The sequence below is a fragment of the Sphaerodactylus townsendi genome, linkage group LG17 (assembly GCF_021028975.2).
Source record: "Sphaerodactylus townsendi isolate TG3544 linkage group LG17, MPM_Stown_v2.3, whole genome shotgun sequence".
Classification (NCBI taxonomy): Eukaryota; Metazoa; Chordata; class Lepidosauria; order Squamata; family Sphaerodactylidae; genus Sphaerodactylus; species Sphaerodactylus townsendi.
Genome location: NC_059441.1, coordinates 18,051,666 through 18,122,792, shown reverse-complemented (window position 1 = coordinate 18,122,792; position 71,127 = coordinate 18,051,666). Strand labels below are relative to the sequence as shown.

Below are 71,127 nucleotides of genomic sequence, written 5' to 3'. Positions count from 1 at the left end.
ATCTATAATGTGATGGTGACTTTGAGATGACCTGGTTGTTTGGTTGTGGTGGGGGATGGTGGCCCCCCCATATGTGGGGGGGCGCTAAACTCAGATTTTGCCCCAGGTTCCATTTTCCCTAGCTATGCCTCTGTCCCCAGTGGCTGCTTTTCATATCAGGGGTGCCCTATACAATTTGGCTGTGTATCACTACATTATATTAGCTCCCACAAAGTACACACCCAGGGAAGGAGTAATTTCGAGACAGGTATTTCTTGTAATGCAGTGATTAAAAGTGGTGGATTCTAATCTGGACAACCAGGTTTGATTCCTCACTCCTCCACATGAATGGCGGACTCTAACCTGGAGAACTGGGTTTGATTCCCCACTCCTCCGTATGAAGCCCGCTGGGTGACCTTGGGCTTTTTGCAGTTCTCTCAGTCCCACCTACGTCACAAGGTGTCTGTTGTTGGGGGGGGGGGAGGAAAGGGAAGGCAATTGCAAACTCCTTTGGGACTCCTTAAAGGTAGAGCAAAGTGCGATATAAAGCCAACTCTTCTTATTCTTAAAAGGAACACTTAAGGGGAATGAATTCTGCCGTGTGCACTACACAGCGTGGCCTTCTGAATAGTAGGCTGTATCCGTACACTGGAAAGCATTAAGCAGGGCTGCAAGAAATGCAAGCACGCTTATCAGACTATTGTCTCGGGAGGCATATACTCTGTGGTTGTCCTCCACGTAATGTGCAAACCGGCCCATTGAGCCAACGGTCTGCAGGACCTCTATTGAGGCCGCCATTGTTCCAAGTTCTACAGCTCATGCATTCACGTTCTGTGCTTTAAAGCAAAAAAGATGAAACCGATCCCTTCGTCCCATGCCTGTTTCATGCAAGCTGAACCCCAGGAGGGCTTACTCAACCCGTGCCTAATCAAAATACGACTTCAGGGCGCCGCGGCGACGGACATCGCAGGTCCAGCAGTGGAAGCCGCCTCCCAGCGAATTGGCGTAGCGGATGTTGACCTTGACTGTCGAAATCCCTATAAAGTAAACGGGAGGCAAGACATTTGTGAGGAAGCCCAGCCCCTCTACTCCAAGGAGCTACGCAAAGGAGTCGGCTTCGCTGCCAGAGGTGATGAAGTGGCCAGAACACTGGACTGGAGAGATCTGGGCATAAGCCCTAACTCAGCTATGAAGCTGAGATCTGAACAGTGTGAATAAATAAATGTATATAAATAAGTAAACAAACCAGGCATATGGTTGAAGCAGCTACAGTTTCCATCATTCGCTGGTCTCTCTTTCCCTTCCCTTCCCCCTCCTCTGTTTTAAGTTTTGAACGTCTGTTTCCATGAGATCGTTTCAAGGGGGTTTTCCCCACTTACCTTCTGCTGCGCGCTACTCCGGGAAAGTAGCGCGGGGTCCAGCAGCGCTCCCCACTTGCAAGGGCGGCAACCACGCAGCCGCCCCGACGCTGCCGCTCTTGCACCACTTCAGCGCGCGTCATTCCTGGCGCTGAAGAAACAGCACCTTGTGATTGGGGAACCCCGAGAGCGCGCCAGGAATGACGTGCGCTGAGGGGGCGCAAGAGCGGCGCGCAGCAGAAGGTGAGTGGGGAAAGCCCAAAGGTTTAGCACTTTAATATATTTAAGGCAAATGGGCTGGCTGCCGTCTGAGATTTTAATTGTAACGTAATTATGTCTTTGTTGTCTGTGCTCCATAATACGTTGGAAGTCGACCTAAACCCATGAGCTTGAAGGATTACAATCCATTCTAACCTCTCAAACATTCGGCCTCCTTGGTTTTACCTCTTTCTGTGGCATAAACAGACTAGGCTCAAAAGCAGTTACTGGAAAAATGACCTCCAGTGATTTAGGTAGTTATACTCCAACCTTCCCAATGGGTTCCCAAAATGCTTACAACTCTCCCATTTTATCTTCAGAAGAGCCACAAGGGCCTTTTCCGCACATGCAGAATAATGCACTTTCAATCCACTTTCACAACTGTTTGCAAATGGATTTTGCTATTTTGCACAATAAAATCCAGCTTCAAAGTGGATTGAAAGTGGATTGAAAGTGCATTATTCTGCATGTGCGGAAGGGACCTTTGTGTGGTATGTTAGGCTGAAAAAGGAGGTCACGTCCAAGGTCACCCAGCAAGCATTCATGGCAGAGTGGAAAGAGCCAGTGTGGTTAAGTGGTAGTTAAGAGCAGGTGGACTGGTTTTGATTCCCCACTCCTCCACCTGAGTGGCAGACTCTTATCTGGTGAAACACATTTGTTTCCTCACTCCTACATTCCTGCTGGGTGACCTTGGGCTAGTCACAGAACTCTCTCAGCCCCACCTACCTGACAAGGTGTTTGTTGTGGGGAGAGGAAGGGAAAGGAGCCTGTAAGGCGGCTTGAGCCTCCTTACAGGAGAGAAAAGTAGGGTATAAATCCCAACTATTTCAAACCACGGTCTCCCAAACCCTAGTCTAAGGACCTTTCCGCACGGGGCCAAAAGCAGCGGCCCAGGGACGGAAAAACACCGGTCCCTGGGGTGCTGTTCGCACAGGCGCCGCTGCTGCAACACAGCAGTGCCATCCTGTGTGGCCCTGAGCAGCGCGAAGGCGCCGCTTTCCACCTCCCTTCCCAAGGGAGATTTTTGGAAAGCACCGCCACCCTGCCAAAGACGCCGCTTTCCCGTCCACACCTGGAGCCCCCTGGAGACCCCCTGGAGGTTGGAAGGCAGCATGGGCTGACACTGGAGGTGAGTGGGGGGGGGAACGAGGTGAGTGGGGGGGGGAAGGACACAGAAGAGGCAGCTCCGCTCTTCTGCGCCAGCCTCTGCGGGGGGCGCCCGCACGCTCCTGTGCGAACGGCCCCCTCCCCTCCACCGGTTAAATTTCTGCTGGTGGAGAGGTGCCCTTTCCGCCATGCAGAAAGAGCCTAATGCTCTCTTGCCCCTGAAAGCCACCATGGTGTACTGCAGTGGTTCTCAACCTGTGGGTCGCGACCCTTTGGGGGTCGAACGACCCTTTCACAGGGGTCGCCTAAGACTCTCTGCATCAGTGTTCTCCTTCTGTAAAATGGATAAATGTTAGGGTTGGGGGTCACCACAACACAAGGAACTGTATTAAAGGGTCAGGGCATTAGGAAGGTTGAGAACCACTGGTGTAGTGCTTAAGAGCTGTGAACTCTAATCTGGAGAACTGGGTTTGATTCCTTACTCTTCCACATGAAGTCTGCTGGGTGACTTCTCAGAACTCTCTCAAACCCACCTGTTGGGCCTGTTATGTTGTTTCCGGAGGGGGAGGGGGAGAGAAGGGAATGTGATCATAAGCTCTGAGATTCCCCAAGGTAGAGGAAAGTGGGCATAAAAACCAACTCCTTGGCTCATTCCGCACGTGCAGAATAATGCACTTTCAAACTGCTTTCAGTGCTCTTTGAAGCTGTGCAGAATGGCAAAATCCACTTGCAAACAGTTGGGAAAGTGGCTTGAAAACGCATTATTTTGCGTGTGCGGAAGGGGCCCTTGTCTTCTGCAGAGTTGCTAAGCAGTCCACAAAAAAATCATTTCCCATTTTCAGCATGGAGCTGAAGCCGATACACACAATTAATCCCCCCATACACGTTTTTTTAATGAAATAGGTCAGACTGAAGGAAAAGGAAAAGTCAGAATGAACCCCCAGTACGGCCAGGTATTTTTAAAACCTACGTATGCTGCCTTTCTGTCCAACTTAGGGGTTTCCAAATGCAGTAAACAATCCCAAATCAACCTTGTGTGGGGCAAAGGTCTGGAATGTTCCTAGGAAGGTCAACCTCTCCTCCCAATTCTCCAACCTTGGATTCCACCCCCTTCTTCATCCTACCTAGGCTTTCAAACATCTTCTGGATCGGGATCTCATTGGTGTCCACCATCACACGCTTTTCATCCAACATCAGGACGTTCATGGAGAGCCATTTGGAGGACATCCACAACGGGTGGTCTAGGTGCAACAACGCAAACCTCTGAACACACAGTGCGGGACGGCAAGCCAAGCTTTTTGGCCTTGTGTTACAAAACAAGACTGGTCTTTAAAAGGTAAACTAAAACATACCATCAGGAATGAGGGGCGATGGAGGGCGAACGACGGACCACCCCGCCTTCTTGAAGAGTTCGATCTAAAACCAGAGAAAATTTAAAACTTTACATTTTGAATTGTGCACGCATAGTTCCCTTAACTTGTGTCAGGCTCCGTTCTCTGGTCCTTTTTCCATGCACAAATCTTTTCCTCTTTAGTTTCATCAGTCGTGTTTTCCTTGTCTCACAACTCTTCACCCCCACTACACACCAGTGGTGGGATCCAAACATTTTAGTAACAGGTTCCCATGGTGGTGGGATTCAAACTGTGACGTAGAGCCGATGGGGCTGGGTGGGGCACAACGGGGGCGGGGCGGGGCATTCTGGGGGCGGGGCATTCCTGGGCGGGGCTGTGGCAAGGACGCAGCTGCTGCACCGGTCCTTGGGCGGGAAACAAATGCACGCAGACACAGGCTGCCACGCACGGCGGTGCACCTTCTGCTAGACTGCTTCAAGTTCTGCGCACTACTGCTGAGAGGAGGGGCGTCACTAAGGCAAAAATCACGTGGCAAAATCACCCATTAGTAACCCCCTCTCGGCACACACAAATAATTAGTAACCTACTCTCGGGAACCTGTGAGAACCTGCTGGATCCCACCTCTGCACAGATCACAGCTACCTTATCAATATTTTTATTCATTAGCCAGCAGATATTTTTAGCAGCCCATCTGTCCACAAAACGTTAGTCATAGGAAGCGAGAGGCTACCAGAAAAAGGACCTTTTCTGTATTGGCTCCTCATTTAGGAAACTCCAGGACCCCACCTTATTCAACTTCCTTCTGATACTAGTAGCTTGGTTTGGTTATTTGGCTTGATTTCTCCCCCACAACATCCTGCCACGTAAGGTGTTAAAAAGTAGACATTATTCATTATTAAGCTACTGCCATCAGTTCTTGACACCCCCCAACTGTTTTGCATTGGATGTTGTTTTATTGTTTTAACTGTATTGTTTTACTCATGGTATATTAGATTGAGGTTTTTATTGGAATGATTTTAATGAGAGTATCATTGCTTTTGTGCTGTGACCTGCCCTGAGCAGGTCTCAGCACGGGATATAAATCCAATTAAATAAATAAAATAAATAGATCTGTGCCAGTAAAATTTTGTCCAGTGGTGGGATCCAAAAATTTTAGTAACAGGTTCCCATGGTGGTGGGATTCAAACTGTGGCGTAGCGCCAATGGGGCTGGGCGGGGCATGACAGCGGCGTGGCCGGGCATTCCGGGGGCGGGGCATTCCTGGGCGGGGCTGGGGCAAGGATGCAGCCGCCGTGCCGGTCCTTGGGCGGGAAATGAATGCACGCAGGCGCACGCTGCCACGCACACTGGTGCACCTCCTGCTAGACTGCTTCAAGTTCTGTGTGCTACTGCTGAGAGGAGGGGCATAACTGAGGCAAAAATCATGTGGCAAAATCACCAATTAGTAACCCCCTCTCGGCACATACAAATAATTAGTAACCTACTCTCGGGAACATGTGAGAACCTGCTGGATCCCACCTCTGATTTTGTCCCAGTTTTAATTAAAGAAAAATTCAGAAACTGTTCGACAAGTGATTAAAATGTTCTGCAAGCCAGTCAGGGTATTCTTGAGCGTGTGCAAAGTGCTGTCAAGTCACACTCATATCTTTCAAGGCAAATGAGGAGCAAAGATGGTTTGCTACGGCCTCCCTCAATCCTGCTTAGCTTCCGAGTTCGGACGAGATTGGGCTATACCAGGGGTAGGGAACCTGCGGCTCTCCAGATGTTCAGTACCCCCCCCCCCCCCCACCCCCCCCCCCCCCCACCCCCCGCCCCCACCATCCCCCTCCCCCCCCACCCCCCCCACCCCCCACACCCCCCCCCCCCCACCAGGGGCTGGGGCAAGGATGCAGCCGCCGTGCCGGTCCTTGGGCGGGAAATGAATGCACGCAGGCGCACGCTGCCACGCACACTGGTGCACCTCCTGCTAGACTGCTTCAAGTTCTGTGTGCTACTGCTGAGAGGAGGGGCATAACTAAGGCAAAAATCATGTGGCAAAATCACCAATTAGTAACCCCCTCTCGGCACATACAAATAATTAGTAACCTACTCTCCCCCCCCCCCCACCACACCCACCCCCCCCCAACCCCCCCCCACCCCCCCCCCCCCCCCCCCCCCCCCCCCCCCCCCACCCCCGCCCCCCCCCCCCCCCCGCCCCCCCCCCCCCCCGCCCCCCCCCCCCCCCCCCCCCCGCCACCCCCCCCCCCCCCCCCCCCCCCCCCCCCCCCCCCCCCCCCCCGCCCACCCCCCCCCCCCCCCACCCCCCCCCCCCCCCAACCCCCCCCCCCCCAACACCCCCCCCCCCCCACCCCCCCCCCCCCCCCCCCCCCCCCCCCCCCACCCCCCCCCCCCCCCACCCCCCCCCCCCCCCACCCCCCCCCCCCCCCACCCCCCCCCCCCCCCACCCCCCCCCCCCCCCACCCCCCCCCCCCCCCACCCCCCCCCCCCCCCACCCCCCCCCCCCCCCACCCCCCCCCCCCCCCACCCCCCCCCCCCCCCACCCCCCCCCCCCCCCACCCCCCCCCCCCCCCACCCCCCCCCCCCCCCACCCCCCCCCCCCCCCACCCCCCCCCCCCCCCACCCCCCCCCCCCCCCACCCCCCCCCCCCCCCACCCCCCCCCCCCCCCACCCCCCCCCCCCCCCACCCCCCCCCCCCCCCACCCCCCCCCCCCCCCACCCCCCCCCCCCCCCACCCCCCCCCCCCCCCACCCCCCCCCCCCCCCACCCCCCCCCCCCCCCACCCCCCCCCCCCCCCACCCCCCCCCCCCCCCACCCCCCCCCCCCCCCACCCCCCCCCCCCCCCACCCCCCCCCCCCCCCACCCCCCCCCCCCCCCACCCCCCCCCCCCCCCACCCCCCCCCCCCCCCACCCCCCCCCCCCCCCACCCCCCCCCCCCCCCACCCCCCCCCCCCCCCACCCCCCCCCCCCCCCACCCCCCCCCCCCCCCACCCCCCCCCCCCCCCACCCCCCCCCCCCCCCACCCCCCCCCCCCCCCACCCCCCCCCCCCCCCACCCCCCCCCCCCCCCACCCCCCCCCCCCCCCACCCCCCCCCCCCCCCACCCCCCCCCCCCCCCACCCCCCCCCCCCCCCACCCCCCCCCCCCCCCACCCCCCCCCCCCCCCACCCCCCCCCCCCCCCACCCCCCCCCCCCCCCACCCCCCCCCCCCCCCACCCCCCCCCCCCCCCACCCCCCCCCCCCCCCACCCCCCCCCCCCCCCACCCCCCCCCCCCCCCACCCCCCCCCCCCCCCACCCCCCCCCCCCCCCACCCCCCCCCCCCCCCACCCCCCCCCCCCCCCACCCCCCCCCCCCCCCACCCCCCCCCCCCCCCACCCCCCCCCCCCCCCACCCCCCCCCCCCCCCACCCCCCCCCCCCCCCACCCCCCCCCCCCCCCACCCCCCCCCCCCCCCACCCCCCCCCCCCCCCACCCCCCCCCCCCCCCACCCCCCCCCCCCCCCACCCCCCCCCCCCCCCACCCCCCCCCCCCCCCACCCCCCCCCCCCCCCACCCCCCCCCCCCCCCACCCCCCCCCCCCCCCACCCCCCCCCCCCCCCACCCCCCCCCCCCCCCACCCCCCCCCCCCCCCACCCCCCCCCCCCCCCACCCCCCCCCCCCCCCACCCCCCCCCCCCCCCACCCCCCCCCCCCCCCACCCCCCCCCCCCCCCACCCCCCCCCCCCCCCACCCCCCCCCCCCCCCACCCCCCCCCCCCCCCACCCCCCCCCCCCCCCACCCCCCCCCCCCCCCACCCCCCCCCCCCCCCACCCCCCCCCCCCCCCACCCCCCCCCCCCCCCACCCCCCCCCCCCCCCACCCCCCCCCCCCCCCACCCCCCCCCCCCCCCACCCCCCCCCCCCCCCACCCCCCCCCCCCCCCACCCCCCCCCCCCCCCACCCCCCCCCCCCCCCACCCCCCCCCCCCCCCACCCCCCCCCCCCCCCACCCCCCCCCCCCCCCACCCCCCCCCCCCCCCACCCCCCCCCCCCCCCACCCCCCCCCCCCCCCACCCCCCCCCCCCCCCACCCCCCCCCCCCCCCACCCCCCCCCCCCCCCACCCCCCCCCCCCCCCACCCCCCCCCCCCCCCACCCCCCCCCCCCCCCACCCCCCCCCCCCCCCACCCCCCCCCCCCCCCACCCCCCCCCCCCCCCACCCCCCCCCCCCCCCACCCCCCCCCCCCCCCACCCCCCCCCCCCCCCACCCCCCCCCCCCCCCACCCCCCCCCCCCCCCACCCCCCCCCCCCCCCACCCCCCCCCCCCCCCACCCCCCCCCCCCCCCACCCCCCCCCCCCCCCACCCCCCCCCCCCCCCACCCCCCCCCCCCCCCACCCCCCCCCCCCCCCACCCCCCCCCCCCCCCACCCCCCCCCCCCCCCACCCCCCCCCCCCCCCACCCCCCCCCCCCCCCACCCCCCCCCCCCCCCACCCCCCCCCCCCCCCACCCCCCCCCCCCCCCACCCCCCCCCCCCCCCACCCCCCCCCCCCCCCACCCCCCCCCCCCCCCACCCCCCCCCCCCCCCACCCCCCCCCCCCCCCACCCCCCCCCCCCCCCACCCCCCCCCCCCCCCACCCCCCCCCCCCCCCACCCCCCCCCCCCCCCACCCCCCCCCCCCCCCACCCCCCCCCCCCCCCACCCCCCCCCCCCCCCACCCCCCCCCCCCCCCACCCCCCCCCCCCCCCACCCCCCCCCCCCCCCACCCCCCCCCCCCCCCACCCCCCCCCCCCCCCACCCCCCCCCCCCCCCACCCCCCCCCCCCCCCACCCCCCCCCCCCCCCACCCCCCCCCCCCCCCACCCCCCCCCCCCCCCACCCCCCCCCCCCCCCACCCCCCCCCCCCCCCACCCCCCCCCCCCCCCACCCCCCCCCCCCCCCACCCCCCCCCCCCCCCACCCCCCCCCCCCCCCACCCCCCCCCCCCCCCACCCCCCCCCCCCCCCACCCCCCCCCCCCCCCACCCCCCCCCCCCCCCACCCCCCCCCCCCCCCACCCCCCCCCCCCCCCACCCCCCCCCCCCCCCACCCCCCCCCCCCCCCACCCCCCCCCCCCCCCACCCCCCCCCCCCCCCACCCCCCCCCCCCCCCACCCCCCCCCCCCCCCACCCCCCCCCCCCCCCACCCCCCCCCCCCCCCACCCCCCCCCCCCCCCACCCCCCCCCCCCCCCACCCCCCCCCCCCCCCACCCCCCCCCCCCCCCACCCCCCCCCCCCCCCACCCCCCCCCCCCCCCACCCCCCCCCCCCCCCACCCCCCCCCCCCCCCACCCCCCCCCCCCCCCACCCCCCCCCCCCCCCACCCCCCCCCCCCCCCACCCCCCCCCCCCCCCACCCCCCCCCCCCCCCACCCCCCCCCCCCCCCACCCCCCCCCCCCCCCACCCCCCCCCCCCCCCACCCCCCCCCCCCCCCACCCCCCCCCCCCCCCACCCCCCCCCCCCCCCACCCCCCCCCCCCCCCACCCCCCCCCCCCCCCACCCCCCCCCCCCCCCACCCCCCCCCCCCCCCACCCCCCCCCCCCCCCACCCCCCCCCCCCCCCACCCCCCCCCCCCCCCACCCCCCCCCCCCCCCACCCCCCCCCCCCCCCACCCCCCCCCCCCCCCACCCCCCCCCCCCCCCACCCCCCCCCCCCCCCACCCCCCCCCCCCCCCACCCCCCCCCCCCCCCACCCCCCCCCCCCCCCACCCCCCCCCCCCCCCACCCCCCCCCCCCCCCACCCCCCCCCCCCCCCACCCCCCCCCCCCCCCACCCCCCCCCCCCCCCACCCCCCCCCCCCCCCACCCCCCCCCCCCCCCACCCCCCCCCCCCCCCACCCCCCCCCCCCCCCACCCCCCCCCCCCCCCACCCCCCCCCCCCCCCACCCCCCCCCCCCCCCACCCCCCCCCCCCCCCACCCCCCCCCCCCCCCACCCCCCCCCCCCCCCACCCCCCCCCCCCCCCACCCCCCCCCCCCCCCACCCCCCCCCCCCCCCACCCCCCCCCCCCCCCACCCCCCCCCCCCCCCACCCCCCCCCCCCCCCACCCCCCCCCCCCCCCACCCCCCCCCCCCCCCACCCCCCCCCCCCCCCACCCCCCCCCCCCCCCACCCCCCCCCCCCCCCACCCCCCCCCCCCCCCACCCCCCCCCCCCCCCACCCCCCCCCCCCCCCACCCCCCCCCCCCCCCACCCCCCCCCCCCCCCACCCCCCCCCCCCCCCACCCCCCCCCCCCCCCACCCCCCCCCCCCCCCACCCCCCCCCCCCCCCACCCCCCCCCCCCCCCACCCCCCCCCCCCCCCACCCCCCCCCCCCCCCACCCCCCCCCCCCCCCACCCCCCCCCCCCCCCACCCCCCCCCCCCCCCACCCCCCCCCCCCCCCACCCCCCCCCCCCCCCACCCCCCCCCCCCCCCACCCCCCCCCCCCCCCACCCCCCCCCCCCCCCACCCCCCCCCCCCCCCACCCCCCCCCCCCCCCACCCCCCCCCCCCCCCACCCCCCCCCCCCCCCACCCCCCCCCCCCCCCACCCCCCCCCCCCCCCACCCCCCCCCCCCCCCACCCCCCCCCCCCCCCACCCCCCCCCCCCCCCACCCCCCCCCCCCCCCACCCCCCCCCCCCCCCACCCCCCCCCCCCCCCACCCCCCCCCCCCCCCACCCCCCCCCCCCCCCACCCCCCCCCCCCCCCACCCCCCCCCCCCCCCACCCCCCCCCCCCCCCACCCCCCCCCCCCCCCACCCCCCCCCCCCCCCACCCCCCCCCCCCCCCACCCCCCCCCCCCCCCACCCCCCCCCCCCCCCACCCCCCCCCCCCCCCACCCCCCCCCCCCCCCACCCCCCCCCCCCCCCACCCCCCCCCCCCCCCACCCCCCCCCCCCCCCACCCCCCCCCCCCCCCACCCCCCCCCCCCCCCACCCCCCCCCCCCCCCACCCCCCCCCCCCCCCACCCCCCCCCCCCCCCACCCCCCCCCCCCCCCACCCCCCCCCCCCCCCACCCCCCCCCCCCCCCACCCCCCCCCCCCCCCACCCCCCCCCCCCCCCACCCCCCCCCCCCCCCACCAACCTCCCCCCCCACACCCCCAAACCCCCCCCCCACCCCCCCACAGGAACTACAATTCCCATCAGCCTCTGTCAGCATGGCCAATTGGCCATGCTGGTAGGGGCTGATGGGAATTGTAGTTCCTGAACATCTGGAGAGCCGCAGGTTCCCTACCCCTGGTCTAGCCTACCTCACAGGGCTGTTGTAAGGAAAAAATGGAGCAGAGGAGAATGATGTAAGCTGGTTTAGATTCCCACTAGGGAGAAAGGGAGTTCATAAATGAAATAAGTGGAAGATCTGTTTTGCCTTCCTTTCTCCTCAAGTTTCTTCTGTATTGTTGTACTTTATTTGTTTGTGTTATGAACTACTTTAAGTCCCCCGCTGGGGAGAAAAGGGGCATATGAATAAATAAATAAACGTCAGTTCAACTGAGCTTACTAAACAGTCTTCAAGGGCAGCCGGACGGACGCAAGTCATAGCAGTCTAACAGGGAGTTGATCAAAGTATGGATAACCCGGGAAAGCGGCCACCGACAGATCTTCCCACCTGGCTTCTTTGCACAAAGATGTCTCTTCCGGCTCTTATGAAGTCAGCGGCATCAAAGCACGGCTCAAACTCAGTCGTGACAAATTTGCCCTGGGCAGCCAGTCTGTGCCTGTCTTCCACAGTGCGAATGGGATAATCCTAGCAGGAGAGAGAAGGGATAAGAGGCCCATCTCAGATTCTGGGTGAAGAAAGGCCAGCTTCTGCAGAGGCCGACTCAACACTGATGTACAGGACAACAGCGAGAGGTTGGACCACAGAGCCGGTTGCAGTTATTGGTGGGTTCTGAGCAGAGAGTACCTTCCTACTCTGCCCACCATCCCTTCCAGAGTTAGCATGGTGTAGTGGTCAAGAGCAGGTGCATTCTAATCTGGAGAACCGGATTTGATTCCCCGCTCTGCCACTTGAGCTGTGGAGGTTTATCTGGGGAACCAGATTGGCTTGTGCACTCCAACGCACGCCAGCTGGGTGACCTTGGGCTGGTCACAGTTCTTCTGAGCTCTCTCAGCCCCACCCACCTCACGGGGTGTTTGTTGTGGAGGATGGGGAAGGGAAAGGAGATTGGTAAGCCCATTTGAGTCTCCTTACAGGAGAGAAGGAGGGATATAAACCCAATACTCTTCTTCTTCTCTTCTTCACTGCTTACCACCCCTTCCTTCTCTGCCCACCACCACGCCCCTTGATCATGCCTCCATTATGTGCCATCTCTGAAGCCTTAGACATACCGGGAGTTTTCCAGGATGCAGAAGCCATGAGTGAAAAGTGTCAGGACAGAGACGTTATGGAAGAGGGTTGGGTTTTGGTTTTTTTAAAGCCAGAATACCTGGTCGTAAAGCTCATCAGCCATTGTGGGCTTCGGTGCAGTTGTCCATTTTGCCCCACGGCGAAAGTAGTCTTTGATGATGGGCCGGTATGCTCTGTATTCGAAGAAACGGGCACGCCAAGCCATTGGAGCTTCAATGATTTCGTTTCCAATTACCAGTAAAATGTCCCTTGGCATAGCTGCATACATGCCTACCAAGGAAGAAAGAAAAAAGATCCACAACTATTATCGTTCCATTCACAGCAACTCCCGATAGCGAACTTAGAATCATAGAGTTGGAAGGGACCCCGAGGGCCATCAAAGTCCAACCCCCGGCAATGCAGGAACAGACAATCAAAGCACTCCTGACAGATGGCCACCCAGCCTCTCTTGAAAAACCTCCAAAGAAAGAGACTCCACCACACTCCGAGGCAGTGCATTCCACTGTTGAACAGCCCTGACTGTCAGGAAGTTTTTCCTGATGTTTAGGTGGAATCTCTTTTCCTTCACCTTGAACCTGTTACTCCTGGTCCCGGTCTCTGGAGCAGCAGAAAACAAGCTTGCTCCCTCACCAACAGGACATCCAAATATCTAAACATGGCTATCAATAGCAAATCAATCAGTGTTTATTAGCCTTGGGCCATACACACATAAAGAGGTACTTCAGCCCTACTCCCTACAGTTTACAAAAAGTATAAAACATGTTGTGAGAGTTTTTCAAGCATTAGAGTACAGAAGCAATGCAGTTATATAACGTTAAGCGGAATATCATAAATGTAGTTATAACAGGATTGTAATTTTAGGAATTTTTAACCACCTTTATTACAACTTAGCTTTTGTGGTTTGAACATCAGTTAAACTTTCTCTGATTTTTGCTGCTAGAAACATAAATATCGCTACTTTGGATGCAACCTCAGCATAGACATCAGCCATCAGAAAGCAAACTTTCTCCTTCTCGCTGCCTGTCAGGCCTGACAGGATATCATTGATATATTTGTTACGGATAGCAGAATAAAATGGGCAATGAAGTGTGTAGTGTATTACGTCCTCACTCTGATTTAAGCTACATCTGCATACTCGTAGCTCTCCTGGTATTTTAGCAAATCTCCCCAGTAAATGTTCTAATTTAAACGTCTGATATCTCAGGGAAGTGAATGATTTTCTTAGGTCTGCTTCCTTGAGATTTGTAAGATATTGTGCATAACATTTGTTCTTTTTAACACGAGAGAACCATGGGGAGTATTTCTGGATGGCAGCAAGTTGGTTGTCTTGTAGAGCATCTTTACATGGCTATCATGTCACCTCTTCGCCCTCTCTTCACCAAACTAAACATACCCAGCTCCCCTCGTAGGGCACGGACTCCAGACCTTTGACCGTCTTGGTTGCCCTCCTCTGGACCTGCTCCAGCTTGTCAATATCCTTCGTGAATTGCGGTGCCCAGGACTGGACACAATATTCTAGGTGAGGTCTCACCAATGCAGAAGAGAGGGGTCCAGTTACATCCCTCGATCTAGACACTACACTCCTATTGATACAGCCCAGAGGCTTGAGGGGCAAGTGCCTGTTAGTAAGACAACCACCAAATATAGACTGCTCAACATGGGAAATGGAAAGTAGCTTTGCAGATGGACCAGGGGACCAGTTAATCAGCGTAATGGGCAGCCCTGTCCCAAGAAGAAGTGGAGTGAGATAACTTTGCAACTGACATAAAGGCCAGCCAATCAGGGCTATGCAGCCTCACCTGAAAGACAGAAGAACAGATTTCCACTAAGACCCATCCAGAGACGAGGAAGATCCTGTAAGTGTCTCAAATTCTGTGAGTGTTCATTCACAGAAGGCTCCCTGCTCAGTGGTGGGATCCAAAAATTTTAGTAACAGGTTCCCATGGTGGTGGGATTCAAATAGTGGCGTAGCGCCAATGGGGCTGGGCGGAGCATTCCGGGGGCGTGGCCAGGCATTCCAGGGGCGGGGCATTAATAATTTCTCTGTTACTGTAAAAAACTCTTACTGTAAAAAAAAGTTCCTAATTTCCAGCTGGTATCTTTCTGTCCATAATTTAAACTCATTATAGCAAGTCCTATCGTCTACTGCCAACAGAACTACTTCTCCTCTAGCTGACTGCCTGTCAAATACTTAATACTTTCAAATACATAATTCTGTTTCTAGAAATCAAAAGAAGGATATTTTCCTTAAACAAGGAACTTTACCATATTTCTAAAACATGTTTTTAAAACAGCCCAACAGGGAGAATTATCCCATTTTCTACCTTCGCTAACCAGCCACATAGGAAACAACAGGACTTTATGATTTTTGGACCTAATGGAATTTGTAATGGAAAAGCAGACCCAATTAGTAACCCACTCTCGGGAACTGGTGAGAACCTGCTGGATCCCACCTCTGTCCCTGCTACCCTAGGACTGCCAACTCTTGGAAGCCCCAAAGCTGGGGTGGAGCCAGCCCAGGACTCACCCACCGAGGGGCAGGATGTGTGGAGTCAAGAGCTGGAGTTTAGAAGGGTTCAGGTTCAAAACCTATGTGGCCACGGACAGAGCGGTCAATCGTTGGGCAACGGAACAGAAAAATGCTCATTCATTTCCATCACACAGCTCTCTTTCTCTAACCGTGGGGATATCAGGAGGGAAAGGAAAACACAAAAGAGAACTAAGGAGGACTGCAGGTGTTGGAGAGTGTACTTTTGTACTTTTTGTACTTTTGTTGGAGATTGTACTTTTGAGGCAAAAATACAGCTGGTTGCAAGGATAATGCAGCGGAGATCTGAAAGGTGCAGCCTGTTCTCTGCTCTAAAAGGCACTAAACAGTTTAAAAAAAAACAGTTAATCTGCTATCCTGTCAATTATGCAAACATTTCTCATCTGTCTGTTGACCAAAAGGGAGAAAATCTAGTCATACTAGTGGAAAACCAGTCAATTGGCATGCCTATGTGTACCCTTCCAGGTTAAAATGGTAAGTTTGACCTTATGTCTAATTCATACGTTATGAGCCATTCCGCCCTAATCTATTAATTAATTTGTTCAATTAGTAAACTGATGTCCTCCGTTGAAACAGGCTCAGAGCTGTTCACATGCAAAAATATTTAACAGTAAACTAGAGGGCCCGGCCACGCGTTGCTGTGGCTGAGTCTGGTGAAGTGGAAAAGAAAGAAAAGGGGAAGCAAACGGTTGGAACATGTGTCATTGCACAATGATTGCAAGGGAGGGGAGAGGCAAGGGGCCCCTCGCTCCCCTCCCTCTCTCCCGTTCCCTTGTATGGCAACCCGGCCGGTCCCTCCCTAATGTTCCCCTTCCTCTGCTAGAGTGGGTGGGCCATGTGAGGGCTGGTCCTGTCCTTTTCACTCCCTTCCCTTGCAGGCGAATTATCTAGCGTAAAACACGCTGGGAGGCACGAGCTACGTTGTGTTCAAATTTCAGAGCGTTTGGTCCAGCAAACCCCTGGACCCTCCCTCACCTTCCCCTTCCTCCGCTAGAGTGGGTGGGCCATGTGCAGATGTCTGGCCCCATCTCTTTCACTCCACATGGCAGCGGTTTACAAGGAAGGTATGGCTGTTTCCCTTGTATCAGAGGGTGTTGCTTTGACAGCCAGCAGATGGCACTGTGGCGGAACAGAACTGTGGTTCCAACTGTCACAGGTGTGGCATGTACACAATAACTGGCACAGTTGTGACATGTACACAACAGGAGGTGTGGAAACAGTATGGAAACCTGGCTGCACGCGAATGCGACATTGTGTGAAAATTTTAAAGCAATCGGTCCAGTAGTTTGGGAGATTACCTGTCGGCAGAAAAACGAACTGATAGATTTTTATGTATATAGATAATAGAATACATACATTTATCCAATCAAACAATGGTCCCTTTCCCTTCAATTCAGCCACAACAATTACCGGTGGATTCAAAGTCGGGTGTTTTGTATTTGACCGACCAGTCAAGTGGTTCTGGCCTTTTCACGACCACTCCTTCCATCTTCAAAATATTGCACATCTCTTCTATTTCAGCAATTGCTTTTTGGACATGATCCTGCGGGAAGCTTTGGCCGCCATGCTTCTGATAAAATCCCCAGTACTTCTCATAGGTATTGGCCTATTCGTTGAAGAGTTTAAAAGAAGAAGGAGGAGGTCAACAGAATATCTTGTTAACATCGCATAGCATTTGCTGCCGCCCCGAAACAAATCCTCCCAGATTTCAATCATAACTAATTGCAGGCTGACTTAAAGAGTTTAAATTAACAATGCACCTATACCAGGCAACGGAATTCCTCCTGTTAGCCTCCCTCCCCTCTCCACACCCAATTGGCATCCTTCTTTTATTCAGATGTCCTCTCCACACTTGGCATACCTTACTGAATAGTACATTTTTATAGGGCACCAAGCAATAACGGAAGGATTACACAGGAACGGTCAGCAATTGCTCTTCCAGTCATAAGCAGTATAAGAAGACCAGAAGCATGCTGCTAATTATTCAGTCTGTACCTTCATTTCCTCCCGTAAGAACGTGTAGAGAGGATAGCACTGCTTACGATGACTCAAAGGACCAAAGATTAACCACAGTTAATGCCCTTAAAATATAATCCTTGTTTTGCAACTCAGTATTGAGTGTGACCCTTGTGCACTTCACAATCTACTACAGCCGCTCATCCTAAACTTGGCTAAAGTCTGAAATGGCACCTCTAGGAGAGCAATTTCCCGGAGATTTTTTTAAAAAATAGCTGGAGGGATCCCACAGAATCTTCCTGCTTTGGGTCAGGTTGGTATCAGGCTTGAGGTGTCCAGGCTATGATTTCACCTGCTGTGCCAATATACCTGTCTTTAATGGTGCCAATGGAGCACATACAAGCCCCTGTCTCTTTATCTACAATGTGGTGTAGTGGTTAAGAGCAGGTGCACTCTAATCTGGAGAACTGGGTTTCATTCCCCACTACACCATGCTTTGGAGCTCTCTCAGCCCCACCAACCTCACAGGGTGTTTGTTGTGGGGAGGGGGGAGGGAAAGGAGTTTGTGAGTCTCCTTGCGGGAGAGAAAGGAGGGATATAAATCCAACTCTTCTTCCTTCTAAATACATGCAGAAGAAAAGCATAAGCAAGTGAACCAATCGCTAGAGGTGCACAAAAAAGAAGAATGAGCAATTTTTGAACATATAGCCTCGTGTTAATATGTGCATGCCACGTATTAAGGCTTTAAAAGCATGCGTGAATTAGTGAAAAGCGCTTCTTTTTCTAAAACCTGGCTCTTAAAAAAAAAAAAATCAGCAGATGCCAGAGCCTTAGCCAAGAGTTCACATCTGTAAGTTTGCTCAAGTTTCAGTGGGGAAGTATTAAGGTCTGACAGTCAGAAGATTAATCGCTCCAGTAGTAGCAGCAGCGGCCAAATGTACAGTACGCAGCCCAAGTTGAGAGTCTTCTGCCAAGAGGCCAAAGTCGCGTACCCTGGAATAAGACTGAAACATAAAGCAAGATCCAAACTGCTCGCTAGAGCAGCAAATGTTTGCAGACTTCAATGAGAAAGGTGATTCAATTTAAAATAAAAGATAAATAAAAGCTCTAATTTTGTTACATGCTGGACCGCGTTGCTTCTTTCAGTATCATGGGCTGATTCCGCATGGGCCAAAAACAGCAGTGTGAAAACAGTGTGAAAATGGTGTAAAAGGGTTTAAAACGGTGTACAAGGGTTTGTACTGTTTTCACACCGCTGTTTTTGGCCCATGCGGAATCAGCCATGGTTTCTGCTCTGCAGAGCATACCAGCCAAATTTTTATGGGGAGAAACAGGTGCTGACCCAAAGGCTAACAGTCTGGGGAAGGGGAGGGAAGAGGAAAATCAGAAGGAGAAACATCATTGAGTGTTCTTTTAATGATGCACCTATTATTGGGTGACATGCTGAGAACAACTAGTTAAAGAGAATACTTTCCTAAATGCAAATCCCAACAGGACAACTTCTAGCCAATCTTCTCAATGAACTGCCGTCAGATGACAAATTGACTCCCCCAACTAAACACAGACGCACATTTACAGCTGGGACCCAATTCAAATGTTTTATAGCATCTGGTTTTATTTAATGCCAGAAGAAAAAGAATTCCATCAAAGCCATCCACGAAGTATCCATCTCTATTAAGTTTCGATTGCAAACAAATAAAACAGACGGGTTATTGAAGAGGACTGACGCTTTGTTTTTATTCACCTAGAAATGCCAAGTAAAGATCAGGAAAAAAAAACACCTAAAAGCTAAAGCTATCTGTATAAATGATAGACGATTCAAGAGACTGCATTAATTCAAGATGAAGATGAATTCCTTTGGGCCTGACCAATCCATCCAGGCATTATTCATTCAGTGTCTTAGCCTCTGCTGTTCTACACACAAGGTAAACAGCAAACATCCAAGTGAAATCAACAAAGGAAACAATAAAGCCTGCAAAAAATCACAAACAGAACCATTAAGGCAACAGCGTGGCAAACAGACATGGTAGAGGAAATTTCCAAATGGCTACTCTGCGCATGTGCAAAGCCTACCAGAAGCCGACATCTTTCACACTACAACAGAGATTCACGTTTGCACGCTCAACTTATGCATTTGAAAAAGAATGATGTCCTCGTTCCTTGCAAGGAAATAGACCCTGTAAAAACTCTTTCTTCTGTGAAGTGTTCTTTAACACTTAAGGAAGGAGGGAAGCTGTGAAATGCATTTCACAACACAACACAAGCCTTTATTGGCATATAAAACAGGACAAAAATTTAAAACAAAACAAGGTTAAGAAATACAGTTAAAATTACTAATTTCCAGTGTAAAAATTTGCAACAGTTTCACAAAAGAGCACATCAGAGCTTTTCAGGAGATTGGGTATCTTATAACACTAATGCCACTGAGAACATTGCAAGAAAATGGAATTCATGTATTTCATGCGTATCTTATTGTATTTAGGGCATAGAAACAGAGAATGGTCAAGTGTTTCAACCGTAGTCATATGTGAAATGCATTTAAAGCCTCTGACAAAGACAACAGGGGACGAACCTTGACCTCTACGGAAAAAGGAGGGACGCAGGCATTTTCGGCTCTCCCCACAATGACCTCCTCAAGCAGGTCCCATTCGTTGTGCGAGCAGACAGGGCAATCCTCAGGAACGGGGTCGGGGGCTTTGCTGTCCTCAGCAGCACCACAGGTGGTCTGGGAGGCTGCAGCTGCGTGGGTGCTCTGGAAAGTTCGCTGCACCCATCCTGTGACGGCTCTTCCAAGCTTGAAGGAAATTGAAAAGAAAATTACACTCAGCTGGATGAGGGCTTTGCCAAACCTTCAAAAACACCCCCCCCCACCCCCATCATTCTGCTAAGCGAGAAGCCAGTCTATCAGTTCTCGTGATCAGAGTTGCACACACACACTAAGGCCCCTTCCGCACATGCGGAATAATGCACTTTCAATCCATTTTCAATGCACTTTGAAGCTGTTTTTTACAGTGCAGAATAGCAAAATCCACTTTCAAACAGTTGTGAAAGAGGACTGAATGTGAATTATTCTGCCCGTGCGGAAGGGGCCTAGGTTTCACCCTGACTCCAGCAGGATAACCAACTGCTACTAAGTAGGAAGAGTTGTGCTTTCTCTCTTTCTCACAATACTAGAACCAGGGGGCATTCATTGAAAATGCTGGGGAGAAGAATTAGGACTAATAAAAGGAAACACTTCTTCACGCAACGTGTGATTGTGTTTGGAATATGCTGCCACAGGAGGTGGTGATGGCCACTAACCTGGATAGCTTTAAAAGGGGCTTGGACAGATTGATGGAGGAGAAGTCGATTTATGGCTACCAATCTTGATCCTCTTTGATCTGAGATTGCAAATGCCTTAGCAGCCCAGGTGCTCAGGAGCAGCAGCAGCAGCAGCAGAAGGCCATTGCTTTCGCATCCTGCATGTGAGCTCCCAATGGCACCTGGTGGGCCACTGTGAGTAGCAGAGTTGGACTAGATGGACTCTGGTCTGATCCAGCTGGCTTGTTCTTATGTTCTTATGTTCTTATGCTTTCTTTTTTTAGTCTGCCTTGCAGATCTCTACTTTTTTTAAATTAAATTTTAGGATCCAAGCTATCTATGATTTAGGCTTGGAAACAAAGCGGGGTCAGCCTTATTTATTCATTCAACTATTCCTGGAATGAGTGAGGATTCAGTATTTGGTATTTATTTATTTAGGGTCACAGACCAGTACCTCAAGTGGCAGAATAGTAAAATGGGGGCTATGCAAGGGAAACAATACAAACAATAAAATTACAAACTTGCTATAGAAATATTTAGAGAACTAAAAGGATGATACAGTTAATCAGTAAAACTATTTAAATCAAAACACTTGAAAGATAACACAATTAGTCTTAAAAAGCAATACAACCCAGGGGAAAAGTTTGTAAGCCATCTTGAGTCTCCTTACAGGAGAGAAAGGTGGCGTACAAATCCAAACTATTTGTCATCTTTACTGTTTACTGGGTTTACTGTGTTTATCCATGAGCCACCTCGAGCAGGTTTGGAGATTTTCCAAATTTTCTAAATAAACAATTGCCCAACTTGTTGGGGGTCACATTGAGAACCAGCATTGGGTAGTGGTTAAGACCAGGTGGATTCTAATCTGGAGAACCAGGTTTGATTCCTTACTCCTCCACCTGAGTGACAGAGATTTATCTGGTCAACCAGATGTGTGCCCGCACTCCTACATTTCTGCTGGGTGACCTTGGGCTAGTCACAGTTCTTTGGAACTCTCTCAGCCCCACCTATCTCACAAGGTGTCTGTTGTGGGGAGAGGAAGGGAAAGGAGCTTGTAGGCCACCTTGAGTCTCCATACAGGAGAGAAAGGTGGGGTATAAATCCAAACTCTTCTTCTTATATTTGGAAAGGCGAAAGGGGGAGGATTGCACAGGCCGGTCGCCAACGTTGTGGCCACAGATCCGGTCCTGCCGGAGAAGCTGCGCATGGATCTGCTACACTCCGCCGAGTTTTGCTCTGACTGTTGGCAACAGAAACTCGCTGAAGAGGAGAAAGAGTAACCCGAAGGCCAAACTTTGCCGCTTGCCAGAATTTTTCTCACCCACAGAATTTTTCTCACTCGCCTGCTACTGAATAGGAAGGGCTGTTCACAGTCGAAAAGAGGAGGGAATAAAAGCTCTGGAGTATGTGTATGCGCGTGAGGAGAGAGAAACTAGGCAGGCTGTCTTGAATCACCAGAAAGCGCTCTGTGGATTAGGGCCAAAAGCCGAACCAGATAGCATCCAAGAGAGTCAACAAAACGCTTCAACTGTAGCCATGCCAAATTCAAAATGCACACTGCGGCTTCAAGATCTATTCAGGCTGGCTTTTCCAGTCTCTCTTACATCCACAGGTGTCAAACTCGTGGCCCTCCAGATGTTATGGACTACAGTTCCCATCATCCCCTGCCAGAATCATGCTGGCAGGGGATGGTGGGAACTGTAGTCCATAACATCTGGAGGGCCACGAGTTTGACACCTATGCATTAAACGATGTTCTTAAAGAAGAAAAGTTTGCCTTTATACCCTGTTTTCTCAAAGCAGCTGACGAATTCCTTCCCTTCCTCTCCCCACACCTAGGTGGGGCTGAAAGAGTTCTGAGAGAACTGCAACTAGCCCAAACCCATTGAAATATGAGTAGGGAGAGGAAAAACTGATCGTCCCACCAGGGTCATCTGTCCAGTGGCCGATATGTGGTTCTTCAGGTATCTCCAAGTTGCTCCTTTTAAGAAAACTACTATTTGATTACTCTGGTTCTTCAGGTATCTCCAAGATGTGGTTCTTCAGGTAGCTCCAAGATGCTCCTTGTAAGAAAACTACTATTTGATTACTCTGGTTCTTCAGGTATCTCCAAGATGTGGTTCTTCAGGTATCTCCAAGATGCTCCTTTTAAGAAAACTACTATTTGATTACTCTGGTTCTTCAGGTATCTCCAAGATGTGGTTCTTCAGGTAGCTCCAAGATGCTCCTTGTAAGAAAACTACTATTTGATTACTCTGGTTCTTCAGGTATCTCCAAGATGTGGTTCTTCAGGTATCTCCAAGATGCTCCTTTTAAGAAAACTACTATTTGATTACTCTGATTCTTCAAGTATCTCCAAGATGTGGTTCTTCAGCTATCTCCAAGATGCTCCTTTTAAGAAAACTACTATTTGATTACTCTGGTTCTTCAAGAATCTCCAAGATGTGGTTCTTCAGGTATCTCCAAGATGTGGTTCTTCAGGTATCTCCAAGATGTGGTTCTTCAGGTATCTCCAAGATGCTCCTTTTAAGAAAACTACTATTTGATTACTCTGGAACCTTTCAAGATCCAGTTGTTATATTGTTCTTTATAGAAGTCAGACTAGTGCCCCTTCCGCACATGCAGAATAATGCCCTTTCAATCCACTTTCACAATTGGTTGAAAATGGATTTTGCTATTCTGCTATTCTCCGGGGAGGAGGCGGTCTATGAAATCTAATGAATAAATAAAAATAAGTAAACAAATACAATCCAGCTGCAAAGTGAATTGAAAGTGGATTGAAAATGCGTTACGCTGGATGTGCGGAAGGGGCCTTTCTGCCTTCCTCCGTCCAAGCCCCTGTCACGGGGAAGATAAAGTGGCAGAAAAATTCCCACAGTCCTCTCTTTCCTACTGACAAACAGCAAGGCACAACATTTCCCGGAGTGGCAAGAATCCCTGACTGTGAGATCCCCTAAGTTGCGTGGGAGAATGGGGTTGATTTAATGAGCCAGATCCACCCATCTGACACTCAAGAAGATCCTAATAGGAAAGAAATCCTTATGCTTGCTAGCAGAGGCTAGCCAGGGGGGGAAGCGCCCGGTGCACCCTCCGCCCCCGTTCCGCCCCTGACACACCCCCACAGGGGTGCGCACCCAGGGCACCGCGCACCCTCTTCCAGCCACCCCCTTGGAGCTACGCCTTTGCTTGCTAGTTGGTGCAAACTGGGGTGGGGGATGGAATATAGGGGTAGGAGGGACCCCAACAGGGTATAACGCCATTGAGTCTACCCCTACTAGGCAGCCATTTTGTCCAGGAGGAAGTGATCTTGGTCATTTGGAGATCAGTTGTAATTCTAAGACAGGGGTCTGCAACCTGCGGCTCTCCAGATGTTCAGGGACTACAAAACCATCAGGCCCTGCCAGCATGGTCATGCTGGCAGGGGCTCATGGGATTTGTAGTCCATGAACATCTGGAGAGCCGCAGGTTGCAGACCTGTGTTCTAACAGATCTCCCAGTCCCCCCTGGAGATTGGCAACCCTAGCTACGTAAATAAGGCACAGCTCCACCTTTACCCTAGGCAGCAGAAGGCCCCGTTTCTCTGTGTACAAACAGCACAGGAACCGTTGTTGGCTTAAACCCGAGGGATCTGATTTAACCGGGGCGGGAGCCTGAAGGCGCTCGTTTCCCCACTCTGCAAAAGCCACCGAGTGGAAGGAGTGTCAGCTGTTCTGCGCCAGTTGTTAGGAAAGGCCAGACGGCGTTCAAACAAGCGTGCCTCGTTCTGTTGCTGACGGTTAATGATCTAAATTCCCATCCCAATATGGGTGGGGTGTGCATGTCTGCTAGTTCAGCAAAAAATAAAAAAGATGTCTGCGGGTGGGGGGAGGGAGGGAGAAGAATCCACCAGGCGTACCGATGGCAAGAAATGGGACACTTGGCATAGCCTAGCGGGGTTCTCAGGGTTAAATCGAGCCAAGGCTGTGAACCGGGTGAGTGTATACAGTGTACGGGACCTTGGCTCAAGTGACAAGATGCGAAAAATTAACCCGTAGGCATTTCCCCAGTCTTCAGGGCTCTGAGGCAAAGGTCAAACGCATCCTAATAGGAAAGGAATCCATCTGCTTGCAGATAATAAATACTTGCAGAGTTCCTCTGTTTGCCTCGCTGGCCAGGGAGCAGCAAGCAAGAACAACACACGAATCAAGTGAATGTCAGGCTCATTCCACACATGCAGAATAATGCACTTTCAAACTGCTTCCGGTGCTCTTTGAAGCTGTGCGGAATAGCAAAACCCACTTGCAAACAGTTGTGAAAGTGGTTTGAAAACGCATTATTCTGTGTGTGCGGAAGGGGCTTCAGCCTCGGAGTCTGAAGTGAGTCCAGTGCACGTGGACAGCAATTTCCAGGAGAAGAGTTTGGATTTATACCCCACTTTTCTCAACTCTCTACAGGCTTACAAACTCCTTCCCTTCCTCTTTCCACAACAGACACCTTGTGAGGTAGGTGGGGCTGAGAGAGTTCTCAGAGAACTGTGATTAGCCCAGGGCCACCAAACAGGCTTCATGTGTGAGGCCCCTTCCGCACATGCAGAGTAATGCACTTCCAATCCACTTTCACAATGGTTTGCAAGTGGATTTTGCTCTTCCGCACAGTAAAATCCAGCTGCAAAGTGCATTGAAAGTGGATTGAAAGGGGATTATTCTGCATGCGCGGAAGGGGCCTAGGAGTGTGGAATCGAACCCGATTCTCCAGATTGAAAGCGGCCGCTCTAAACCAGCACCCCACACTTCTTGGAGAAGAACCATGTCAGCTCATGTCAGCTCAGTGATAGAACATCAGTTTGTACATAGACAGTCCCAGATTCCATCCCTGGTGTCAGGAGGCCTAAAAGAGGGGGGTTGCTTTTGCTGCATTTCATTGTTTCACTGTTGGGAGGGGTTTTAAAGGGTTACGGCTGTCTTAACTGTATTTTCTAGCTGCTCTGGGAAGTCTACACATTGCAGGTGTCTTCAAGGTCACTGCCTGCGCTCCCCCCCTTGCTATCTCCGTGTGTTCTCTGTGTGTTCCCAAGGATGGGGGTGGGGTGGCCGAAGTGTTATATGAGTTGTGTGTGTTGGAATTTGCCATTCTCAGCTTTGCTTCGCAGACTCATCTAAAATAAAGCTTCTGCTCTACAGCACGAGTTTGTTTATTATTGGGGGTTCTGACATTAAGCTTTACTTTTACTTTTAAAGGATCAGGTAGTAGCAGGTGAGCTGTATGTCTCTGCCTGAGACCAGAGAGCTGCTGCTAGTTAGCGCAAACTATACGAGACTGGCTTAGGCCCCTTCCGCACATGCAGAATAATGCACTTTCAATGCACTTTGCAGCTGGATTTTATGGTGCGGAATAGCAAAATCCACTTGCAAACAATTGTGAAAGTGGGTTGAAAGCAGAGGTGGGATCCAGCAGGTTCTCTCAGGTTCCAGAGAGTAGGTTACTAATTATTTGTGTGTGCCGAGAGGAGGTTACTAATTGGTGATTTTGCCCCGTGATTTTTGCCTTAGTTACGCCCCTCCTCTAAGCAGTAGCGAACAGAACTTGAAGCAGTCTAGCAGGAGGTGCACCGGCATGCGTGGCAACCTGCACCTGCATGCATTCATTTCCCGCCCAAGGACCGCCCAGGAATGCCCCACCCCCGGAATGCCCCATCACGCCCGTCATGCCCCGCCCAGACCCATTGGCACTACGCCACAGTTTGAACCCCACCACCATGGGAACCTGTTACTAAAATTTTTGGATCCCACCATTGATTGAAAGTGCATTATTCTGCATGTGCGGAAGGGGTCTATATGGACCAATGGTCCAATTTAGTGGAAGACAGTTCCCTGAATGTAATCGCAGAGGTCTGTCTCCCTTGCTGGCTTTGTAAACCAGTGAAGCAAGCCTTTCTCTGCCTACTTGGGTGTTCTTCATGTACATTCTAAAAGGTGCTGTCTCCTATTAAGCAGGGTATGGATCCAAACACTTCTCTTATTTTCTTATCACACCCATAACTGCATAATTGCAAACCAGAATTGCAAAACTCTGTAACAACAGGGTGGTAACAGTGTAAAAACTGGGGAAATGGAACCAGATTGAAGGAAAGGAGCATAATTCTTTATGATTTTGTGCCTCACAGCGCAAGAACCACGCCATTAAGCAATGTTTTTTCTATGTAGATCAAAACAGATTTTCTTTTATCGTCTGCCAATCTAATGTACATCCCATAAAGACTATAAAATTGAAAGATACAGAATCAAATCAGAGTGTAGCTAGTCTGGGCTTGAAACGTTAAGTATTTTACACTTTACAGAGATGAGTGAACTAAAGAGGGTTGGAAAGCGAATTTGGAGCGACTTGCAAAATCATTCAATTTACAGTAAGCTTCTTTTTTTCAACTACAGATGCCCCCGGGTTTGACAAAGGAGCATTTCCCTTAAAACCCAGCATTTTAAAAATAGCTCTCAAACGCCTCTTTCAGAATCAGAACTTGCCTCGTGTTTAAAATGCCAAATCCTGAAACGTTGCCTAATCCCCTTTTCCCTTCCAAAACTTCATTTCACCCCGGGGATGAATGAATGGAAGTGGTGAACTTTTACCATAAGTGAACTTCACTCTCAAGAATTCCTGGAACCGAGTCAATCCATCCAAATCCCTGCAATGGTTTTAAAAAATTCTCCAGGTGCCAAGTTTCTTTTTCTTTTTTGCAAACAGCAGAGTGCGTTTCTCTTTTCCACCTCACTCTGCATGTGCTCAGAAGCACTGTGATTTTTTTTTTAAAAAAAACCTGCACCCTAGTCAAATTTACACCTGGTACATATTCTACAACAGCAGAGGCTTTCTGTTCCAGAAGCCGGTCAAAACCAGCCCTTTTGCATTCCCAGTTTCCTTCTGTCATGAGATTCTTGTAGATATCTGTTTACAGATTCTTGTAGATATCTATTTACAGTTTTACTATTGTTTATCCTTCTAAGTGTGTCTTAGGCTCATTCCGCACATGCAGAATAATGCACTTTCAAACTGCTTTCAGTGCTCTTTGAAGCTGTGCGGAATGGCAAAATCCACTTGCAATCAGTTGTGAAAGATCCTAATAAAGACTGATGGGGTTGGCATCTTTCAGGGAAGGGAGAATTTCTGAACAAAACGCTGCGAGGGATTTCAGTGGCACAAAATGGGCTGAGTGCAGGAAAGGAAAGGGAATGTGTGTATTCCTGCAATGCTTTTCTCCCCTGACAACTCTTTGGACACAGCAATCGCTGCTGGGGCTGTGATCTAAAAGGGAAGACTGGATTTGGTACAGAAGGGAAGGGGAGGGACTCAGCTGCTAGAGGATTTTTTACAAACTGTTGCAGGGATTTCGACGGCTCAGGGTGCGAATTGCAAAAAAGAAAGAAAGAAAGAAAGACACTCGGCTCCTGGAGATCTTTTGAAACCTGCTGCAGGGATTCGATGGCACCATTGCAAAAAAGAAAAGAAAAGAAAGCAACTCCGCTCTTGGAGAAGCCCTCCTTGCAGAAGGACTGGGGCTGGGGTCCCCTGAAAGCCCTTCCCCAAGGGGCACCTACCCTGGACCCGATGTAGTGCACGGCCTCGGCCCCCCGGCTCCCTCCGCGCAAGCACCGCACGCGCAACATCCTCCTCCTCCCGGCTGGAAACTGGCAACGCGGCGGGTGGGCTCCTCTGCGACCCCCGAAAGCAGCTGCCGCGACAACGAAGGGGAGCCGCGCTGCAGGGGTGGTTTATATGGGCCGCCCCCGCTGCGCGCTGCTGCGTCCCGATTGGCTGCCCTATTCCCCCCCACCCTCCGGAGGCCCCTGTCTTGGGGAGCCTCAACTGAGCCAGCAGCTATTTATAGCCTCCAAGAGAAGGCATGAATGGGGAAGCGCCCCCCTTCCCCCCTGACGCCCCTCTGCCCAAGCAAACTGCATTACAGGCCACGACTGCTCCCTGTGGCCAGTAGCGTAATACAGGGAGGTGGTCAAAGCTTAAGGGGTCTCCAAACTATGGCTCTCCAGATGTTCCTGGACTACACTTCCCATCAGTTCTGCCAATCGGCCATGCTGGCAAGGGCTGATGGGAATTGTGGTCCAGGAACATCTGGAGGGCCATAAGTTGGAGACACCCCACCTTAGACCAAATGGACTACTTGGCTCCCGAAAACTGATGAGATCAGATTATATCTGATATCCAAGCCAGGCCGGCAGAAACTTGGCCTTGTGGGTAAGGGGGAAAGCCAGGATATTATTAAAAACATAGTTTCCCTACCTGCAGTTTAAGCAATGCAGTCCGTTCCACCTTCCTCAAGAAGAAGAGGAGGAGGATTTTGGATTCATCCTCCACCCTTCTCTCCTGTAAGGAGACTCAAGGCGGCTTACAAACTCCTTTCCCATCCTCTCCTCACCACAGACCCCTTGTCAGGTAGGTGGGGCTGAGAGAGCTCTGCAAGAACTGTGACTAGCCCCCTTTCAGCCCCATAGTTCAAATCCAGTTTTGGGAGCCCTGTAGCAGCTTGGAAGCCCTTGGCTGGAAACAAAGGAGGCCGTGCATCACCTGAAAACTGACGACTCAGGATATCCCAGACAACTCTTTTTCCAAATTGGGTCGCTCCAAATAGGTTAAAGCGCTTTCCCGCTTGACACCGTTTCCCCTCGACCTTTGGAACATTGGCCTATCTGGCGTTACATAAAAAGTGAACTTTTGTATTTAACAGTAGAAGTCGGGATGGGGGGGTTGGAGGGCGGATGGGAATTGCAGCAGAAACGCCACTGCTCCAGATGTTTCTGGATTTCTCAAAAAGCTACCATGGCTAGGAAAGAAATTCCCATAACTGTTCGTCACCGAGGCTTTTTTCATGCAAGGTTTACGTTTGTCTTTTAATCTTCCTCAGGGTTCAGCTGTGACCATTGTGTGTATTCCTGCAATGCTTTCTACCCTGACAACAGAAATAGCTCCTGGGGCTGGGATCTAAAGGGGAAGTTTGGAACAGGGACAGAACGGCTTCGTGACCCTTTCCCCCTTATGCCATTTTCCCTCCTGAAAATCACTATCATGGCTAACTGGGGAAAACCCAGGCTATTTCCGCACAGGCTCCCCAAAACATTTGCAAACATTTGAGCAAAAACATTTGCAAAATGTTTTTGATCCTCCACCCTGTTTAGAAGAAGAGTTTGGATTTATATCCCCCCTTTCTCTCCTGCAGGAGACTCAATCTCCTTGCCCTTCCCCCCTCACAACAAACAGCCTGTGAGGTAGGTGGGACTGAGAGAGCTCTGAGAAGCTGTGACTAGCCCAAGGTCACCCAGCTGGCATGTGCTGGAGTGCACAGGCTAATCTGAATTCCCCAGATAAGCCTCCACAGCTCAGGCGGCAGAGCTGGGAATCAAACCCGGTTCCTCCAGATTAGATACACGAGCTCTTAACCTCCACACTAACCAGCCCCCCCCCCCCCCAAGATGCCTGGTCACCACTTTGTGATTTTTCCATTTAAAAAAAAAATCTTCATCGATTCGATGCTTCGATGCTTCCATTCTTCATGCTGTGGTTTGCCATAACTCATGTAAGTGATGCCTTGTTGATTTCACCCCTAAAAACAAACAAACACCAGAACTGAGGAATAAACATGTGAGACAGAATGGAGCAAGCTCAGAAAATGGCACCAAGGAAGAAGCTCAGGGGCTGCAAAAAGGCGTGGGAAGCATCTTGCAGAGTTCACACGGCAAGTCAAAACGTTTTGAAAACATTTCAGCAAAAAGAATCGCTGAAATGTTCAATCCAAACCTTTTGAGGCTGGAAACAAAATGTTTGGGGGTAAAAACCATACGGAACTCCTCAGAGGAAACATTTTATTTCCTGCCTCAAAACGTTTTAAAGTGTCAGTGCGGAAAAAGCCTAGTGAGTTTGATCGAAACAAAACCGCCAACTTCCTGCTGCAGAGCATTCCATGACTCCAGGCAGAACTTTAGAATGCACCAGTACAATTCAGACTGCTGGGTAGTATATATATATATATTTTTAAAAGCAATTATTTGTGCAGTTTCCAAACAAAACCAATTACCACTTAATACAGGACAATGCTGCCAAGAGGCATTAGCAATTGCCAAGAGGGGAACAAAAGTCAATTACAAATTGGAGACAAAATCCAGATTTATAATCGACTTCCACACAGCAGGATTTTGTAATGGCTGCTTCCACACAGAGGTTTCCGCTCCTGTTTTTAATAATAATAAGCCTTTATTTGGCATAACAATAATCATAACACAATAAAAAAACCTGAGATAAAAGGTATACAAATACAAAGGTTTAAGATAGAATATAAATTATTGATTGTGCATCACCTCCAGTCAAAATCGTTCTACCAATTCACAAGTTTCATTGTCAGAATTGTCCAGAAGGAAAGGAAGTCTGATTCTCCCATTTCACTAGGTATCCTAGAAAGAATATTGGAATATTTTGATCTGATATTAGCAGATTTAGGGCAGCAAAGCAGTTGATGTGCCAATGTTTCAATTTGTTGTTCACCACAAGAGCATACCCTTTCGCTCCTGTTTTGCTGTTTTTGCAAGTTGTGCTTGCAACAACAACAAAAAGACACAGCAGGAGAAACTTTTGAAATGTCAAAATTAGGCAACTGACGATCGGACATCCACACTGCAAATCCTGTTGAAACAAACCCTCACCCGCCTTCCGCATAATTCTGAAATTTAAATTAATTTGCTGTATTATACTCTTGTATGGCCCAGGCCCAACTGTTATATAAAACCCACGGCATCCCTGCCAGATAGTGAATTTGCTGACTGATAACTTTGCATCACCCGGGGGAAAAAATCCCGGTGGCTTGCTTTTTAAGATCCGGCCTGTTGGGCCTGACACCAATTTCCACTTTTCTCCGGTCACTCCACTCAGATGGCCTTTATTCGGCAATGATTGATTGGCTTCAGAATGCATCCAAAGGTCCCCCTTTTCATCAGGCCTCGCATGACTTAGCAGCTAGTGTCGAAACTTTGGTTTGCCACTTAGCAACCTGGCTTATAAAAGTTTCCCTGACTCTGCAGGTGTCCAGAGGGCTGTGTGCATTTTCTGCGACAAAAGGAAAAAAAATCCAACCTAATGGCTTACAGTGTGCCATTTCCAAGGACCACAGAGTGCTGACCCTTGACGTCCGCGTGTAGTGGTTAAGAGCAGGTGGATTCTAATCTGGAGAACTGGGTTTGATTCCCCTCTCCTCCCCCTGAGTGGCAGAAGCTTATCTGGTGGACCAGGTGTGTTTCTGCACTCCTACATTCCTGCTGGGTGACCTTGACAGTTCTTCAGAGCTCTCTCAGCCCCACCTACCTCACAAGGGCCCCTTCTGCACACGCAAAATAATGCGTTTTCAAACCACTTTCACAACTGTTTGCAAGTGGATTTTGCCATTCCGTACAGCTTCAAAGAGGACTGAAAGCAGTTTGAAAGTGCATTATTCTGCATGTGCGGAATGAGCAAGGTGTCTGTTGGGAGGAGAGGAAGGGAAAGGAGCTCGTCAGCCCCTTTGAGTCTCCTTACAGGAGAGAAAGGTGGGATATAAACCCAAACACCTCCTCCTCCTCCTCTTCCTCCTCCTCCCATCCTGAAGTTTGCAACCCTGTTATTGGCTGCATTTCTGTCATGACAACAAACTGCTGTTTAGAGTCAATGCTGTGGTTTTCACCAGCCCGCACCACCACCAGTGCCTTGTGCACCAAGATTCCTGACTTGGGAAGTCTTGAATCAAACTCAGCAACCCTGGAGTTTTGTTTCCTCTCCCCAAAACAAGGATTCTGAATAAGCAGCCCTGATTTAAAATCTGCGTTAATGGGGGATTTAGGAAGGTCCAGTTTGTTTAGGACCCGGCATACATACATCACAGTGAACTGAAGTTTGATTCAAGCCTTCCCAAACCAGGAAGTCTCCACCCTTCGCTTCAACGCAGGATGAAAGGAAAGAGCGGAAAGGGACTAGGGGGAACATCAGCATGAAAAGGAGCTGTGTTCATGTCCATCCCAGACAAACAGAAGTTCGTCATGGCATTTGAATCCGGCTCAGGTAGGCTGGTTTTAACTCCCTGGAAGCAGAGTTGAATGTAAATGAAAAAGACAAGCCATCAAGCAGAGGCGCATCTAGGGAAAATGTAGCCTGGTGTACAGAGGTGGGATCCAGCAGGTTCTCACAGGTTCCTCGAGAGTAGGTTACTAATTATTTCTGTTTGCCGAGAGCGGGTTACTAATTGGTGATTTTGCCACGTGATTTTTGCCTTAGTTACGCCCCTCCTCTCAGCAGCAGCACGCAGAACTTGAAGCAGTCTAGCAGGAGGTGCACCGGCGTGCGTGGCAGCCTGCGCCTGCGTGCATTCGTTTCCCGCCCAAGGACCGGCGCAGCTGCTGCGTCCTTGTCACAGCCCCGCCCAGGAATGCACCGCCCCCGGAATGCCTGGCCACGCCCCCATCGTGCCCCACCCAACCCCACTGGCGCTACGCCACAGTTTGAATCTCACCACCATGGGAACCTGTTACTAAAATTTTTGGATCCCACCACTGGGCGCATCTAGGGAAAATGTAGCCCGGTGCAAAACCTGAGTTTTCCACCTGCCCGCCCCCCCCCCCCCCGGTATGTGCAGCTGCCCACCCCCACCACAACCAAACAACTTTTTTTGCACTAGGTCTTGAAGTCAGTGCATGGACCCGGGGAAAAGGAGGAGGGGTGTGATTTTCCACCCCCCATGTGACTAAATGACCGCAGTCCGGGGACATTTGACCACATTTGTCCCCTTGGGTGGTACGCCCCTGCCGTCAAGTAAACCAGAACTGTTCGCAAACTGTTCTTTTGGCCACGTGGCCAGCAACAGAATTCGTACACACTGCACTCGCCCAAATCTCTCTGCCTGTCTCTAGCTGATGAAAATAGTTAACGTGTTTCCCTGAAAATAAGACAGTGTCTTATATTAATTTTTGCTCCCAAAGATGCGCTATGTCTTATTTTCAGGGGATGTCTTATTTTTCTGTGTTCTGTTCAGCGGGCATGCTTCCAAACAAAAACTTTGCTACGTCTTACTTTCGGGGGATGCCTTATATTTCGCACTTCAGCAAAACCTCTACTACGTCTTATTTTATTTATTTATTATCGTATTTATTTTCAGGGGATGTCTTATATTCGGGGAAACAGGAGTATGCCCTGACCAACGGCTTGTGGATTAAGGAAGCCAGCGAGGCTGCTGTTAACTGTATTGTTGAAGGCTTTCATGGCCGGAATCACTTGGGTGCTGTGTGGTTTCCGGGCTGTATGGCCGTGTTCTAGCAGCATCAGGAGAGAATGCTGCTAGAACACGGCCATACAGCCCGTCAGGAGAGAATGCTGCTAGAACACGGCCATACAGCCCGTAAACCACACAGCACCCAACTGCTGTTAACTATTTGTCAACCCTATCAGTACAGAAACCTGTGGAAAAACGATTGATCTTGCAATGCTTCCCTTCTCCCCCTGTCCCTCTGTGAATGGGCATTTATAGCAACCTGCTCCAAGAAGATGGGCCCCGGGCCAGAAAGCTGGTCCTAGGCTGTCATGTGGCCGAAGCCTGTGTTTCACATGGCAGTGAAATACTATCATGAGGTGGAACCGGGGCAAGGGGAAGAGTTCATAACTAAAAAACGCCTCTAAAGTTTCTGGAACAGCTCGCCCGCGTAACTGGCTTTCTTCGAGGAAGAACTCCACACAACTATAAATCACCTGAAATCCAACTCTAAAGTGCGCTTTAAAAATAACGTGAAATACTTGTAGCCTTCTACGGTCTCCAGGACACGCTATACGGTGAGTACCCTCCTCAACTCAAACCAATACCATTAAAGAGGCGGGGAAAAAAGAAAAAATAGACAAGGCGGTGGAAGGCAGGAGCCGAACTGGGCACAAGCTTCATTTAAAAGCAACAATGATTATATTATTGTTATTTATTTAAGTTAATGTACCACTCTACCCCTGAAGGGCTCAGAGTGGTTCTGAGGTATTTACTTGGCAGAAAGCTTGGCAGATATTTACTTGGCAGACATTGTGTTGTGAGGTGTTTACTTGGCAGACAGCACAAATGGTTTTTGTATTTATGCATGTTCCTGAATTATATATAGGCAGAGGTGGGATCCAGCAGGTTCTCACAGGTTCCCGAGAGTCGGTTACTAATTATTTGTGTGTGCCGAGAGGGGGTTACTAATGGGTGATTTTGCCACGTGATTTTTGCCTTAGTTACGCCCCTCCTCTCAGCAGTAGCGCGCAGAACTTGAAGCAGTCTAGCAGGAGGTGCACCGGAGTGCATGGCAGCCTGCGCCTGTGTGCATTCGTTTCCTGCCCAAGGACCGGTGCAGCGGCTGCATCCTTGCCACAGCCCCGCCCAGGAATGCCCCACCCCCGGAATGTCCAGCCACACCCTGTCATGCCTAAGGTGACCAGATGGTCACCTTCAAGAACCGGGATGGGCGGCGGCCCCCCATGCGCACGCACACACACACACACACTTGCGCGCACACACTCACGCAGCCACACACACTTGCACACACACACGGAGCGCACACTCGCGCGCACACACACGGAGCAACACACACTCGCACACACACACTCGCGCAGCCACACACACCCGCACACACACACGGAGCGCACTGCCTTCTGGGGCGCTGCCGTTTCCCACCCTGTCACAGGGCTGGAAACGGCAGCGCCCCAGAAGGCAGTGTGCTCCTGCGGCCGCGCGGGAGGCTGCCGCACTGCCTTGCGCCCCAGAAGGCAGTGTGGCAGCCTTCCAAAACCCGGGACGTTGGGGAAAACCCGCGGGACGCGGGACAAGTTCTTTCAAGGCGTGAATGTCCCACCAAAAGCGGGACGGATGGTCAGCTTAGTCATGCCCCACCCAGCCCCATTGGCGCTACGCCACAGTTTGAATCCCACCACCATGGGAACCTGTTACTAAAATTTTTGGATCCCACCACTGTATATAGGTGAAGATATCCCATGGTTTTTCTCCAGTGGGGACTCAAAGCAGCGTACAACACTACTCTCGTTTCATCCACATAACAGCAACCCTGTGAGGGGAGAGGAGGCTGAAAGAGAGGCACTGGCCCCATGTGACCCAGTCTTTTGGCTAGCCCGACCAGTTAAGAGCCTTGTTCCAACTGCAGAGGAGCTAGATCTCTCTGGAAAGCAGCGCTGACCCACGTTCTGACATTCTGAAGTCCCTGAGCCTGTCTTCTGAAGCACTGAGCAATTCAGGCTAAGGTCCAACAGATATCAACATGGCCACGTGTGTCCCAGTCAAAATAGCTTCCTACAGCGTATGCTAATTTTTGTTGGGTTAGAGCATGTTTACACTACTTTTCTCCCGCTGCACTCCAAGCAGTTTACATTTCAAAGCAATGTGTAAGATGTGATGCACACCCCAAGAAAGGGAAAAGGAAAATACAAGTCAATTCAGGTGCAAACCCGTAGATGCTGCCAGCGCTGTCCTAAGGTGAGATACGCCTTTTAAAGCCCTTTTACATCAGTGGAGCCAGAATTACCGTAGCATTTTTCAACAACTGTTTCCTGAAAATCAGCTGACCGACTGTTCCATGTTGGTGAGTTTTAAGAGGAAAGTGCAGAGTTAAAGGAGACTTTGGACCCCGGCAAGTCAGCAGAGGGGGCCTCATGATTTCAGCCTCCCTCTAGTGCAGCCGGGTGAAATTAGGTTGCCAATCTCCAGGGCAGACCTGGAGGCCTCCTGGAATTACAACTGATCTCCAGACAACTGAGATCAACTCCCCTGGGGAAACGAGCAGCTTTGGAATGTGGACTCGATGGCATTATACTGAACTGAGGTCTCTCCCTTCCCTAAATCTGATGTGTTTCCGCACTTCTACATTCCTGCTGGGTGACCTTGGGCTAGTCACAGTTCTTCGGAACTCTCTCAGCCTCACCTACCTCACAAGGTGTCTGTTGTGGGGAGAGGAAGGGAAAGAAGTTTGTAAGTCACCGTGAGTCTTCATACAGGAGAGTAATGGTGGAATATAAATCCAAACAACAACAATCCAGCTGTCCGGGCCCCGCGGGACCTTGGTGAGTTCCGCAGGGCCTGTAAGACGGAGCTATTCCACCGGGCCTTTTGGGGAGGCTGGCCGCGGTTCTATCGCCCCCCACTGAGATTGAGGCTGCCTGTTTTTCTATCCTGGCTGGGTCCTGACTTCATCTTGGGCCCTACCCCCCCCCCCCCCCTTTTGGCCTTTAGATCGGGCACCTGTTTTTAACAACTTTCGTTGTTTTAATTGTATTTATTTTAGGAACTGCTGCTTAAATTTTAACAGGTATAAGTTTTATTTGTATTGGTTGCTGTCTAGAGGACAGCTGTGTTGTGAGCCGCCTCAAGCCCTCCGGGGGTGAGGCGGCCTATAAATCCAACAAATAAATAAAATAAATAAACAACAACAACAGCAACTCCTCCTCCTCCTCTCCTCCTCCTCCTCCTTCACCCTGCCAGTGGTGGGATTCAAACATTTTAACAACAGGTTCCGATGGTGGTGGGATTCAAATAATGACTATTAAAAAATATTTTTCATATCACTTTTTTATTTTAAGTATTAAAATATTAATACTTAATTAAAAATATTTTAAGTATTGAAAAAGTGAAAAAGGAAATTTTAACAACAGGTTCTACAGAACCTTCGGAACCCCCTAAATCCCACCTCTGGCTCCATCCCCAAATCTCCGGGGATTTCTCAACCCAGATTCAGCAAACCTAGTTGGAGTGGCTACTGGCAGAATAGGTTTTGATTTCCTAACATGTGGCTATATTAAGAATCAAATACTTTTGACTGCATTAAAACACAGCTGCTGATAGGTCCGGGTGTCGATTCGGGGCTCAGTGCTGCAAATGGACGGGGAATTAATAATTCCTTCAGGCAGTTATGGGTAGAACCATCTTGGGAGGGGGAATTCCTTCACTAGAGGTCTTTAACCACGTCAGGTACACCTGGCATTTTAATGAAACACTCTTGATTTATGATTATTTATGAATATGTGTGTGTATTGTTGAAGGCTTTCACAGCCGGAATCACTGGGGTATTGGCCCCTTCCGCACACGCAATATAATGCGTTTTTAAACCACTTTCACAACTGTTTGCAAGTGGATTTTGCTATTCCGCACAGCTTCAAAGAGCACTGAAAGCAGTTTGAAAGTGCATTATTCTGCATGTGCGGAATGAGCCATTGTGTGGTTTTTCCAGGCTTTATGGCTGTGTTCTAGTAGCATTTTCTCCTGACATGTGCGTATGTTTGTGTCTGTACAGTAAAATACAGAAATAAATCTTCTGGTAGTCGTGTGAGTGAATGAGTGAGTGTGTGTTTTTTAATTGCCAGAAATATCCTGTGAAATTCTTGAATGTTGAAGAATATCAGACGATGGAGGGAATCTACCACGGGGCATCTCTGCCCTCTAGTGGCCAGCCAAGAGATCTGCTTTAAACAGCCTTGAAAACATTTCCACGCTCCGGACAAGAGGCTATTGTTAGCATACTGGTAGGTGGAGTGAGGGGAGACTGGGGGAGGGGGGAGCCATTCCAGTGGGTCATGTAGGGGGTGCATTCTACTCCCCCTCCCTTCTCCCCCCAAGAGCAAGGGGTTGGGGCTGCCACTAGGTCGAGGCTTGCCCTGGGCTGGAGGGCCGATGGCAGAAGTGGCAGAGTGCCCACCCCCAACTAGGTGGGTTGCTCCAAGAAACCTCACTGCAGGGCTGGCAGGGGAGCTGACCTTCTGGCCCAGAGTTCCTGGTGCCAACTCCCACTGTGCAGGAAGGAAGAATACAGACAGGCAAGCAAGGAGCGCGTTCACAGCAATGGCAGAGGGCAGAGCCTAGATGCCAGTGTGGCTGAACAGTTTCTTCTTACCCCCTCTGGGAATCTCCCTTCCTGATACCCTGCTGCAGCCTTTGGCTAATATTTGGGTGGAAGACCTCCAAGGAATACCAGGCAGGCAATGGCAAACTACTTATGTTAGCCTCTTGCCTTGAAAACCAATTGTGTCTTGGGAGCACTTTATACATGTTGTATTTGATCACAAGCAGGCATTCCTTGCAACTTTCCTCAAACACATGATATAGACCTCCAGAAGGGACCTAGGAATCCCCCAGAACGACAGCTCATACCCAGGATACAGAGAGTAGTTCCCCTAGCCATGACGGATGCTTTGGAGGGGGGGGGGCTCTGGTGTTGTCCCCCACTGAAGTCCCCATCCACCCCAAATCTCCAAGAGGATCCAAACCCAGATCCGGCATCCCTGCCCTGCATCCTCCACTGGGGACCGGGCAACCTGGCTGCAGTCCTTTGTCACTGGTCTGTCTTACCCACAGAGAGAAACTATGCTGGTGAGTGCAAGACTCAAGGATGTGTGGACACAGATAGCGTGGCATAGTGGTTAAGAGCAATGTACTCCAATCTGGAGGACGGGGTTTGATGCCCCGCTCCTCCATATGAACAGTGAATTCTTATCTGGTGGACCAGATGTGTTTCCGCCCTCCTACATTCCTGCTGGGTGACCTTGGGCTAGTCACAGTTCTTCGGAACTCTATTAGCCCCTCCTTCCTCCCAAGGTGTCTGTTGTGGGGAGAGGAAGGGACAGGAGTTTGTAGACAGCCAGCACGGTGTCCTGGTTAAGAAAAGGTGGATTCTAATCTGAAGAACTGGGTTTGATTCCCCACTCCTCCACCTGAGTGGCGGAGGCTTATCTGGTGAACCAGATGTGTTTCCACACTCCTACATTCCTTGGGCTGATCACAGTTCTCTCAGGACTCTCTCAGCCTCACCTCCCTCACAAGGAAGGGAAAGGAGCTTGCAAACAAGGTGAGGTATAAATCCAAACTCCTCCTCCTCCTCCTCCTCCTCTTCTTCCTTTTCTTAATTGAATTGAGTCTCCTTACAAGAGAAAAAGGTGGGGTGTAAATCCAAACTCCTTCTCTCCTCTTATTTCTTAAAGATCGGGAAAAAGCGGGGTATAAATCCACACTCCTCTTCTTCCTCCACACCCTGGCCCCGGGACGCGGCCAAGGGTCGGCTGGGTCGGACGTAGGGTGCGCTCCGCTGGGCTGAGCGTGGGCAAATTGCCCGGAGGGGAGGGGAGGGGAGGGGCGTACCGTCCTGGCCCCTCCCCTCCCTCCCTCCCTCCCTCCGGCGGGCGCCCCGGCCGGGCCACTTCGGGATGGTGCCGTGGGGCTGGTGGACGGCGCTGGCGGGGCTGGTGCTGGCGCTGCCGCTGCTGCTGGCCATGGTGGCGTGCCCTTACCTGTGCCAGGACGTGGCCTTCTTCTTGCGCCTGGTGCGCATCTCCCAGCGGGCGCGCAGGGCCGGCTCCCGGGTGCCGCCGCGCACGCTGCTGGAGGTCTTCGGCCGCCGGGCGCGGCGCCGGGCCGGCAAGGCGATGCTGCTCAGCGGGGAGCGCGTCTACACCTACGGGCAGGTGGACCTGCGCAGCAACCAGGTGGCGCGGGCGCTGCGGGAGAGCGCCGCCTTGCGGCAGGGCGACGCCGTGGCCCTCTTCCTCACCAACCGGCCCGACTACGTGTGGCTGTGGCTGGGCTGCGCCAAGCTGGGCTGCGCCCTGGCCTGCCTCAACTGCAACATCCGCGCCCGGGCTTTGGTCCACTGCTTCCAGTGCAGCGGCGCCAAGGTGCTGCTGGCCGACCCAGGTGAGGCCCCATCCATCCATCCCACCCCCGGGGGCGCAGCCGTCGCAGCACTGTGCGCCTTTGCGCGCAAGCGGCCCCACTGGGGCTTAGCGCCGGCTCAGTGGACTCAGGATCGCACCCTGAGTCTCGCAGGTCTGTGTTGAGCAGGGGTGCCTCCAAAGAACCCCGGGTGGGATTGCCAGCTGGAGGCAGAGGGTGGCTTTTATGCAGCGGGTTGGGTGAGCTTTCGGAGAGGCACAGTGAAGAAGAGTTTGGATGTATATCCCACTTTCTCTCCCGGAAGGTGGGTTTCTCTCCCACCTTTCTCTCCTGCTTGTCTGGCTCACCAGATAAGCTGAAGATACACATAAACCAGGGAGCCTCTCTCCCAAAAAAACTTGCCTCTCTCTTTTTGGGAGAGAGGCTCCCTGGTTTATGTGTATCTTCCGATTGTTTCACTTGCCTTTTCATTGCGATCACCAGATAAGCTTCCACCACTCAGGTAGAGTGGGGGATCAAACCTGGTTTTCCAGATTGGAATCCACCTGCTCTTAACCACTACATCACGCTGGCTCCTTATGGCTTAGCACTGGCTCACTGGGCACCAGAGCACACCCTCTTAGAGGTCTGTGTTAAACGGGGTTGCCTCCAAAGAAGCCCAAATCACTCAGTTGGGCTGGGGGTAGTTTTTGCACAGTGGGTTGAAGGCGCTTTCAGAGAGGCACAGTGAGCAGGTGCCAGCCGTTTTACCTTGTGTGGTTGGAGACGGCCCACTTCTCCAGTGCACATTTGCCATTTGGGGTGATGAGGACCACACGCCCCACTTTCCAGCCTCCGTACCACAAAAATGGGCTTTCAATCAAAAGCTGCAGGACCAAAGCTGGAAAGTAACACTAGCTGGCCTGTTCGCGCCAAATGGCAAACGTGCAATATATTGGAGGAACTGTCATGCCGAGATAATAGACACCAAGAAAGGGGGCTGCTCTTCCAGTTTCATCTCCTGCCGAACCACAATTGCATGTTTTCAGCCTAAATCAAAAGATTTCAATGCTAGTTTGACCAAAGGCCATAGAGCGGGTGTGCCCCACAGGGAAACAAAACCATGTTTGGTGCTTCCTGAAGATGGCCCGCAGCCACGGAGTTTACACGAAAACCTGACACCTGTTTTCGGGCAGGAATCCGCCTGAATTTTAGATGAGAATTCCTGTCAGTCTCTTCAGGAGAAATGACTCCGCTTCTAAGCAACTTGGAGCGCCACGTCCCGTAATTTCACTGAACAGGTTTGCGAAAGTACCACATCAGCCTCTTGTTCTGGCACCGATCCTGTGACTTTAGCACAATGTGCTACGCTGCAAGCCTGCTCTTCGTTGCAATGGACACACCCGGGTGATAGAAGGTCTTTCACTGGGGCAGCTGTTAAAGCACGGGAGGCTTGCCAGGGAAGAAAACTGCTGTACAAAAATTGCTTGCAGGGTTGTTGTGATACTTTGGGCCACCTTGGTAGCCTTTCCCCACGATTAGAAGATTTCCTGCCTGTTGATTCACTGGTGAACTTGGAGGGATTTCACATAGTTTGGGAACTGGCTAAATGCAAAGTCGGTGAAAGATCTGTGCCAAATCAAAACTGGCCACAGCGCCTGTTTGCTGACCTAGAGGATAGGGATGAAGAGGTAATTCTTCTCCACCTCCAGTGTATTAGCAGGATCTCGCCCCGCTGAATTATTTAGAGCAGCTTAGTATCTCTTAACCTCTGGATTTGACCCCTTGCGTGAAAAAAGTTCCAGCCCTCTGCTGAGACATTTGCAAGATTCTCTGCTTTGCAGAATCTCCCATCCGGTCCGAATAGGACGCTGCATTTCAAGCAGACCCATTGTCGGGGTTGTCAGTTCGAAGAATGCTCTCTCTGTTGGGTCAGAATGGCCGGCTTCCACTTGTAAAGAAGCGTGGGCTTCTTGGCTTCCAAAAATCTTGCCGGGGTGCAGTTAGAGTTCCCTCCGCAAGAATGTAAAAGAGATCCTTGAAGGAAAGGATCTTTTCCCGAAATTTTTGTAAGAGGCGATAGTTAGGGCCGTGTTGAAGCCAGGCTTCCTTTGGGAAGGAAGGCTGGCAAGAGGTCCGTTTCAGGTTTACCTGTTCCGGCATATGCGACCAAGCAGATGGTGGACAGACAACAGCGCAGATGGGTTTGGGGATTGGCTTTGGGCAGGCACTTTAGGGGTGCAAGCAGATTTGGTCTGTCATCCCAACCGGTGATTTTCAGCCTACCATCAGTCTATAATACAGTACGTCATTCCCTCCTGTTTCCCAGACTTCTCTCCAAAGGGATATGTTGTAAGCACTGCCTGCCAATAGTCTTGGTTTTTCTTTTTCTGAGAGTTTCCGGAGACTTCTGTCTCAGACTTCCACTGTCATTTTCACCACTGTGGTCACTTAACACTTCTTAATATTTATGTCAGACGACCATCTGAAAACACCTGGATCTTCATCTCTTACCTCATCGGTGGATTTTAACGTTGATTACAAACCTACCAAACGCAATCTGAACGTGCTTGGTACAGGGAGAGGTGCAAGCTCAGAAACCTTGGGGTTTTCCCCATACCTTTTATTTAAAATGTCTTGAGTCGTGTGGATTCACCCAATACCAGTGGCGTATCTGCCTAGGGACAAGGGGTACCCCTTGCCCCCGGTATCCCCTCTTCACAGTCGCGATGGTAGCAAAATGCGACCCCCCGGTGACCAGGAAGTCCTGCTGTCTTGTCATTTTCGCACGCCTCGATCCCGTCCTGCTGACTCCAAGCACCCTAGACCAGTGGTGGCGAACCTTTGGCACTCCAGATGTTATGGACTACAATTCCCATCAGCCCCTGCCAATTGTACATACTTGCGGGGGCTGATGGAGAGAGTGTAGTCCACAACATCTGGAGTGCCAAAGGTTTGCCACCACGGCCCTAGACCTTGCCCATGTCCATGTCCATGGTGACATGGGCGAGTCGAGGAGTGGGGGGTGGAGCCTGGGGGCATCAGGGGGTGGAGCTGGGGTGGTGGGCGGCAGAGCTTGGGGGGCGTCCTGAAGACAATTGGTCTCCGGGCACCATTTACCCCTGGTACGCCACTGCCCAATACACCTGAAGATCCGGATGTGTGTTGATGAACGCTTATGTTGGAATAACCTTTTGTTAGTATTTTACACTGCCAACTGGGCAGCTGCAGACCGTCTACTCTGAACCTGCTATAAGGAGTGAGGTTGTTTTCTTCAGTTGTTGCCAACAATGTTGTTAGCATAATTAATCCTGAGCTATGTGCCTGCTTTTGAGTATGATCTGTTCCAGTAGTTTGCTTTGAAGGAATCAAGGTGTAAATGCAGTGGACAAAAATCACTGCGCTCCCTTCTTCCCAAAACCGTGTCCTTACGTTGTGAATGTATGGTTGCCAGCAATCCCAGATATTTACTGGAAGCATACAAATGTTCCCGCATATTAATTTACATTAGGTTTAGGTTAATTTAAAAACAAAAAGGCAGCAGTGGCGTAGGAGGTTAAGAGCTCGTGTATCTAATCTGGAGGAACCGGGTTTGATTCCCGGCTCTGCTGCCTGAGATGTGGAAGCTTATATGGGGAATTCAGATTAGCCTGTACACTCCCACACATGCCAGCTGGGTGACCTTGGGCTAGTCACAGCTTCTCGGAGCTCTCTCAGCCCCACCTACCTCACAGGGTGTTTGTTGTGAGGGGGGAAGGGCAAGGAGATTGTCAGCCCCTTTGAGTCTCCTGCAGGAGAGAAAGGGGGGATATAAATCCAAACTCAAACTCTTCCAAAAATTAGCAACAGGGTAGCTGCATTTATTACAATACAAACCTATTGGATGACGCTTTGGCAACATACAAACCAATTTCAATTACAGTTGTTTGCGAAAGGATAGGTTATTTTCCCCCAGGTTGGTCACAGGTCTCATTTTGACAGAGGGACAGAGAAAAAGATGGGGCCAGATTTTAATATCAACCTGTCCTTGCGTTCCGATGTTTGTTAGCTGCATTGCTGTGAGACATTAATAAAGTGGCATACTCCATCTGCCCTGCATAAAACTCACTCCCTAGATGCAATATAACCAGTGCTGCTTGCTCACCCACTTTGGGAGGGGGGAAGATGCTATTTTCCCCAGTCTTGTTGTTTGTCTCATAAGGGCACAGTAATCGTGATGGGGATACCCAGTGTCAGCTGCTGCTGTTGGCCAAGAGATGAGCTGGAGACACGGTGAACACAGACTCTTGTCTCATGGAATCTAGAGCCAGTGTGGTGTAGTGGTTAAGAGCAGGTGCACTCTAAACTGGAGAACCAGGTTTGATTCCCCACTCTGCCACTCGAGATGTGGAGGCTTATCTAGCAAACCAGATTAGCTTGTGCACTTCCAACACATGCCGGCTGGGTGACCTTGGCCTAGTCACAGTTCTTTGGAGCTCTCTCAGCCCACCCACCTCACAGGGGGTTTGTTGTGGGAGGGGGGAAGGAAAAAGAGTTTGTAAGCCCCTTTGAGTCTCCTTATAGGAGAGAAAGGAAGGATCTAAATCCAAGCTCTTCTTCTTGTTGTATTGTTTTAATGTAATGTCGGCTGCACTGAATGGCCAGTCTAGTCTGATCTTGTCAGATCTCTTGTCAGATCTTGTCAGAAGCTAAGCCGGTTGACCCTGGTTAAAACTTGGGTGGGGAACCACCAATGATACCACCATCACTATGCAGAGGAAGGCAAACCACCTTCGCTAGTATTTATGGCCCCTTCCGCACACGCAAAATAATGCGTTTTCAAACCACTTTCACAACTGTTTGTAAGTGGATTTTGCTATTCTGCACAGCTTCAAAGAGCACTGAAAGCAGTTTGAAAGTGCATTATTCTGCATGTGCGGAATGAGCCTTGGCTAGAGACCTGGACCAAACTGCCTTAAATCGGTTGTGATTTGACAGCCCTTTACACACCCACAAAGTGTACTGGAGATCATTTTATATTTAGGTAAGCTTTTTGAGTAAATAAATACTGTCAATATGGTTGTTCTGCCAAAATATTCTGCAATGATTAAAAGTAGTCCTCAATTGGAAAAAAAATGTACAACCTGAACTTAATTGTGACCGTGGTGGTAATGATTAAAATAGGTGCGCAGACAGAAAGGGCCAAATTTGTCCGTGTTAACCATTTACTTGCCATGGACTGAATGCACTCTGTATTTAGACCTTTCTCTGTATTTTCTTTTTATTCTGGGTCTAAAGTAAAAAAGGAATCTTGTGGCTCACTGATAGTGTATCTACTTTGACCCCCAGAAAGTTCCCAGCATCTCCCGTTAAAAGCAGCAGGTAATAGGGGTTATGCAAGTTCATTATGAAAGACTGTGGAGAGCCCCTGGGCTCAGACAGCACAAACCTTGCTAGACCAAGGGACTGATTTAGTGTAAAGAAGCTTCACGTGTACTTGAAGTCCTTTTAAATGGAGTAGCCAGTGAGTGAGAGAGCCAGTGTGGTGTAGTGGTTAAGAGCAGGTGGATTCTAATCTGGAGAACCAGGTTTGATTCCCCACTCCTCCAGCTGAGTGGCAGAGGCTTATCTGGTGAACCGGACGTGTTTCCACACTCCTACATTCCTGCTGGGTGACCTTGGGCTAGTCACAGTTCTCTCCCAACTCTCTCAGCCCCACCTACCTCACAAGGGGTCTGTTGTGGGGAGAGGAAGAGACAGGAGTTAGTAGACAGCCAGCGTGGTGTAGTGGTTAAGAGCAGGTGGATTCTAATCTGAAGAACCAGGTTGGATCCCCCACTCCTCCACCTGAGTGGCAGAGGCTTATCTGGTGAACTAGATGTGTTTCTGCACTCCTACATTCTTGCTGGGTGACCTTGGGCCAGTCACAGTTCTTCAGAACTCTCCCAGCCCCACCTACCTCACAAGGTGTCTGTTGTGGAGAGAGGAAGGGAAAGGAGCTTGTAAGCCACCTTGAGTCTCCTCACACGAGAGAGAGGTGGGGTATAAATCCAAACTCTTCTCTTCCTCCTCCTCCTCCTCCTCCTCCTTCTTGAACATGGGATGTTCTGCATGCTAAGAAGATACTCTGCCATTGAGCTATAGGTCCTTGCCTTTCCAAATGTTTAGGGTTGGGCTGTTAAAAATTCAGGAGCTTTGGCTAGAATAATTGGTAAGGCTGATTTTTCAAGCCAGTGAGTTTCAATGTATCAGCAGCCCCTCCTCTTTTGGAAGGCATTTCCAACAGACAAAAATGCCCAGAGAGGTTTTTTGGCAGCCTTTTGTGAGTGTTGCAGAGGACTGGTTCGAGGCGTTATGTGAGCCTTTAAGAAAAAAACATGTGGAAGAACAAGGAAATTCCCTAGGATATTGAGTCACCCTCCCTTTGGACATGGCTTAGCCGCTTCATAAATGGGGAAAGAAAAAACCACAATAAACAACCTCGGAAGTGTTCTTTTGGTAATAAAGAGTGCAAAGCATTGTATAATTTTGGATTGTTAGATTGGACAAAGGTTAGCATCTTTCCAAAACGCATCACTGAAATAAGGAACCCCCCCCTTTACATTTCTTTGTCAGGGATAGTTTAACTTGACGGTGCTGCAAGGAACTTGAACAGGGAGAGGCACAAGCTCAGAAGCTCAAGATATCGCCATGGAGACGATGACGTCCGGGCAGCATTGCTGTGGCCGCACACATGGCTGGTCTCTCATCCTCAGGCTGTGTTAGACCAAAGCCACTCCCCTATCTGGCTTGTGAACTGTTTCCTTTATTCGCTGCATTCATTACACGATGATGGAATGCCACAGTTGCGTGAATGCGCAGTAGCTCTTGGGACAGCACCCGAAAAGCGTGATCCAAGGGTAGTGAACTACAAGTAGAGTTGTCAACCTCTAAGGCCTGCACATGCGGAATGATGCACTTTCAATCCACTTTCAATGCACTTTGCAGCTGGATTTTACTGTGTGGAATAGCAAAATCTACTTGCAAACAATTGTGAAAGTGGATTGAAGGTGCATTATGCTGCATGTGCGGAAGGGGCCTAAGTGTGTCTGTAACCTCTATCTGCGGGTTCTCTAGGGCAGAACTTGGAAGGAGTTGCAAAGAACTAAATTTAAAACAAAATGGTTGACTTAACAAATAACACTCTTAACATTTGACATTAACACTTTACAGTCCTGTTAAGTTGCATTTCAAGTCCTTATATTTACAGTCTACTGATAATGCCAAGTCAACAAGGTGTTAAGGGCTTAATAAAATCAACCAAGGTCCCAGCCTGGTAGCCTTGCTTCCTCCCACCTCATGAGTTCTGCAGCCTTCTGCTTCTTTTCAGACTCCACCCCTTTCTGGGTCATCCCATTCTTACATAAGGGTTACATGTCCGCCATATGATTCAGTGTGGGTGAACTATACTTGAGACTGAAGAATGTGTCTGTGTAAATCTTGATCTATTTATGCCTATTAAAGGTTAATAAAGATAAAGAAGATGATTCAGTGTGGGTGACCATAGTTAGCTATATTAAGACCTCCTAATTAACTGGCTCAGTTGAATCTCTGGCCCACCAATTACTACACTGTCTCAGATTCAAGGAAATCAGATCCAAGTATGTGAATCTTACTCCTTTACATTTACCCGATCTCCCTGATTTATTTAGATTACACTACTTGTTGGACAATCCTTCTCTCTGTATGATAGTGGCAGACTTTCTCCTGGAAATTACTAAACGCCAGTAGATTTCCTTCAACCTAACATTTATTTCCTGTATTGTATTTGCTTTTTAATCCGTTTTTTATTATTATTGTACTGTTGTCTATGCCAATAAAGGCTTGCTAGATTCTATATTAAGACCTCTGTTTCATCAAAAGGCTGTGCATAAATCAGCCCTCTCTCTACTCCTCAATTTTATAAACAAATATATTTCAAACAATAACTGTCCCCCCAAATTCTTAATCTCTTTACACTCTCTAATGTTGAAAAAAACAACTTATCTTTTTGCATTTCTGAGAGGACGGAGCGAGGCATTGGAATCTGCAGCTGGAATATTGTCCCTGAAAACAACCACAACAATACTGTGCGAAAGAGCTTGAAAGCATGTAAGACGTCATCAACAAAGGAAACTGTAATGCTGTCTTTCTATTCAGGTCATTAAGAAGACAACTCAACATCAAACCTTTCTGGGTGGTTGATTGCCCAAAAAGGAGTTATTACTTTGTTTTACCACTCATGAGACATTAGAGAATACGCTTTTAAAGACAAATTAGCCCATGGAAGATTGTACTTAAAATACAGCGTTTGTGATGGAGATATGGTTTTGTAATTTATACAGTAGGTGAAAAGATAAGTTGCTTTTGTCAACATTATAGAGTTTAAAGAGATTAAGAATTCTGTTTGTTTGTTTGTTTATTTAATTTATAGGCCGCCTCATCCCCGAAGGGCTCGAGGCGGCTCACAACATGGCAGTTCCAACGAACAGCAAATCAACATAAAACTTAAATCCCTTAAAACCTATACAACAATAAATTAAAACAGCAGTATTTTAAAACAAAATTGTTTAAAACAAAATTGTTTAAAACAGGTGCCCGAACCAAGGCCAAGGAAGGGAGGAGATAGGTAGGGCCTGCGATGTATCAGTGGATCAGACCCAACCAAAATAAAAAGATGGAAACAGGCAGCTTCAGATTTTGGGGAAGAGATATCATTTGAAATATGTTTGTTTCTAAAATGGAGGAGCAGAGGAGTAGAAGAAGAACTCGGATTTATACCCTCCCCCTTTCTCTCCTGTGAGGAGACTCAAAGGGGCTTATAATCTCCGTTCCTTTCCTTCCTGCCACAACAAACACCCTGTGAGGTGGGTGGGGTGAGAGAGCTCCGAAGAACTGTCACTAGTCCAAGGTCACCCAGCCGGCACGTGCTGGAGTGCACAAGCTAATCTGGTTCACCAGATAAGCCTCCACAGCTCAAGTGGCAGAGTGGGGAATCAAACCCGCTTCTCCAGATTAGAGTACACCTGGCTCTTAACCACTGCGCCATGCTGTATTGATGTACTAATAGCCTTTTGGTGTAACAGAGGTAATATGGTTAACAGGTGTGGCCTGGAGATCACACCCCTGCTGAGCTCCCTCCCCAAATTCCACCCCCAATTCAGCATGGGCACCATCCTGCTGCTAAGATTCCCATTTCCCCGTGAATAGCTTTTTTTTTTTTGCTGGTTTATTTTTTGTCTTTGGTATTTGCTATATCACTATAGATGGCAGATTTAGGCTCCTTCCGCACATGCAGAATAAAGCACTTTCAATCCACTTTCACAATTGTTTGCAAGGGGATTTTGCTATTCCACACAGTAAAATCCAGATGCAAAGTACATTGAAAGTGGATTGAAAAAGCCTTATTCCGCATGTGCAATTCTCTGAATTGAAGTAGTAGATTCCAGAGCTTTGCAAAACAGTTGTGACGAGCACAGCAAAACGTCCTCGAAACGATGCATGACGGGACATCCGTTAGTGGCCTTTATTCCCCTCAGAAATCTTATTTCCTCTCTCCTTAAAGATCTGAAATCAGCGATTGAAGAAGTACTGCCAACCCTGAAGGAAGAAAATGTGGCTGTTTATTACCTAAGCAGGACATCTGACACCGAGGGAGTGGACAGTTTCCTTGACAAAATGGATGCCGTTTCAGATGAGCCTATCCCACAGTCTTGGAGATCAAATGTCACTTTAAAAAGTCCTGCTTTGTATATTTATACCTCTGGAACCACAGGTACGGATAATTGGGAAGGATCCAGTTTGTCATCTGATTGCAGACATGGCTTTAGTCTACTACTAACTTGATTTTTTTCTTTAAAAAAGAATTAATGATTGCAATACTCTTTCTCACAATACTGAAACCAGGGGGCGTACATTGAAAATGCTGGGGGGAAGAATTAGGACTAATAAAAGGAAACATTTATTCATGCAGCATGTGATTGGTGTTTGGAATATGCTGCCACAGGAAGGGGTGATGGCCACTAACCTGGATAGCTTTAAAAGGGGCTTGGACAGATTGATGGAGGAGAAGTCGATCTGTGGCTACCAATCTCGATCCTCCTTGATCTGAGATTGCAAAGGCCTTAGCAGACCAGGTGCTCGGGAGCAGCAGCAGAAGGCCGTTGCTTTCACTTCCTGCATGTGAGCTCCCAAAGGTATCTGGTGGGCCACTGCGAGTAGCAGAGTGCTGGATTAGATGGACTCTGGTCTGATCCAGCAGGCTCTTTCTTATGTTCTTCAGTGAAAGTGTCTTTTTGAAGAAAAGGTGTAATTTCTTTTAAACATGGCCATTTTCACTGCACAGCTGTCTGTAGCATCTTGCACAGCTCAGCAGAATTCGGGTGCTAATTTTTAAACAAAACCAAAGTGGTTGCAGAGGGGTGGGGGTCAAATATGTTGCTCAAGTAGCCAGAAAGAGATTTTATCTCAGCTGTAACATATACAAGAAGAAGAAGAGTTTGGATTTATAACCCACCTTTCTCTCCTGTAAGGAGACTCAAGGTGGCTTTCAAGCTCCTTTCCCTTCCTCTCCCCACAACAGACACCTTGTGACATAGGTGGGGCTCGAACTGTGCCTAGTAGTCCAAGGTCACCCAGCAGGAATGTAGGAGTGCAGAAACACATCTGGTTCACCAGATAAGCCTCTGAAACTCAGGTGGAGGAGTGAGGAATCAAACCCGGTTTTCCAGACTAGAATCCACCTGCTCTTAACCGCGCAGGTGAATTCCCTGGACGAAAAAAGTTTGAAACCTGCTCTAGCTCTCTGCACACAGTTCCCTGCATGTCTGTAAAAGTGGAAAGTGCCCAACATTTCTGTTCATGACACAGAGATCATTAATGAACATTCTGCTTTGATAATAATACGGAAGCTTCCCCAAAAGCATGGTGATTACCCACGCGCGCACTCTGTTAGTGTCGCGACCTGATTACATGAGGTAAGGCGTTACTTCTGAGGATGTCATCTATACTGCCTTGCCGTTGTATCACGCTGCCGCCCTCTTGATAGGACTACACGGCTGCATCTTGCAAGGTATCGCTGCTGTGAGCCACAAGGAAAGGGGGGATATAAATGTTTTAATACATAGGGGTTTTAATTAATAAAGAAACGGTACAAATTATACTACTAGGTTGGAGAATGAGCGAGCTGTGGCATACCCACTCTGCTGATAGCCAGGATGGAGGGAAGTATAAGAATAAATACAACGCAATCCAATGTAGTCTACTCTGACTGATGTCAGACAGCTTAAACAAGAGTAATTTGGGTAGAATTGCACTGTTAGAATTCGACTGTTTTGCCCCATATATAATTTTACAGACTGACTCTTTTACAAAAAAGGGGGGGGGGCAGACCTTCAGGATTAAATGAGTATTCTCATCAAAACAGTTTTCCAAAAATCTACATTTATAAATGATCTGGATAACTTTCCAGTTGACATATGCTCATTTCTGCCAATTGCCTTATTTCCAGGTGCTACTCTAGCATTACGGTCTAAATTTTCCGCTACGCAATTTTGGGACGACTGCAGGAAATACAAAGTCACTGTCATACAGTATATTGGAGAAGTGCTTCGATACCTGTGCAATGTACCTACGGTAACATTTCTTACTGGACTCTCTTGTTGCAGTAGTTATTGTTAATACTCGATGTTTGGCCGGATCTTTGCTTGTAGCACTGTTGACTTTTATAACAAACAGTAGCGCTCAACCCTTTTATAAATGTTTAAGATCTTTTAAAAAATGTTTAAGATCTGTTTCTCAGGAGAAATCAGGTCTCTCTTTGTGCCAACCAATTAAGACGTTGGTTTTTGAAGATTTTAGCAAGGTCTGTGAGCAAAGGACGGGTATTGTTTTTCAAAGCAGCACGCTCAATTACATAAACTGTGAAGCAGGTAATGAGTTGGCCTGAGTTTGTTTCTCCCATAGTAGCAATAACAATAGGGTATTATCACAAGGTGGCATTTAGTGGCACAAACTGCATTTCCCACAGGTGTTAGCAAACACTTTATTAGGATGGATTTAGGCTGGGTTGTTAGACCTTTTTTAAAAAAACCCATACGGAATATAAACATAAAACAATGAAATTTATAAAATTATAAATGTAAAGATTTATATTTTTGTTGTTGCGGTAAAAGCTGCTCCACAGCTTTGCTCTAGTTACCTTTAGAGGTATTCATGCATGCCTGCTTCCCTGTGAACAGTAGATAAGTTGTCTTAGTACTATATTTGGATCAAAAAGACATATGTTTGCTGCTATAATGTATTTTAACGAATGTTAATGTTTTATCGCTATTGTATTTATGAGATCTTATATTGTATTTGTTTTATATCTCATTGTACACCGCCCAGAGCCCTTCGGGGGTTGGGCGGTCTGTCAAGCCTAATAGATGATGATGATGATGATGATGATGATGATGATGATGATGATGATGATGATGATGATGATGATGATGATGATGATGATAAAGGGTATCATGAGACAATAGGGTTCACAAACTCATGTTTTCTTCATAATGCTAACAGGTGAGCCAAAGGAGACTGCTTACAGAGAAGCGTCAGTAGGGCCACACGTGCAGAATAATGCACTTTCAATCCACTTTCACAATTGTTTGCAAGTGGATTTTGTTATTCCGCACAGTAAAACCCAGCTGCAAAGTGCATTGAAAGTGGATTGAAAGTACATTATTCTGCATGTGCGGAAGGGGCCTAGGAGCGGCTGCGTAATTTCTTCCACTGCCAGCTGGCTGTTCCCACAATGGAAATGCGCTTCCATTGTTAACCTGTTTTCTTATTTCCCAGGATAAAATGGCAGGTCTGAAGTTTAATAGCAGCCTGTCTCTAGAGCATTTTTCCCAAGTGGAAAAATAAATCTCAGTGCCTTGTGACTCCACGGCTGCTATATATATCAGAAAGGACAAGGAGGCAGAGTGACATGGTAGATTAGTGCATTGAATTCATGGACCAGGGAAACCCACATTCAAATACTCATACTCAGTCCTCAAGCTTGCGTAGGGGCGTGGCCAGTGGTGGGATTCAGCCGGTTCGCACCACTTTGGCAGAACCAGTTGTTAAAATGGTACTTGCAAATGACCAGTTGTTAAATTATTAGGATGGGCTGTGGTGTAACCTCAGCTTGCGGGTTCTGTGGGGCAGAACTTGGAAGGAGTTTGCAACAACTAAATTTTAAACAAAATGGTTTACTTTCTTTAACATATGACAATTATCAAACATTAACATTGAACATAACACTTCAAGGTCCAGTTCAACGTTCATTCCAAGTCCTTCTAATTGCAGTCTGATAATGCCAAGTCCATTCATCCTTCTGGTGGTTGGCTCATGGAGACTCCAGAGGCTTGGTGAACTAGATTCAAGATGTTGAAGGTCCCCAGAAAAACTCTCACCATTTACATACGCAAAAAGCCCTTGAACAAGGTGTTAGGAGCCTATAATAATATATCCAGGTTCCAGCCTTGCTCCAGACTCCACCCCTTCCTGGGTCATCCCATTCTTAGCATAGGGCCGTGGTGGCGAACCTTTGGCACTCCAGATGTTATGGACTACAATTCCCATCAGCCCCTGCCAGAACCATGCTGGCCATGCTGGCAGGGGCTGATCAAATATCGAGATCCTGATGGGATTACCACCAGGCATAGAGGTTATAAAGGGACTAGCCGTTAACAATACAAATCTCTGGAGAGGAAGCGGAGACCTGGCGATAAACGCGGGACATAAGAACATAAAGAACTAGCCTGCTGGATCAGACCAGAGTCCATCTGGTCCAGCATTCTGCTACTGTCAGTGGCCCACCAGGTGCCTTTAGGAGCTCACATGCAGGAGGGGTGAAAGCAATGGCCTTCTGCTGCTGCTGCTGCTGCTCGCGGTTTTCGGTCCTGATAAAGAGCATTTTACAATCTGGGATCAAGGAGGATCAAGATTGATATGCATAACGATTCGACTTCTCCTCCATAAATCTGTCCAAGAAGCCCTTTTTAAAGAAGCTATCCAGGGTTGTTGGCCATCCACCACCTCCTGTGGCAGCATATTCCAAGAAACTACCAATGCATGCGTTCGCGTGAAGAAGTGTTCCATACATTGAGTCCTAATTCTTTGGCATTTTTCAATGTAACTGCCCTGGGTTCCTGAGTATTGTGAAGAGAAAAAATTTCTCTCTGTCAGCGTACCTCTACTCCATGCGCCGAACACATAGGCTTCGATACATATCCCCCTCAGGCGTCCTCCTCCTCCAAACTAAAAGAGGGTACAAGCGCTGCAGCCTCTCCCTCATAAGGAAAGGTGTTCCAATCCTTCAATGTCCTCGTTGCCCTTCTACTGCACTTTTTCTATCTGCTTTGATATCCTTTTTTTGAGATGTGGCTGACCAAGAGACTGAACACAGTACTCAGGAATGCTTGCGGTCGCACCACATAGCTTTATACAAAGGGCATGACAATCGCTTGCAGTTTTATTATCAACTCCTTTTCCTAATTATCCCCAGCATAGAGTTTGGCACTTTCACAGCTGCCATGCGTGAGTTGACATTCCCATGGGCTTTATCGATTCAGGCAGCCCAGATCCCTTTCCTGGTCGCTGCTGACTGATAGCACCTGACCTGCTGTAAGCGTGTATGTGAAGTTTCCCAATTTTTTGCCTTTATGGCCGCATCGCACGTTTAGCTACATTGAACTGCATTTTGCCATTTTCTTAGTATACTCACCCTCGTTTATCGAGTTCCACGCGGAGCTCTTCGCAATCCTTTGTGGTTCTTACCGAACACATTCCAGCTGAGCTTTTAAGACTGTGTTTTTAAATAACCTCCAAGCATCCTGGACATTTTTGACTCTCTTGATTTTCCCTTTCAGCTTTCCCTCGCACTATCCCCCCTCATCTTTGAGAAATTTCCTTTCTGAAGGCGATGTAAGCTTAAGTAGTAGTTGTCGCTTGTTAACTGCATGCAGAGATACTGAATCTGACTTGAGCATTGTGGTGGCTGTTCCCTATAAGAGCTCAACAACACTGACTTCCGCACCAGGTCCTGGGTCCCACACTTAGAATTAGATCTAGGATCACCTCTCCCCTGGTTGGTTCCGCACAACCATCTGCTCTAAGCCACAGTCATTTGGCATATCGAGGAATGTTCTCTCCTTACCGCGAAACAGAACATGCATTTTTTCCAGTTTATGTGGGGATAGTTAAAATCGCCCATTACTGACATTGCGTGGCACGTGTTGGCCTCTCTAATTTCTTTTCCATCTCCAAGAATCCTCTTGTGCACTTTGGTCCGGGGGACGATAATATTTTCCTACTGTTAAGCTATGGCTACTTGCCCTGGTATTGATATCCCACAATGGCTACCAGTAGAGGAATCAGCTCCCCCTGCATAGTCTATTTTATGTGACACTATGCTCTAACGATTTGATGGGCCTTTAATCCCAATTGCCACAACCTGTCAGCTGTAGGGGCCTGTAACCTGGAGATAAGCGGCATCCCGCTGGTTCTCTCTCATTCCACCATGTCTCTGTGATACCATATATCAATGTCCTCCTTCCAAACTCTGTACTCCAGCTCCCCATTTAGGTCGAGATGCTTCTACTATTAGCATAGCGGAGCGCTTGTATACCTCTGTCTCTGTATCCCCTGAACAGGATTTGTATGTGTTTTGCCCTCTAGCCCTTTGTGGAACTTCCTCCTTATCCACATTGCTATTCTCTCCTCGCTTGTATGTGGTTGATTTAAGAAAAAAACCTCCCTCTCTGTCATCCCATGGACTCTGTATTCCGAACCAGAGAGTCACCTCAGCTCATAACCGGCTTTCCCTTTAGGATCGGTTAAAAGCTGTTCTGCCACCTTTTTTTTAGCGTTGAAAAGCCAGCAGCCTGGTTTCCTCTTTGGATTTAAAAGATGAAATCCCGTCCCTTTTGGCCGCAGGCCTGCCTTATCCCAAAAGGTTCCCCGAGTTCCTGACAATAAATCTGAAACCCTCTGCCTTACCCGCACCTTCTCATCCAGCATTGTGAGTCCCTGTACATCTCTGCTTGCCTGGCTCGCCCTAGCAGCGATGGAACAGGTAGCATTTGAGGACTCTGCCACCTTGGGGTTCTGGATTTTAACCTTTTCCTAGCAGCCTAGAATTTGGCTTCCAGAACCTCCCGGCTCACATTTCCCAATGTCATTGTGGTACCAATGTGTGGACCACAACTACTTCGACTCCACTTACAGCACTTTCCATCTAACAGCCTGTATCTGGAAGCCGAAGCTGACATCGCAACCATAGCACCAGGCGGAGCCAGAGTCACCATGCGGTCATCACGCCTGTCACAAACCCAACTCTCTATATTCCTAATGATCGAATCACCCACTACAAGGAGCCCCCCACCTCCCCGAGGGGTATCCTCAGTGCGAGAGGAAAACAAAATCATTTTGTAGGATTCAGGAACACGGTTGCATACAGATAGTGAAGGAATGCTTATATGTTATACCGAGAGGGGCAAAATAATGCCATGTCATAAATTTGGGAAGAACAGTCATTATGGGAGGATATGACAGGGATATATAAAATAATGCAGTGGAAAAACAGATTTTCCTTACATAATGGTAGGATTCTGGAGTTGATGGCCTGTTGATTCCTGATAAGCTACAACGAAGTGTTTCTTCACACAACACACAGTTAACTGGTGGAATTCACTGCCACAAGATGTAGTGTTAAGATCACTGGTTGCTTTAAAATGTTTATGTCCTTCTGTGATTGACACTTCCTGTCCCTTTGTTTACAGAAAGACAATGATCGTGATCATAGAGTAAGGATCGCCATCGGGAATGGCCTGAGGGCAGATGTTTGGAGGGAATTTATTAGAAGGTTTGGGAATATGCGCATTTTTGAATTCTATGCTGCAACTGAAGGAAATGTTGGATTTTTGAATTATACTGGGAAAATTGGCGCTGTAGGAAGGCTAAACTTCTTCCATAAGGTACGGACAAATGATTACATACGCACTAATTATTCCTGTTTACTAGAGAGAATCCTTATTTTTCCTGGTAAATCACTGAGCTTGTTTTGTGATTCTGGGGCTCATTCTGCACATGCAGAATAATGCACTTTCAAACTGCTTTCAGTGCTCTTTGAAGCTGTGCAGAATAGCAAAATCCACTTGCAAACAGTTGTGAAAGTGGTTTGAAAACGCGTATTTTGCGTAATGCCGGAGGAACGCTGGAGAGACTAGGCGACGCCTGTAGAAGATATTGCTGATGTGCATATACATGCACTAAACATCTTGAGGTTCCAACCCTGTACACCAGTTTTCCAGAAGTTAAGGATGCAGAAGAATGCATCATAGCACATGTGTGTAAATGAACACTAAGACACCTGTAATGCACAGTCTGCCATTTCTCAAGAGGAGGAGGAGTAGGAGGAGTTTGGATTTATATGTCCCATGTCTCTCCTGTAAGGAGACTCAAAGGGGCTGACAATCTCCTTTCCGCCAGAACATGGAACAAGCCAACTGGATGAACCAGGGCCGGTCCGTAGTCCAGCACTCCATGCTACTGCGCAGTGGCCCGCAGGTTCCTTTGGGGGGCTCACATGTACGGAAGACAACGACGCATAATGGCCTTCTGTGAAACTGCCGCTCCGTACCCCTGGTCTGCTAAGGCATTGCAATCTCAGATCAAGGAGGATGATCAAGATTGGTAGCCATGATATTCGACTTCAAATCCGCTCAGGGCCTTCCCCGGCACTTTACATGCAAACACCACTGTGGAGTGGGTGGGGCTGAGAAAACTCTGAGAAGAACTGGCTTGACTAGCCCAGGATTACCCCATTCCGCAATGTGGTGGCTGTACAAGCTAATTTGGTTCTCTGGTGAAAGCTTCCACTGGCTCAAACGGGGATAAGCCGGTTCTTCAAGATTAAAGTTGCACCTGTCTTAACACCACATCACTGCGAGGATCTTTCTCCCATAAAGACAAGATAATTATATTTTTCTTCTAACCAATATTGATGATAGTAACCCTGTTTGAAGGATACTCACAAAATCAATACAGGTCTGTAATTGGATGATGGGGAGAGCAGCAGTCAGCAGATCAAGAATGGGTCATGTAAAGATTAGCTGCCCTGTCTCAGGAGTAGAAATGTCTGCATACCAATGGGGAGTGGGTACATCTATGCATATGACCAAACATTTAGCATCTCATCTTAATGATTTACTGCCAGCAATAGCTGGGCTACATGTCACTTTACTGAGACTCCGATACTGTCTGTGTTCCACTTTGATTCATCATTAAACTAAGTCTGGGGGGAATTACCAGCTTACTCCTTTTTCATAAATGATATCTGAATGTCTGTAGGAAAAGCTTAATATGTACTTATGTGCACATTTTATTATAGAAATAATTCACTTTCGACCTAGTTAAATATATGGCCATTGAGAAAGAAACCGAGAACCTGTCTAAATTGATGAAAATGGCTGCTATATCAGAAGTTCACGAGGCATAATTTCATTTGTTTCTTCATTTAGCTGCGTTTATCCTGTGAGTTCACAACAGGGTTCTGCAGAAATAATTCAAATAAATACTAAGACAAAGAAGTTCCTCATATATTTAATTTCAAACTGAAATCAAAGGATCTCTATAAGAACCTGCTTTTTCAGACCAAACCTCTTTTGGAAATGGTTGGAGAAATTGCCAACCCAGAGACAGGGGCCCCTTGGGTTTTGGTTGTTATATTTAATGTATTTTTGTTTTAGCGTACATTTCCGTAACTCTGTTTTTCAGAACGTTTTATGAGGAATTTACTACTCTAGCACACTTTATTGAATTGTCTGAACAAGTGAGCTGTGACTCATGAAAGCTCACGCTCTGCTCAAAATGTTTTTGGCCTTTAAAGTGCCGCTTCAGGTACCTTCGCTCTTTTCTGCTGCCTACAAGACAAACACCGGCTCCCTATAAGTAGCTATTTATTTGAGTGGCCAGCCGCATTGTGGCGCCTTGAGTAATAATAGCAGTACTACCTGAATGAGGCAAAGCCACTACTAACACCAGTTTATAGCTTTTTGATGAATACTCCTTAGCATATCTTGGGTCCCTTCCGCACATGCAGAATAATGCACTTTCAATGCTCTTTGCAGCTGGATTTTACTGTGCGGAATAGCAAAATCCACTTGCAAACAGTGGTGCTGGTGGATTGAAGGTACATTATGCGTAATGTGTGCGGAAGGGGCTGGATTGCCACGTGTCTTAATAGCCGAGTGAAACTCACGTGCGGCATTTTAGTAATACCAAGCATTAATGGGAACAAGTGTTGACAGACGGGCCGGTCTTCTTCAGTTAACAAGCGATCTGGATGGCAAAACAATGTAGGAAGCATTCTATTATATCCAAATATTCTCACACTGTTTTTTTTTAACACAGATGTGAGTGAGCAGTTAATGATCGCATTGGCAGGGGGGGTGTTATTGCTTTTCCAGATTTCTAGACCGCCTTCTTCCCTATCCTTGTTTGGGTCTTTGCCTTTCGTAGGTGAAGTGGGACTCTTGGTGTACCGAAAATCCTCCGCGCTTTGCTCCGTTCAGCGGCGCTCGCAGGGCGTAGCCAGGCGAGGAAAAGAAAAAAAGCTCGAGAATGTCTTCCAGAAAGGGCAGGGCGAAATTACTTTAACTTAAGCGGGGATCTTCCTCTCGCTGGATTGTTGGCGACCCAACCCCATCCTGTTTCCCGCGACAGAATTAAGGCCGTTTGGTGTTTGCTGGTTCTTCCTGCGAATTAAACCCGGCAACAGGGACAAGAGTTGGTGTTTACCCATCTTTTCCAGACCACAACCCCCAGCCATTTTGGCTGGCAACAACACAACACGGTCATTTTGTCGCTGGCAACTTTAACTGGTGTGTTCAAGGCCACCGGGCCTTTGAGGGGGGTGGTATATAAAGAGAACTTCCGGGAGTAAGCGTAATGCGGAGTTTCGAAACCGACAATACCATGGCGTACCTTTTGCAGGGCCGACTCGGACAGAGAGCCATTTTGTTCATACTTTTACCACGCCTGTTTAGTCATATCAGGGTGCAGCTGCATCGGCAATTCGTACATATACATTTCGTGTCTGGCGAACTGGTACAGATTTCATGGTTCGCTGTTTGCTGGACACCTTCAAGAGTTGGCGGTGGCTAACACGCGGATCGAAGTTACCTTTGGTGGCCGATGGTGAAGTCATTTACGCCGCCAAGATCTTCCTTCGTCAGCTATATATGTTTTCTGTTTCGCAAACCTCGATTCATCAAAGTCATGAAATGAACAATTATGACAATGAAAACTTCTCATTAAGCAGCGTAATAATATATGAACAAAATATTTCGACGGAGTTTAATTCTAAATAAAAATAAACAGATCATTATGAACCGAACACTATAAATAATCTCAGCGCGGTGAGCCTGGCTGGGCTGGGGTGCACTCAGGAAGCCCTCGCAGCCAGGCACGCACAGGATCGCCCCCCACCCCCCACCTGCATCGTAGGCTGGCCTGGGCCGCTGGGCTCTATTATTAGCGACAAGCCTGAGACCTGGATTTTGTGGAAGCGGTGCGGTAAGCCTGTACCAAAATTTACCCCACTGATTTTCATCTCTAGAAGAACTAAAACTGATCCCTTTGCCTGGGAATGGCTCAGTTGCTGGCGTGGGACTTGCTTCTGAGCAAGCCCTCCTAGGGTTACCAGTTACCGATTGGAAGAGTTGCATGGTTGCTAGAAAGCACGAAGCCACCGACTACCGACCAAGCTTTACCCTAGAAAGTAACTTGCGAGGCCTCAGAGCCAACCGTTTTTTTCTAAATTAAAACCTCAGTATTCAGGTTAAATTGCCGTGTTGGCACTTTGTATAAATAAGTGGGTTTTGGGTTGTAATTTGGGCACTCGGTCTCGAAAAGGTTCGCCACCACTGGTGTAGCGGTTAGGAGCTGGAGGCTCTAGTCGGGAGAACCGAGTTTGATTCCCCACTCCTCCACCTGAGTGGCGGGCTCTTATCTGGTGAACTGGATTTGTTTTGCTGCTCCTGCACATGAAGCCTGCTGGGTGACCTTAGCCCAGTCACAGTTCTTTCCAAATTCTCTCAGCCTCACCTGTCTCACAAGGTACCTGTTGTGCGGAGAGGAAGGGAAGGAATTTGTAAGCCACTTTGAGGCTCCTTCCACACATGCAGAATAATGCACTTTCAATCTGCTTTCAATGCTCTTTGAAGCTGTGCGGAATAGCAAAATCCACTTTCTAACAGTTGTGAAAGTGGTTTGAAAACGCATTATTCTGCATGTGCGGAAGGGGCCTATGACCCCTTACAGGAGAATAGAAATCCAAACTCTTCCCTTCTTCTTCTACTGCCCTTCACTGTACCTGGTGCAGTAAAGAGGCCTATAGAACCTCACGGCACAGTAAACTGTTTGGGATGCAGGGCAGCATTGCACATTGCTCAGATTATATAATTAGAAGAAGAAGAATAGTTTGGGTTTATACCCCACCTTTCTCTCCTGTAAGGAGACTCAAGGTGGCTTACAAGCTCCTTTCCCTTCTTCTCCCCACAACAGACATCATGGGAGGTAGGTGGGGCTGAAAGAGTTCGAAGAGGACTATGACTAGCCCAAGGTCACCCAGCAAGAATGTAGGAGTGCAGAAACACATCTGGTTCACCAGCTAAGCCTTTACCACTCAGGTGGAGGAGTGGGGAATCAAACCCGGTGCTCCAGATTAGAATCCACCTGCTCTTAACCACTACACCATGCTGGCTCATGGACATAAGCCCAGGTAGGGCCAAGTTAGCAGGCATACAAATAGCTATTTACCTCATAACAGCAGCAAATAAAAATAAAAAGTGGCCAATACCAGTTAACAGGGAAGCTTTACAAAAGCATTTTTTTCCTTTTAAAGGAAAATAAGTTAATGGTACAAATATACGTTCACAAATGGGTCAGTAGAAATGTCTCTGGGCTTATAACTTTTTGAACTTATTTGTCGGGTTGTATCTGAGTGAAGAAAGGCAGCTCTTGATCTTTATTTGCTTGCAAAGTTGTTTTTTTAACCATGTGTGCCTTTGTGTGTGTGTGTATTTCTTTTTCCCCAGATGGAAAGGAGAAAATGTAGCTACAACGGAAGTTGCTGATATTTTAGGACTACTAGACTTCATCCAGGAAGTGAACGTATACGGTGTATCTGTGCCAGGTAATGTCCAGATTGATACTGTAGGCAGCCCTTCCACACATTCAGAATAATGCACTTTCAATCCACCTTCACAATTGTTTGCAAGCGGATTCAACCACACCTACCTCACAAGGCGTCTGTTGTGGGGAGAGGAAGGGAAAGGAGCTTGTAGGCCATCTTGAGTCTCCTTACAGGAGAGAAAGGTGGGGTATAAATCCAAACTCTTCTCTTCTTCTTCCATATCTTATTTATTTATTTATTTATTTTATTAAACTTATAGGCCGCCTTATCCCCAAAGGGCTCAAGGCGGCTCACAACATGGCTGTTAAATCAAACAGCAGGGCGACAGCGTAAAACACTAAAATCATTAAAACCTAAGCAGCAGTTTACAACAATAAAAACTATAAATTAAACAGCCCGATTTATGGGACAAGGTTGTTAGAACAGGCGCCCAATCGAAGGCCAGAAGGAAAAAAGAAGGGAGGGAGTAGGCAGGGCCTGCGATGGAATCAATAAATAAATCAGGCCCGGCCATAGTAGGATGGAAGTGGCAGTCTCAATTACGGTTTTGATTACGGTTTCGATAGGGGGCAGTAGGTCCACGGCCGGCCTCCCCAAAGGCCCGGTGGAATAGCTCCGTCTTGCAGGCCCTGCAGACCTCGTTAAGGTCCCGCAGGGCCCGCACCGCCGGAGGCAAGGCATTCCACCAGGCAGGGGCCAGAGCCGTAAAGCGCTCTGGCTGGCGGTTGAGGCCAGTCGTATCATCAGCGGGACCAGGGGTCACCAGTAATCCTCTGCCGTTGTTGAGCCGCATGCGCGTCTGCTATGTGGGACATAAGCAGGGGTGATGCGGTCCCACAGGTATGTGGGCCCCATGCCGCGTAAGGCCTTAAAGGTTAATACCAGCACCTTGAAAACGATCCGGAACTCCACTGGAAGCCAGTGCAGACGGCACAGCACAGGGGTGATAGTGATCCTGAATAACCACCACCTGTTAAAAAGCCGTGCTCGCTGCATTCTGGACCAGCTTCAGCTTCCGGATCAATCGCAAGGGAAGGCCTCGCGTAGAGCGAGAAGTTACAATAATCCAGCCTCGAGGTGACGTCGGGCCGCGATGGATCTACAGTGGCCAGGTCGGACTGGGAGATGATAGGGAGCCAGCCTGGCTTAAGGTGGAAAAACGCAACCTGGAGTAACGCATGGGCCACCTGGGCTCTCCATTGATAAGGAAGAGTCCAGGCGGACCCCCGGAGGCTTGCGAAATAGGGATGTTGGGGTCAAGCGTGACCCCTCCAAAATAGGCGGCTAAGAAAGTCCCTCGGCTCTCTCGCCCCGGCCCAGCCAAAGGACCTCCGTCTTCGTTGGATTAAGCTTCAAACCTACTCTGTCTCAACTTCAACCAGCAACCGACTCCAAACAGTGCTGTAGAGGCTGCAGGGGCGGAGGCCGCTCCCCCCTCCATCAACAGAATGAGCTGGGTGTCATCCGCATATTGGTGACAGACCAGCCCAAAACTCACGCGACCAGCTGAGCAAGGGGTGGCGCATGTAGATGTTAAATAAAAAATTTGGCGGGGAAAGCAAGGCCCTGGAGGGAACTTCCGGCCACCAGTGAGGTATAGGGCTCCTGAGGGAGGCCTCATCCTCAAGCACTATACCTTGCTGGCCCCGACCCATGGAGAAACGAGGCAATCCATTTAAGCGACAGTGCTCCTCGTATTCCAGAGGCAGCCAGGCGAGTCGACCGTGCAAAAGGTCGTGATGCGCACCACATCAAATGCTGCTGTGAGATCAAGCAACTTTACCAGCAGCGCCGATCCGCCTCGGTCCAGCTGCATCGCGGGACACATCTGTGATAAGCGATGAGAGCGGTCTCCGTCCCATGCCCAGCACGGAAGCCGGACTGGAAGGGATCGAGCGCCCGATGTGTCTCTCCAGAAAGCCCTGAAGGCTGCTCTAACACTACTCTCTCAATTACCTTCCCGAGGAACGCCAAGTTCGAAACGGAGACGGTAATTGAAAGCCAGATCTCCGGGGATCTAAAGATGGTCTTTTCAAGAGTGGGCGGACCACTGCCTCCTTCAACCCACCCGGAAATACTCCTTGCTCAAGGGAGCAGTTAGCTATATTCAACAGGTGGGGTCGTAACTCCTCCTATGGCAGGCTTTTAATCAGCCAGGAGGGGCACGGATCCAGAGGACAGGGTAGTAGGTCTAACAGCAGCTAGGAGCCCTGTCGTAACATCAGACTCACAGAGTAGGGAAAACCAGTCCAGACTTCAGGACTCTGAAGCCGGCCCGAGGGAGCCTCGAGAAGTTCCATTACTGTATCAAATGTGGTCGGAAGGTCCCGGGCGAGGGACGGCGATCTTTATCTACAAAAGCTCTGGGAATGCCTTCACAGCCAATTGCCAATTTAGGAATTTACGGCGACCCCTCTCACCAAAGAGTGTGAGGGATCGAACAATCCGGTAAAACGCTTGTGCTGGGGCAGGAGCTAGTAGATCGCGAGGGAGGATTCAGAAATGATGCATCTTTCGCCCTCCGTGTACGCCCAACTCATAGGCCTTCATAAAGCGTCCCTGCTAAGTTGTTCCGGCGTCCCTTCTCGTCACGGAGCTTCCTCCCACACTCGCTTCTAGCCGTCTGAGTTCCTCGGCTTCATTTGAGCGCGGCTCCTCGGTATACCAAGGAGCCCGCCGTAAGCCCGAAGGCGCGAGAGCAGGCGCTTTGGGGAGCAATCTCCTCGATGGCATCAGAGAGCCTGGAATTCCAGTCTGTCACCTGCTCATCGAGGGGTGCCAGGAGGCTCAAGGAGTCCTCGCCGAGAGCATTCAGGAACCCATCTGGTTCCATAAGTCTCCAGCGAGCTGGACATAAATAAGTCCGTAAGCTTCTTGTGACAGGGTTGGCGCTTGGCGCATTCACCCTGGACCCTTCAGGGCAAAATGGGTCGGACCATGGCACTCTGCTAACAGAGGATAGGACCATATTCACTCCCACCCCCCAAAACCAGGAGTCTAAGGTGTGATCCGGCCTTCACTGAGTGGTGCCAGTATGTAGCATAGGGAGAGTCCCAGCGCCGCCATGGATGACACTCAGGTCCACTGCAGCTAGAACATGAAGCGGTGTCCACATGGACGCTTGAAATCCCCAAGACAATAAGTGCGAGGGAGATACATAACGATCCACTCGTCCACAACGCCCAGCAGCCGTGGCAGGTCCGTCACCGGGTGCGCTTAGGCGCATCGGGTACTACCAGGAGGAATCGGGCCAACCTCTCCCCAGACAGCCACTCCCAGTCCCGCACACACTCGAACCCAGGGATTTGAGGGGGCAGGGACTGCCCACTGAAGGCGAGTAGGACTCCCGGATGAACATCGCCAGCCGCACCTCCCCCCCCCGGCCCTGTGTTCGGAGGCTGGTGGACTTCACAATGCTTAAAACCTGGGGGCAAGGCTTCATTCAAGGCGACCGTTTCGCCTTCTCGCACCCAGGTCTCAGTGATGCAGGCCAGGTCCACTGACTGCACCCCGAGAAAGTCTCGTTGTTTTGTTATTAATGGACCTGGCATTAATCAACACCAGGCTCGAAGCAGGGTGTACCTGAGCCCCACTGCCCACATGCCTCGGGATAGGCCGGAGGCCAGAAGGAGGTCGAGCATAAATACATCTTACAGTTGACCAACTGCCTAATGAGAGATTGGAGAGCGATATGAAAAGCTCCAAGGAGCCAAATTAAATAAGTGTTTTTGAAGAAATTACAAAAGCTGTAAATGGCTCTCCTCACTTCAAAAAAAATCAGTCTGGTTTATAATAATACAGTTTTCTATAATACGTCAGTAAAACAACCGTGTGATTTATTGTTGTATGTGCCATTTCTTTTTTGCCAGTCAAGAGGTAAGATAACATAATGCTGTATATTCAAACGTGTTTTCCTGTGTGCCTCCTTTGAAGAGTTAAAATACTTAATTGCCTTGGGAAAGAACTCAGCTCGCTAGCAAGAGAATGGTGTGATAGAGTCCCTTAATGCGCTTCTCTGGTTTCATTATAGTAGACCATGGTGGGGGAATATAGCTCAGGCACCACTGGACACTGAATTTGTCCACTTGGTTTTAGAAATGCGATCACAAACTGGACTTGCAGGTAAAAGAGGGGGGAACAATTGAGTCGAAATCTGTCACGGTTTATCTGCAAGCATTCTCAAGCCCTTTGATTGTTTTAGAATGGATTATATATATTGAATATCTTAAGAGGCTGCTCTAATCCCACATATTAAAATGCAAAGGCTAAAGATTCCCTCCAGACTGCAGTATGCATTGAGCATTTATATTCCACACCAGGTGTTTCTTCGCTCAGAACAAAAGATAGCGACTAGGGTAGGTTGGTTTGTTTCGATTTTGGCTATCAACTTACAGCAACCTTTAGTGGAGTTTTCAAGTCAGGAGTTGGTTTGCCATTGCTTGTCTCTGCATAACAGCTCTGATATTTCTTGGTAGTTGGTAGGAGCAGCAGTGGCGTGGGAGGTTAAGAGCTCATGTATCTAATCTGGAGGAACCGGATTTGATTCTCCGCTCTGCCACCTGAGCTGTGGAGGCTTATCTGGGGAATTCAGATTAGCCTGTACACTCCCACACATGCCAGCTGGGTGACCTTGGGCTAGTCACAGCTTCTTGGAGCTCTCTCAGCCCCACCTACCTCACAGGGTGCTTGTTGTGAGGGTGGAAGGGCAAGGAGATTGTAAGCCCCTTTGAGTCTCCTACAGGAGAGAAAGGGGATGTAAATCCAAACTCTTCTTCTCTTCTAGTTTCCTATCCAAATACTAACCAGGACTAACCCTGCTTAGCTTCTGAGATCTGGCTACCCAGATCAGGGCATTACATAACAAAATATTCAGCTGAGTATTTACCGTTTCGCCAAACCTTCTGTTATATCATCTGGGCGAGGTGTATAGAGTTTGAGGGGTAGTTTGGTCTCCTTCAAACCACCAAAAGTTCTTCCCTGATATAGTTTTAAGATACGTTTCTGGCCTTCTTATTCCTGGAGAGAAAATCAACCTGCCTCTAGTTTCCACTAATCAGAAAGCACTTCACATGAATTAAATCTTACATGTATGCTCTATCCCCGTGGTGGCGAACCTTTAACATTCCAGATGTTATGGACTACAATTCCCATCAGCCCCTGCCAGCATGGCCAATTGGCCATGCTGGTAGGGACTGATGGGAATTGTAGCCCATAACATCTGGAGTGCCAAAGGTTCGCCACCACTGCTTATCCAATGCATTCAATTAGATTACATTTATTTATTTATTTATTTATTTATTTATTTATTTATTTATTTATTTATTTATTTATTACATGTATACTCCGCCATATCTCTACGACTCAAGAGTTATGCTGTTGCATGTCCATTTAGGAGTCACCCTCTGTGACTCCTAAACTGAAGTTTTCTTCTGGACTAAAGAGCCTTCCTTTGATGACTTCAAACTCTCCTGAGCCACTGTTTTAAGTACAGTATAAGTCAATAAATGGTTTTGAATACTGAAATAATCAGTGCCATAATATATAGCTAACATATAAGGTGTGGGAAGGTGATTTGGATTCCCAGAAGCCATTTAAGCCCCATAGATATTCACAGTCATCCCTCTTAAATACTAATCCCTTCTCCATTCTTTTCAGCTTTTATTGTTTTTCCATATGTAATTGTTTTATTATAATTGTGTCGAACAGTTCAGAAATGAGCTTGATAATAACTGCAACGTCTGTCTTTGCAGGTCACGAAGGCAGAACGGGAATGGCGTCCATTCGACTAAAGGAGGGTTGCGCGTTCGACGGAGGACGAGTCTATCAGCATGTTGCAGACTGCTTGCCATCTTACGCAAGGCCCCGTTTTGTGAGGATTCAGGTAGGGCTGCCTTCCGAAGTCTTTCTTCTGTCACTGAACCAGATAGAGGTGGAAGTTTGTTTTTGGAAAAAAGGAGTCTGTGTTCATGAAGGCTTCATGAGAGCCAGTGTGGTGTAGTGGTTATGGGCAGGTGGGTTCTAATCTGGAGAACCGGGTTTGATTCCCCACTCTTCCACCTGAGTGGCAGAGACTTATCTGGTCAACCAGATGTGTTTCTGCCCTCCTACATTCCTGCTGGGTGACCTTGGGCCAGTTACAGTTCTCTCGGGACTCTCTCAGCCCCACCTACCTCACAAGGTGTCTGTTGTGGGGAGAGGAAGGGAAAGGAGCTTGTAAGCCACCTTGAGTCTCCTTACGAGAGAGAAAGGTGGGATTTAAATCCAAACTCTTCTTCTCTTCAGTGTCTATGGATAGGGGCTCTTTACTGTTTGCATGAGTATTTTATGTGGTGGAAAATTCAGAACTGGAATTCCTCCACCTGCTGGTGCAGTCTATCCTATCGCTACACCATTCTTCTACCTTGTTTCCATTGCATTCTCCTGTATGCAGGCCAGCAAGCCTCCAAATTGCTGCGCACGATATTGCAACCTTTCATAGTTAAATTGAGAAAAGTTGCTAGCCAGTATTCATGTCAAATGGTTTGCCTGCCCATACTTTCAGTCATTTACTGGGAACCTGAAAAGAGAATCCCCCATCCCTCAAATGTTCAAATTTACAAAAAAGCAGTGGCGTAGCGTCAAGGGGACAGGGAGTGCACGACACACCAGGCGTGCATCGGTGCAGGGGAGTGGCGGGGGCGCAGGACGCACGCGTGCCCCGGGCGCAGTTTTCCCTTGCTCCGGCCCTGCCAAAAAGTGACAACTTGTTACCTACAGGTGATTGCTTTTTATCGCAGGTGAGCCTGGGATATCTTATGTTGCGTGTTACAGCATCACATATTATTTTTTTCCTTGTTGTTACAGGATGTCATTGAAACTACAGGAACATTTAAACATCGGAAGGTGCAGTTGGTAGAAGAAGGATTCAACCCAGCAGTTATTAAAGACACCCTCTATTTCCTGGAGGACAAAGAAAAGTCATACGTTCCCCTGACAGAAGACATTTATAACTCGATATGTAGCAATAGTCGGAAACTATAAAGTGCCCCAAAAGTAATTTTTGTAAAAGAAAATCACGGACATTTTTAAATTTTAGAAAATTAATGGTAATCGATTTGAAAAATGATTTAATGTTTCTATCTGGAATTGGGAACATCGCTTATTCGTTATTTTGGGGGTTCTTCTTAAAAACAAAATATTTACATGTCTTCCCGGCACTGTCTCCTGTTTGAGTTGCTGTAGCCTGAATGTTGATTTATCCCTTCTTGCAAGCTGTCTGCAATTGGGGAGCTCTCCTTCACACTTACCAAGAGCAACTGTCAAGCCTTATGTGAGCCACACTTGTCTCCAAAATGAAGTCGGCGGGATGTGGAACAGCAATGGTGTCAGGCATGCCAGTAAAGCTATGTGGCTCATTTAAGGAGTCGTGCCTATTAGCTGGGCCTGTCACGAGCTGGCCAAAAGACCCAAAAGATGACCAGGGCAATTGCCTTGTGTACTACGAAGCCACACCGGTTGCTACAATCTCGCAAGAACACTCACTTCCACAGGATTTCCCTGCGACGTTCTGGATGGGTGGGGCACTAGTAAGCTTTAAAAGGATAGTCAGCTAAAGGCCCAGGAGGCTATTCCAAGGTTCTCTCTGCTAGGCTACGGAGAGTCTTAGCATGGGAGAGGAAGTATGCAGAGTGAGGTTAACTCCCTATTCTCCCAGTACCTGGCCACAAAGTCCACCTGCAAAGGACACTGGAGGGTGCTAAGTTCAGGGGTCCAACTTGGCGGCCCCTGCTTCTGACACAAATGAAAAGAATCATCTTTGCAGGAAGGGGTGTTCTACATGTGCATATGTCGGAATTCCTGCACCTGCGAGGCACAGCTGGAGCAACACAGACCTGTTTAGGATCAGTGCCGGAAGCCTTTATTTACCTTGCGGACATCTTCTTTCCTATTGCTGTTCCCGGCGTACATTAATCACGCTCCGGATTCATTTTTCCTCTGCCGTTTAGCGTTGCAAACTCTCTTTCTGAAATCCATTCTTTTACCTTGAATCGTGTTCCAGAAACAGGAAGGGAAAGCTCTGTGTCCTGTGCATATTTAACACGACTGTTTCACAAGGGGGACAGGTCTGTGGCCAGGCTCTCTGAATACTTTCCTTGGAACTGTATAAAGAAACAAATAAAATACGCTGTGGATTCTTTTCCCCTGTCTTTTCCCGGTTTGTGGTGATTTTTAACTGCGTGTGTTTTTGCGGTGATCATACCGTAGGTGTGTCTTATTTATTCATTAGGCTTATAGACCGCCCTCCCCGCGAGGGGCGAGGGGCGGTGATAACTGTTCGACAAGGAAGCAAATCCAGGGGTTCATGGATGCTCACTCTTCGTTGTACCTTTTATCCAGTTACGTTGTTAAGACAGTTGCAAACCACTGAGAGTAGCAGCTTTGTTTTGGGGGGAAGGCTCCTTTGCGATTCAAGGCAGTATGACAGGCAGACCCTAACCCGAATGGGCCAGGTCACACCGATCTTGTCAGATCTCAGAATCTAAGCAGGGCTCGTCCTGGGTAGTACTGAGATAAGAGACCACTAAGCCAGTCCAGGGTTGTTATGCTAAAAAAAGCAACAGCAAGCCACCTGTTAGTCTCTTGTTTTGAAAACCCTACTGGGTTACTGGAGAACCAGTGTGGTGTAATGGTTAAGGGCAGGTGGGTTCTAATCTGGAGAACCGGGTTTGATTCCCCACTCCTCCACCTGAGTGGCAGAGACTTATCTGGTCAACCAGATGTGTTTCTGCCCTCCTACATTCCTGCTGGGTGACCTTGGGCTAGTCACAGTTCTCTCAGGACTCTATGGATAGGGGCTCTTTACTGTTTGCATGAGTATTTTATGTGGTGGAAAATTCAGAACTGGAATGTAGCAATAGTCGGAAACTACAAAGTGTCCCGAAAGTAATTTTTGTAAAAAAAGAAAATCAAGCTATGAATGGAAGCCAGGGGGAGAACATATCACTCCAATGCTGCCTTCATTCCACTGGCTGCCCATCAGTTGCCAGGCTCAGTTTAAGGTACTGGCCTTCGTGGCCTCGGTCCCTCCTATCC

The 71,127-nt window shown here is 50.5% G+C and overlaps 2 protein-coding genes across 2 annotated transcripts; one reads left to right on the top strand and one right to left on the bottom strand.

Annotated features, from left to right (window-relative positions):
- Positions 1–427: 427 nt before the first annotated feature.
- GATM (glycine amidinotransferase) lies at positions 428–27,959 on the bottom strand. Its single transcript, XM_048519758.1, has 8 exons — positions 27,745–27,959; positions 19,450–19,671; positions 16,332–16,527; positions 12,453–12,643; positions 11,633–11,770; positions 4,055–4,118; positions 3,827–3,943; positions 428–1,016 (listed from the first exon to the last, which is right to left on the bottom strand). Exons 1-8 carry the CDS (start codon positions 27,811–27,813, stop codon positions 904–906), a joined length of 1,110 nt encoding a protein of 369 aa, XP_048375715.1. The 5' UTR covers positions 27,814–27,959; the 3' UTR covers positions 428–903.
- Positions 27,960–39,388: 11,429 nt separating this feature from the next.
- Positions 39,389–70,206, top strand: SLC27A2 (solute carrier family 27 member 2). Its single transcript, XM_048519757.1, is given in 9 exon segments — positions 39,389–39,875; positions 49,396–49,605; positions 51,340–51,464; positions 56,639–56,833; positions 58,249–58,299; positions 58,302–58,307; positions 61,953–62,055; positions 67,806–67,936; positions 68,899–70,206. Coding segments are annotated over 9 exon segments (1,485 nt in total). The 3' UTR covers positions 69,076–70,206.
- Positions 70,207–71,127: the final 921 nt, after the last annotated feature.

What these genes read in the sequence shown, in the direction of transcription:
- GATM (XM_048519758.1), bottom strand. Translation starts at nt 27,813, where the DNA reads ATGTTGCGCGTGCGGTGCTTGCGCGGAGGGAGCCGGGGGGCCGAGGCC. An exon ending in CTGATGAGCTTTACGACCAG is followed by an intron (nt 11,771 to 12,452) that starts GTATTCTGGCTT and finishes CTCTCCTGCTAG; the next exon opens with GATTATCCCATTCGCACTGT. An exon ending in GAAGATGTTTGAAAGCCTAG is followed by an intron (nt 1,017 to 3,826) that starts GTAGGATGAAGA and finishes TTTACTTTATAG; the next exon opens with GGATTTCGACAGTCAAGGTC.